This window comes from Opisthocomus hoazin, chromosome 31 (assembly GCF_030867145.1).
Source record: "Opisthocomus hoazin isolate bOpiHoa1 chromosome 31, bOpiHoa1.hap1, whole genome shotgun sequence".
NCBI lineage: Eukaryota > Metazoa > Chordata > Aves > Opisthocomiformes > Opisthocomidae > Opisthocomus > Opisthocomus hoazin.
This window is the reverse complement of record NC_134444.1, coordinates 3,677,214-3,747,649: the sequence shown is the minus strand read 5'-3', so window position 1 is coordinate 3,747,649 and position 70,436 is coordinate 3,677,214. Positions and strand designations below refer to the sequence as shown.

Sequence of the window (70,436 nt, the reverse complement as noted above, 5' to 3'; positions counted from 1 at the left end):
CCAACACAGCCATGTCCTGCTTATGATGGGGGCTACAGAGCTGGACGCAGGACTCCAGGTGGGGGTCTCATGAGAGAGGAGTAAAGGAGCAGAATCACCTCCCTCGCCCTGCTGGCCACACTTCTTTTGATGCAGCCAGGATACGGCCGGCTTTCTGGGCTGCAAGCGCACATTGCCGGCTCATGTTGAGCTTCTCATCCATCAGTGCCTCAAAGTCCTTCTCCTCAGGGCTGCTCTCGAGCCACTGTCCACCCAGCCTGTACTTGTGTTTGGGATTGCCCCAACCCACGTGCAGGACCTTGCACTTGGCCTTGTTGAACTTCATGCGTTTCATGCAGGCCACCTCTCCAGCCTGTCAAGGTCCCTCTGGCTGGCATCCCTTCCCTCCAGCGTGTCAACCACACCACGCAGCTTGGTGTTGTGGGCAAACTTGCTGAGGGTGCACTCAGTCCCACTGTTCATGGCGCCGACAAAGATACTGAACAACACTGGCCCCAGTACTGACCCCTGAGGCACACCACTCATCACTGGTCTCCACCTGGACATTGAGCCATTGATTGTAACTCTTTCTGTGTGTCCATCGAGCCAGTTCCTTATCCAATGAGTGGTCCATCTGTCAAATCCATGTCCTTCCAATTTAGAGACAAGGACATCATGCAGGACAGCGTCGAACGCCTTGCACATTCAGATGCCCAGGGTTCTCCACCTTTCCACAGAGGCTCTGAACCCATTCTGATTAACCTCCTCTAGAACCTCTCCAGTCCCTCCCTGTTCCTCCAGACTGGAGAGTCTCACACCTAGACACACTAGTCCAGATATGGCCACACCAATGCTGAGTTGAGGGGGATGATAATTCTGTTGTCTGGTTGGCCGTGTTCCTCATAATGCAGCACTGTATGCAGTTGGCTTTATTAACTTTCAGCACGTGCCACTCACTTATACAGTATCCCTCGTAATGCCCAGGCACTTCTTCTCCAGGTCGCTTTTGAGATTTTCAGGTCCCAGACTGCCCTCATGTCAGGGATTATTCTGCCCCCAAAGAAGGACTCACAACTTCTGCTTGTAAAACTTCATGAGACTTCTATTGCCATGTCCCAAGGTTTCTCAAGGTCCTCTTGGAGGGAATCTCTGTTTCGACAGCTTTTAATGTATTTCTACAGACAGCCCACCAGATCCATGGTGCCTCTGACAAGATGACTGCATGAGGAATTGCAGGAAACTACAGAAAACAGAAGGAGGTATTAGTTTAATGGAACTGCAGGCCAAAGTAGAAATTCCCATGGCGACAAGCTCAGAAACTCTAAACGAAGTTACAAAGGAAACAAAACATGGGCCAGGGAGGAAAGGGAAAAGACATGGGCTTTTTGCATGGGAAGGTGCAAGGATGGTCAAGGGGAAGAAATTGTGAGTGGGGAAAAGAAGAAAAACTAGAAAACAAGGTGAAGCAATGGAAATGATCAGGGCTGTTTGGGGCATACCTGCCAAGCAGTCCTGCATCTGAGCAGCAATGCCTGGAGTGGGACAAGAAAGCTGCAGATCATCTCACCAAAATTTCTGACTTCAGTGGTCCCTGGGAACCTGAGTCCTTCCCCTCCCATCATGAAGGCAAGATCCATGGTGGATGGAAGCACAGAGGCATTGATGTGGGAAGGGACTTCAGGAGCTCTCTAGGCCAACCTGCTGCTAACAGTAGGGTCCACTATGGTCAGCTATGGGGTAAGAACAGGGTGCTCAGAGCTTTGTGCTTTTTTGGATTGACAAGCTCCAAGGATAGACACAAGCTCTCTGGGAAGTCATCTCCAGTGCTTGATTCTCTTGATGGGGAGAAAGACTTTTCCTGTCTTATTTTACCTGTTGTCCATTGAACCTCATCCTCCCATCATGCACAACAGGCAAGAGCCTGGCTGCTTTTTCACAAGGATCTCCAAGAAGATGTGGGAAGGTTGTTATTAGGTCTCCCCAAAGCCTGGTCCCCTCCTGGCTTTGCATCTTTGCAACAAAGATCATTGTGCCTCAAGGAGTTAGTGATCCATGGAACAGTACACCTGAGTAGATCTAGGCCTGTGCTGTGTTTTGCTCTATGTAGAGCTTGGCCTCCAGGTTCTGTTGTGCAGATCATATTTCTGGGCTGAAGAATTAATTCGATTGTGATGAGATGTCTTCAGGAAACTCCCACCTGGAACCGGTGATCAGGCCAACTCCATTGTGCTTACCTTTATCTATAACTGCCACAAAAAATCCCCATATGAACAGCCTCTTCTAGGGGCAGTGTATATGATGACTTGAGTTATTTTCCTTCTAAGAAAGCACTAAAGGTGATCACAGGATCAAAATGGAATAACCTTTCTACAGACGGGATCTACTAGGCTTGCTCCGTGAGCTGACGAGACAAAAGGAACCTCACTGTGATCTTCCAAGCCACATGCCTGCTGCTGGCATTTCAGCTTCTCATATGAACAAAACCAACCCATGTGCCTTGTGTTGTCCCATCAGGAACTCGGGTGGAAAGGACACGAGAACCCATATCCAAGACCTCTTTCTGGATGGACCTACCAGGTGCTCAGGGAAAGGGATTGCCAAAATCCACTTTCCAACCAGGTGCCTTCTGCTGGCCTGTCATATACACTGGCAGCTGTGAGCGTAAAAGCACATATCCCAGCCATGAGTCAAGGCTGACCTATCAGTTACTTCAGAAAGAACTGACTTCATCATCCATTTGCCAGTCATGTTCCTGCTGCTGGCCTATCAGCTGCAGAGACAGGAGTGAAATCACTGCCACCTTCACAGCCTTGTGCTTCCTGCTGACCTATGAGATCCTGAGGCACAACTGACCTCACCATAACATTCCCAGCCATGTCCTCCTTGTGGCCTATGAGCTTATCAGATGCATATGACCTCACATTCCTCTTCCAGTGCCATGCCACTGCTCTGGGACCTCATGATCACCCAGATTCATGGGGCCAGACATCTGAAGTCCTGGTTAAGATAGGGCTGAAGGTAAAGGTGTGTAGAGAATGGGAGAAAAGGCCTTCAGAGATTAGGTGTTCAGGTTAAGGTTTAGGGATTAGAGCTTGCCTTTCATGGTTAGGGACAAGGCAAATTCTTCTTGATTAGGCTTGGTGTTCTACTGAGGCTTCCTCATTAGCGTTAGGGCATGGGCTACCTTTGTGCATTAGAGTTTTGTTTAGGGATGGTATGAGGGCTAGCGTTAAGACCAGCAATTTAGTGCTAGGGGTATGGTCAAGAGATTAGGGTGATCAATAGGGTAAGAACATGAATAAGGGTTTATGTGTTTGGACTTTGGTTTAGAAGTAAATTTTGAGATGAGGGATTGGAGTCGTGGATTCTCTTCAGTGTCAGGGATAGCATTTAGGGGTAGGGTTGGAGCTTATGGTTGCTGGTTAGAAATAGGGTAAAGGACTTACATGAACCTCTTTACAGTCTGTGTCACGACAGCATCAAATTTACCTGAACGGACCTTACTTCTTCAAAATCTTTCATTTCCTTTAGCCAAGCTCCTCTTCCATCCCCCATCTTGCTTGTCCCAGCTACCCCTGACCTCCCCAAACCTTCCATCTTGTTGGGGACAGTACTGTAATGTCTTTCAAGACCTTCAACTATCTTTCTCCTCACTGCTGCCCAGTCAGAAGGGACCTCACAGCCAGCATCCAAGGGGACACAATGTGCTGCTGTGCTGGAGAGGTCCCTGCTCATTCACTCCAGCTGTGCTAGAGGTGGCTAATGCCCTCCACCAGCCCTGAGGTACTCTGCCTGCCTACCAGCCCATCCTCCAGAAGGGCTCCCATATATCCTGGTACACGTTTCCCACACGGGTGCTTCAGTTACCGCAGGGCATCCTGGAGGCAGTGACCACCTCTGTGTGGATAACTGAATCAAGCCCTGAATGTTGATTTAAGGACACATTTGAAACTTCCGCAGAAAAGAACCCTTTGTACTAGATGAAAAAGTCTTCATTTTCAGCATGGCTGAATTTTTTCTGAATTTTCAAATACTTTTTCATAGTTTTTTATTAACAACAACAAGGGTATAGACTAGCAAGCTGATTGTACTCTCTTCTCTATGTAATTAGTTTAATGCAGGCACTTATCACAGTAAATATTCTGACCAATGTTTCAAATGGAGCAACATAGGTAGGAAGATCTCCTGTATTCATGTTGGCACATTGTACCTCCCTACTTCTTCCTCTGTCTTTTATCATACAATCATTGAATCTTTCAGGTCAGAAAAGACCTTTAAGGTAATCAAGTCCAACTAAACCTAATGCTGCAAATTCTACCACTAAGCCATGTCCCCAAGTGCCACGTCTGTATGTCTTCTAAATGCCTCCAGGGATGGTGACTCCACCACTTCCCTGGGCAGCCTCTTCCAATGCTTGATTACTCTGTCACTGAAGAAATTTGTCCTAACATCTAATCTAAAACTCCCCTGAATGAAATTTGAGGCCATTTCCTCTTGTCCTATCTCTTGTTACTTGGGCTCAAGAGACTGACACCCACCTTGTTACAACCTCCTTTCAGGCAGTTGTAGAGAGCGATAAGGCTCAGCCTCCAGGCTAAACAACCCCAGTTCCTTCAGCCACTCCTCATAAGCCTTGTCCTCCAGACCCTTCAATGGCTTTATCACCCTTCTTTGGATGTGCTCCAACACCTCAATGTCTCTCTTGTAGTGAAGGGCCCAAAACTGAACAGTGTTTGAGGTGTGGTCTCACCAGTGTAGAGTGAAGGGGATGAAGACTTCACTACTCCTACCAGCCACACTATTCCTCATACAAGCCAGGATACTGTTGGCCTTCTTGGCCACCTGGGCACACTGCTGGATTACAATCAGAAAGCCGTAAACCAACATCCCCAGGTCCTTTTCCTCCAGGCAGCTTTCCAGCCACTCCTCCCCAAGCCTGTAGTGCTGCATGGGGTTGTTGTGACCCCAGTGCAGGATGTGGTCCTTGGCCTTGTTGAATCTCATATAAATGGCATCAGCCCATCATTCCAGACTGTCGAAATCCCTTGGCAGAGCCTTCCTACCTTCACGCAAATTAACACCCAAGCGCAACTTGTTGTCCTCTGCAAACTTACTGAGAGTGCACTCAGTCCCTTTGTCTACATCACTGATAAAAATATTAAACAGAACTGGCCCCAGTACTGAGCCTGAGGATCACCACTCATGACTTGCAGCCATCTGCATTGAACTGCATTCACCACAAGTTTCTAGGCCCACCCATCCAGCCAGTTTTTTACCCACTGAAGATTACACCCATTCAAGCCATGAGCAGCCAGGTTCTCCAGGAGAATGCTTTGGCAAATGATAACAAAAGCTTTACTAAATCTGGGTAGATAAAATCCATAGCCTTTCCCTCATCTGCTAAGTGTGTCACCTGGTCTTAGAAGGGGATCAGGTTAGTCAATCAGGGCTTACCTGTCATAAACCCATACTGACTTGGCCCAATCACCTGGGTGTCCTGTATGTGCCGTGAGATGACACTCAAGATGATCTGCTTCATAGCCTTCCCTGGAACTGAGGTCTGCACTCATCTGAGATGCCCCAAGGCATGAGGAATGGACACAAGGTCCTTAGTATACAGAAGCACATCCCTGGGCTTCCCAGCAAACCTTACTGTAAACATGAAGCGACATCGAGACAGTCTTCACAGCACCCCCAGAAATAGCTGACAGCATTTGTTCTCTCTCGAGTTCATCTAACCACATGCACATGATGTGTATGCTCATGTCTCATTTTGCAGACATGCAGAATGCTTTAAATTGAAAGGGATCTTTAAATATCATCTAATCTAACTCCCCTGCTGTAGGCAGGGACATCTTTCACCAGGCCCAAAAGCTTAAAGCCCTATCCAACCTGACTTTGAACATTTCCAGTGATGGGGTACCCACAACTTCTTGAAACAACCTGTTCCAGCCTCTCACCACCCTCATTGCAAAACATCTCTTCATTGTCTCCAATCTAAATTTACCCTCTGCCTGTTTAAAACCACTGCCCCTGTCCTGTCACTACAGGCCCTGGAAAAACCCTCTCTTCATCTTTCTTCTAAGCCCCTTTGCAGTACTGGAAGGCTGCAAGAAGGTTTCCCCAGAGCCTTCTCTTCTCCAGGCTGAACAACGCCAACTCTGCCAGCCTTACTCCGCAGCTGAGATATTCCAGCCCTTGAATCATTTTCAAGGCCCCGCTCTGGACACACTCTCACAGGCCCATGTCTTTCTTGTGCTGAGGGCTCCAGAGCTGGATGCAACGCATCCAGGTGAGGTGTCATGAGAGCAAAGTAGAGGGCCTGAATCACCTCCCTCCATCTGCTGGCCACCCTGCTTTTGATGAAGCCCAGGATTCACTTGGCTTTCTGGGCTGCAAGCACATAATGCGAGTTCATATGCAATTTTTCAGCCAACAGTATCCCCAAGTCTTTCTTGGCAGAGCTGCTCTCAATTCATTCATCCCCCAACCTGTGCTGATATCAGGGATTGCCTCAACCCTAGTGCACAGCCATGCACTTGGTTTTGTTCAACTTCATGAGGTTAGTGCGGGCCCACTCCTCAAGCCTGTCAAGGTCCCTCTCTGACTTACATCCCTTCCCTCTAGAGAATCAACTGCACATAGCAGGTTGGTGTCCTGTGCAATCATCCTGAGGATGCACTCGATCCCACTGTCTATGTCATTGATGGAGATATTAAATAATACCGGTCCCACTATGGACCCCTGAGGGACACCACTCGTTACTGGTTTCCACTTGGACATTGAGACATTCACTGTAACTCTTTGGACAGGGCCATTCAGCCAATTCCTTGTCCATCTAACCGTCCATCCATAAAACCCATACCTCTCCAGATTAGTGGCAAGAATGTTAGAGGAGACTGTGTGAAAGGCCTTACAGAATTCTTAGTAGAAGACATCCGTAACTCTCCCCTAGTGCACTGATGCAGTTACTGCATCACAGAAGGCCACTAGTTTGGTTGGCAGGATTGGCCCTAGGTGAAACTATGTTGGCTCTCTGGTCATCTCACTGCTGCGTTTAGTAAGAGTAGGTGTGTATGGATCTGACACACTGTGTGCACGCTTTGCCTTAGTTACCACAGCAAGGTTTTCCAGGTCTTTGTGCTTTGAGGCAAGACTCTGGAGAATAACAACCAGTGGCTGATGCCGATCAAGGTAGAAATTACTTCAGCAAACTACACCCATGCCAGTCCATTGGACTGGAAAAATTGCATCCAAGGGTGCTGATGGGGTGTTTTTTACCCCAGGAGGTGCTGTTCTTTTATGATCCCAGTACTCAGACTCTGTGAGGTATCATTTCAAATACTGTTCGTTAGGTCTGTCACTCTTAGGGGAGAATCGTACAGATAATCTTATGTCCTTTTAGAAGGCTGGAGGTGTAGCATGGAGGCTAGAAAGATGAGGAGTTGGGATGCCCCGTGTTTGAAGGAGCAGCTCAGGTATATGGAGCTCCTCTGTGAGGTCTGGGCTGCAGTGATCACGCATTGGTGGAGTTCACACTCCTGAGGAATATGGAAAAGGCGAGAGGTATAGTCAACGCCCTAAATTTTAGGAAAGCCAAATTCCAGCTCTGCAAAGAGTTAGTCAGTAGGACCCCCTGGGAATCGGTACTCAGGGTCAGGGGGGCAGAACAGACCTGGCAGATCTTTAAGGACGCTTCCATAGAGCGCAAGAGCTCTCAGTCCCCTGATGAAAGAAATCAGGCAAGGAAGGGAAGAGACATGCATGGCTGAGTCGGGACCTGCTGGTCAGACTAAAGAGCAAGAGGGAACTGCACAGGTTGTGGAAGCAGGGACAGGTATCTTGGGAAGAGTATAGGGATGCTGCCCGGTTGTGTAGGGATGAGGTCAAGAGGGCCAAGGCGTTCCTGGAGCTGAATTTGGCAAGGGATGCTAACACCAACAGGAAGGGCTTCTAAAGGTATGTCAGCCAGGAAAGGAAGTTTAAAAGAAAGCGTACGCCCCTCATGAAAAAGACCGGCAACCTAGTATCAGCAGACAAGGACAAGGTTGAGGAACTCAACAAGTTTCTTGCCTCAGCCTTCACTGGCAGCCACTCTCCTAATCCCTCCCGAGTTGATGGACCAAAAGATATGGACAAGAGGAGTAAAGACCCTCCTGCTGATAAGGGAAGACCAGGTCTCAGACCACCTGAGGAACATAAATGTACATAAGTCTATGGGACCTGATGAGATGCATCCCGGAGTCCTGAGGGTATTGCCTGATGGAGTTACCAAGCCACACTTCATAACATCTGAAAGGTCACGGAAATCAGGAGAAGTCCCTGGTGACTGGAGGAAAGGAAACATTGTGCCCATTTTTAAAAAGGGTAAGAAGGAGGACCCCGGGAACTACCAACCTGTCAGCCTCACCTCTGTGCCTGGGAAGGTCATGGAGCAGATCCTCCTAGAAGCTATGCTAAGGCCGATGGAGGACAGCGAGGTGATTCGAGACAGCCAGTGTGGATTCACCAGGGGCAAGTCCTGCCTGACCAAACTAGTGGCTTTCTGTGATGGCAAGACTGCATCAGTGGACAAGGAGCGAACTACAGATGTGATCTATCAGGGCTTCTGTAAAGCCTTCAAAACAGTCTCCCACAACATCCTTCAATCTAAATTGGAGAGAGCTGGATTTGATGGGTGGACTGTTTGGTGGATAAGGAATTGGTTGGAAAGTGGCATCCAGGGGGTAGTGATCAGCGGCCTGAAGTCTAAATGGACTCTGGTGACAAGGGGTGTCCCTCAGGGTTCTGTACTGGGACTGGTGCTGTTTAATATTTTCATCAATGACATACACAGCGAGATGGATTGCACCCTCAGCAAGTTTGCAGATGACACCAAGCTGAGAGGTGCAGTTGACACGTGAGAAAGAAAGGATGCCGTTCAGAGGACTCTGGACAAGCTTGAGTAGTGGATCTGTGAGAATCCCATGAAGTTCAACATGGCCAAGTGGAAGGTGCTGCACATGGTTTGAGTCAACGTCTGGTATCAGTACAGGCTGGGTGATGAAGGGCTCGAGAGCAGCCCTGAGGAGTAGGACTTGGGGGTAGTGGTTGATGAAAAGCTGGACACTTACCACCAATGTGCGCTCGCAGCCCAGAAGGCCAACTGTAGGCTGGGCTGCATCAAGAGAAATGTGGCCAGCAGGTCAAGGGAGGTGATCCTGCCCCTCTAGCTTGCCCTGGTGAGAACCTGGTGAGACCTGCATCCAGCTCTGGAGCCCTCAGCACAAGAAGGGCATGGACCTGTTGGAGCGGGTCCAGAGGAGACCAACAAAAATGATCCAAGGGCTGGAGCACCATGAGCAAAGGCTGAGAGGGTCTGGGGTTGTTCAGCCTGGAGAAGAGCAGGCTGCAGGGAGATCTTCTGGTAGCCTTTCAGTACCTGAAGGGGGCCTGTGGGAAAGACAGGTAAAATCTTTTTAGCAAGGCCTTTTGTGATAGGACAAGGTGTAATGGCTTTAATCCAACGGAGGGTAGATTTAGACTAGATATAAGGAAGAAAGCTGTATACTATGAGGGTGGTGAAGCACTGGAATGGGTGGCCCAGAGAGATAGTGGAGGCCACATCCCTAGAAACATTCAAGGCCAGGTTGCACGGGGCACTGAACAACCTGATCGAGTTGAATATATCCCTGCTCACTGCAGGGAGGTTGGGTAGATCACATCTAAAAGTGCCTTCCAACACAAAACATTTTATGATTCAATGATTCTCTGATCTGTAGAGACTGGAGAGCTGGGCAGTCATCAACCATTTGAAATTTAAGAAGAGGAAGCACCAGATTCTGCACCTGGGATGGGGTAATCCTGGTTAGACATAGAAACTGGAGGCCAAGAGGCGGCAGAGCATCCTGGTGGAAAAAGATCTCGGGGTTTGGGTTGACGGCCAGTTGCACAGGAGTCTTCAGTGTGCCCTGGCAGCCAAAGGGGCCAACAGTGTCCTGGGCTGCATCAAGCACAGCAAGGGCAGCCGGTCAGGGGAGGCGATTGTCCCACTCTGCACTGCAGTGGAGTGGCCCATCTCGAGCACTGGATGAAGATTTGGGTGCCTCAATACACAACAGGCATCAAACTATTGGAGTGTGTCCAGAGGAGAGCGACCAAGATGGTGAGGGATCTTGAGGGCAAGAGTGATGAGGAGATGCTGAGGTCACTTGGTTTGTTCAGCTTGGAGAAGAGAAGACTGATGGGGGACCTTATTGCAGTCTACAACTTGCGTGAGGTGGGTAGCTGGAAGGGGTGGTGCTGACCTCCTCTCTTTGGTGACCAGCCATAGGACACAAGGAAAGGGAATGAAGCTGTGTCAGGGGAAGTTCAGACTGGACATAAGGAAAAGGTTCTTCACTGAGGGGGTCGGTGGTCAGGATTCCCAGAGAAATGGTGATGGCACCATGCCTGTCAGAGTTCAATGGGGTGTCTGGAGGTGGCTCTTAGTTCTATGGTATAATGTTCGGTAGTCCTGTGAGGAGTATGGATTTGGACGTGATGGGTCTTATGAGTCCCTTCCAACAGTCTATGACTCTAAGCCAGAGGCATGCTCCTGGCACAAACGCAGGTAGCAGAAACATCACATGCCCATGCGCAAGCCAGGGGCCTGCTCCTGCTCTGACACCTCCTCAGCCATCAGTGACATCTAAAGAACCTTCAAAAGGCAGATTCCTACTCCTGACCTATCAGCCACTAAGTCATCAGTGACAGGAAAAACAGCAGCACAAGCTTGGTGCCTCTTCCTGCCCTGTGACCTTCTTGGGATCATGTCACATTACAAGCACACAAGCCTGGAGTCCACTCACACCGAAGAAACTACTCAGTCACCCGTGACATCAGAAGAACCTGCACAAGCAAGGCGCACACTCTTTGAAATGTTGGGAACAGAAACACGTGATGAAATGCCTCCAGTGACTCAGCTGAATCCCTTCCCTTGGGAAGCCTTGGGCTGGTCCTCTGCTGCTGAGCTGGGCTGGGCTCCTGGCATGGAGGGAGCTCATGGCAAGCGGGCAGCGCTGCAGAGAGACAGCTGTGCCCAGGAGCAGCTCCTCTGCAAAGCACAGCAGGGCTGAGGGCACTGCCTGCCAGCAAGAAGCAAGGGAAGTGGAGGGATGTAAGAAAGAGATTAAAGGCAGTCTGCCGTGGAAAAAGGAGTGTAGAGCTCAGCTGGAGAAAGATATCCACAGCCTTTAACAGGGTAAGTCTCTGGCTGCAGGGCAATGCAGCTGCGGTTCCTGCAATGATCTCCTCAAGCTGGCACATCCCAGAGCCTGTGGGATCTGTCAGGAGGACTCTCACAGTTTTTCCTCTGTAGAGAATAAGGACGTGCTTTGGAGCAGGGCTTCCCCCTGCACTGTCAGAGGGACAGGGCATGTCGGCTGCCTTCCTTCATGAACAGCTGCAGGGTGTGAAGGTGGGTGTGCAGCCAGGGGTGCCCAGGGCTGTCCTTCAGGGCAGGGTCCCTGGGCTAAAGGGGGCTGTGTGCTAGGGCAGGGACTTTGTCTCCTGCCAGGATCAGCACTCAGCCTGCCTGGGAAGCTCCTAACGGCAGCGCAGGGATAAGCAGTGGGAGGAAAAAGCAACTCATGGCTTATGAGGGTGTTCTTCTGCTGTCGAGAGGCTGCTGTGTGGGTCAGGGCTGCTCACAGCTCCACATCATCCCAGAACATTTCTAAGGGGACTTTTCAAGTGGAAGGACAGGGCAGGATTTGCTGCAAAGAGAAGAATCTTTCCTGAGTCTGACTTTTTCCTGCTCTTAAAGAATTTTGAGAGAGACATAGAAAAGTAGCTCCCGTGCTTGAGCACGTCACTGAGACTCCTGTGCTGGAACTTTGAGATAACAGTAGGTGTGACAGAAGCCTGTGAAAGCGCCTTGAGCCACTCCTCTGCCTATGGACAGCACCAGCTTCACCTTTGCTGTTCCATCAGGGTTGTTCTGACCTGCCCGTTTCCACCTGCAAAGAGGAACATGAGCCCAGCCAGTGCCCTGCAGACAGGCAGGTTTGTGTAGGGACAAGGTGAGTGCACATAGGTTGGGATGGAGTCTGTGAACATTCATGGGGAAAGACCTAACAAAGGGAAATCCCTCCTAGGAGGAAAATATCCAGACAGAAGGGAAGTGGTCATGGAACGAGAAGAAATGATTACTTAAAATATTTTGGGGTGGAGAATTCAGAAAAATTCCTATCACCCCCTCCAATGCAGAGCCCTTCCTCTAAGCAAGCCCCCTGCCCTCCTCTGCCACCCAACAAAGCCTCTGCCATCAGGGCGATGGGGTCGAAGGTGTGACCCCCTTCCTCTGCAGCCAGAGCTCCAGCAGAGCCATGCTGCAGCTCTCCAGCCACGGGCCCAGTTCCCTCTGCAGAGCACAGGGGCCGAGAGCAGCTGCCCGGCAATGTTGGGGTCTGGGAGGTGGCGTGCACAGCTGGGTCAGGGGAACGCTGTCCTCAGTGCCTACTGCCTCTGCCCTTGCCTCTCTGAGCCAGATACTCACTGTAATTTTCCTTGTTTCTCCCCTTGTCTGTGTTATTGTTGTGATTTTGCTGTTCCTGCTGTCAGGCTCTCTGGGGGTTGGAGTTTCAGCTGCAGAATCGCACACTGATCTTGTGGGTCCTTTATGCAGGTGTGTCCATGGGAACACAAAGTGTCTCAGTTTTTGTCGCACTTGTGGAGATCTGGTCAATACAGTCTGTGGGGCTGGGGTATGAGCTGACCATTAATGAGATGCCATCACTAGGACACTTGGGTATCCCCTAGAGCTGTGAGCTGCCCTGCAGGATGCAAACCTGTCCCATAGCACCTCTGGTTTATCTTAAAGCCCCATGGAGAATATAAAGCCTCTACATGTGAGCGAAGTGTTATTTGGTTGATGTCAGGAGCCACGTGTGTTTCACCGGCTACTAGTGGGGTGCTGAGACCTAGAGAAAGAGAGAGACCTTTAGTGGTCTGCAGTGGATCTCAGCAATGTCTGGTAGTTTATCAGGGTAACATGCAAGTGTGATCACCCTCCACCTGAGAAAGGTGCCAGCCCAAGGAAACTAGGAGCAGGAGAGAAGGATAGACCACCTCACCTCACTCTGCACTAAGCCACAGGCAATCCTCTTGCCTTGCAGGACTCACTCTGTTCTCCCCATGTGCAGCAGAAGTGTCAGGGGTTCTGGCATCCAAGAATGTTCCTCTGTGAGCTGGGGAGCTGCAAAAAGCGTCAAACCTCATGACTGCTTTCTGCCATTTTGGTTCTTTATCATTGGGATTGCAGATGCCAAGAAGCCCTTTTGAGATAGGTGCAGTTTAATCTGCAAAAGTCGAACACAATGTCCACGAACACAGTGCTGCAGGGCTGGGCTGACTCCTCGGCAGGCAGAAGGTAGAGGCCCTGCTCCTCACAGCACGTTCAGCCACCACCGACCGGGGCTGCAGTCATTGATTTGAGGAAGGTCTACAAAAGGAAAAGGAGATGTGTGAAGCAGGAAGAGGGTGTATGAGAAACGGCTTTTATTTTTCAGAGAGAAATCTCCTCTAATCTGTCACCATCTTTTCCTTCTTGGACAGTTCCCCATTCCCCAAGAAAGATGAAGAGCTACTTGAGAGAGTCCAGTGGAGGGCTACAAGGATGGTGAGGGGACTGGAGCATCTCCCCTATGAGGAGAGGTTGAGGGAACTGGGCTTGTTCAGCCTGAACAAGAGAAGGCTGCGAGGGGACCTTATAAATGCCTACAAATATCTGAAGGGTGGGTGTCAGGAGGATGGGGCCAAGCTCTTTTCAGTGGTGCCCAGTGACAGGACAAGGGGCAATGGGCACAAACTGAGGCACAGGAAGTTCCGTCTGAACATGAGGAGGAACTTCTTCCCTCTGAGGGTGACGGAGCCCTGGAACAGGCTGTCCAGGGAGGTTGTGGAGTCTCCTTCTCTGGAGATATTCAAGACCCGCCTGGACGGGGTCCTGTGCGGCCTGCTGTAGGTGACCCTGCTTCGGCAGGGGGGTTGAACTAGATGACCCACAGAGGTCCCTTCCAACCCCTACTATTCTGTGATTCTGTGATTCTGTGATCCCACAGACATTTCATAAACAGCAGTTCCATCACCCAGTTCCTCCTCCTGGCATTCAGAGAAACACAACAGTAGCAGCTCTTGCACTTCTGACTGTTCCAGAACATCTATCTAGCTGCCTTGCTGGGAATCAGCCTCATCATCACTGCCGTAGACTGGGAACACCACCTCCACAGCCTCATGTACTTCTTCCTCTTAACGTTTCCCTTTTCGACCTGGCCTCCATCTCCATCATTGTCCCCCAGTCCATGGCAAACTCACTCTGGGAAACCAGAGGCATCTCCTATATGGAATGCGCTGCACAAGTTATTTCTTTCTCTTCTTCATCTCTGCTTGGCAGAGGGACCCCTGATTAGGGAAAACTCCTGACCACTCATCTGTTTGTGCCTGTGCTGCCTCCATTAGCAGGAGGATTGGGCAATTTCTCCATTTTTCCCCTCCTCTCCATGCTGCCTTTGTTCCCAGCTAAGGTGGGAGCTCCGGGCAATGCTGTTTGCAGGGCTCAGGGAGGCAACTCCCCATTCAGGACATGGGATCTTCTACACTTTCCCTTACTGCCCTGGGGGTCCTGCTGGGCTGCAGGGTGTCTTCCAGAAGGTCACAGCTCTCCCCTTCCGTCTCTGTGTTACCTCGCAGCCCCTCAGTACTGAGGCCATTGAAATGCTGCTGGAAGGCTGCGTGCAAGCAGCTGTGATGAGCCCTCTGTGTCCCTGGCTGGGAGGGGAGAGATGAGCTCCTCCTCAGGTAGAACGAGACAGTATGAGGAGTTTGGAGATGTGCCCTTGGCGACTGGATTCACGGGCTGTCAGCATTGTCCATCTTCTTCTGAGGGGAACCTCTGGGTGCAATCGCCCTCCAGCTCAAAGAGGTGACAGCCTAAGGCAGCTGAGACCAGGGCTGATGGACAGACCAACTGTCCTCACTCTGCAGGAAGGGATAGACACTGTGCCTCACAAGAACCAAAAGGTTTCTCTTGGACACAATGAGAAATGCCAAGGATTTCTGCTTTTTACATACCACGCTCTGTGGTGGGCCAACTAGAACAAAACAACTAAACCAAAATCCTTAGAGCTCTGCTCTGCAGTTTAGTGAAGTGGTAGTGACAGTGCTGAAAAGCTCTTTAATACCATGAGTCAATTTTATTTAACATCACTCACAGTTCCTATGAATCTATTGAGTTAGGGTCGATCTGATACCCCCAGAATCCACAGCACAGTCCCCTGCTCTCTGCGGCATCCTAAGCCAGCACCCAACAGAGTTCCCAGCCAAAGTTCTTTCTGAAAGGTTAGAGCGGATGTGGGAGGAATCCATGAGAAGTGGAATAGGTTTTGCACTGAGACATCTACCCTAACTTTTCACTGTCTTTTTCTCCTTGGACAGATCCCAATGCCCACAGCAGCAAATGTCCAACAGCAGCTCCATCAGTGAATTCCTCCTCCTGGCATTCACAGACACAGAGGAGCTGCAGCTCTTGCACTTCTGGCTCTTCCTGGCCATCTACCTGGCTGCCCTCCTGGGCAATGGCCTCGTCACCACTGCAGTAGCCTACAAACACCACCTCTACACCCCCATGTAATTCTTCCTCCTCAACCTCTCCTCTCCATGTCCATCTGGAGATGGACATGGCCTCCATCTCCACCACTGTCCCCAAATCCATGGCCAACTCCCTCTGGGACTTCAGGGCTATCTCCTACTCAGGATGTGTTGTCCAGCTCTTTTTTTTCCTCTTCTTGTTCACAGCAGAGTATTGTATCCTCACCGTCATGGCCAATGACCGCTACCTTGCCATCTGCAAACCCCTGCACTATGGGACCCTCCTGGGCAGCAGAGCTTGTGTCCACATCGCAGCAGCTGCCCGGGGCACTGGGTTTCTCAATGCTGTGCTGCAGACTGCCAACACATTTTCACTTCCACTCTGCCATGGCAATGCCCTCTACCAGTTCTTCTGTGAAATCCCCCAGATCCTCAAGCTCTCCTGCTCAGACTCTTACCTCAGGGTAATTGGGCTGCTTGTCTTTGGTTCCTGTCCCGCTTTGGGGTGTTTTGTATTCATTGTGATGTCCTATGTAGAGATATTCAAGGCTGTGTTGAGGATCCCCTCTGAGCAGGGGCGGCACAAAGCCTTTTCCTTGTGCCTCCCTCACCTGGCCGTTGTCTCTCTGTTTATCAGCACTGGCATGTCTGCCCACCTCAAGCCCCCCTCCACTTCCTCTCCATCCATGAATCTGGTGGTGGCAATCCTGTATTCGGTGCTGCCTCCAGCAGTGAACCCCCTCATCTACAGCATGAAGAACCAGGAGCTCAAGAATGTAGTGTGGAGACGGATGACTGGATGCTTTTTAGAACCAATGAGCTGGTCATCATCTGCTTAATGTCGCTCATAACAGAAGTTATTACATCCCTAGCCTTTCTTCGGAAGTTTTTGTGACTGTTGTTTGGGGGGGCTTCTTTTGCTTATCTTTCACTGGAGATATTTTTTCCAGCAATAAACATCATTTGTCATTCTGCTTCTACATGAAGAACTTGCTTTCCTGTTTCATCCAGAGCATGTGTAAATAAAGATCTCGATGAGTTTTAAAAAAGTGACGTTTTTTGCAGTGACTTGTTTTCCTAAGTCCAGAGAGGCTCTAGGGTCCTCAGAATAGGCAGACATCAAAAATGTCAATGTAGGGCAAGAAGAATGATTGGGAGAATTACAGGCTTGTCAACCCCACCTCACTCCCTGGGAAGGTGATGGAGCGAGTCCTACTGCAGCCATTTCCAGGTACTTGAAGGAGAAGAGATTTCTAAATCCATACAGGTCGGGGAAATAAGGGGATGTCTTCTACCTGGATGTTAGCAAGTGTTTTGACATGGAAGAATTTTATCAGGAGCAGTCAACATGGATTGACCAAGGGGAAGATCAGATAGCTTTCTATGATGGCATGACTGGATGGAGATGATACCTGTACATGTAACATTTCCACTTACCGGAGTGATTCTAATTAAGCTAAAGTAGATCTTTGCTGTTTTGAGAATACAGGAAAGTGCTAAGATAAAGAGGCTCCTAAATAACGCTACGTAGACAAACTTGATTTGCTGTTTTGGGAAGGGATAGGAAAGATCTAAGAGAGACTCCTAAATAATTTTTGGACACCTCAGCCTTGGGAGGGCCGATGCACCAAGCTACAGAGATAGAGGCACCAAGAGGGCAACAAGACCGCAGCAAAACAACCTGGAAGGACACGGTATACGTGATCTTAGAACTGAGTTCGCACAGAAACAAAGGTCAACCAGTGAACACCATGATGAGGAGTACAAGCCTTCATCTTAAGACCCCCAAAGATCACCCGAGGATGCTAACAGACATGTGTGAACAACATTAACATATGCTAATTAATTCTTGGGAAAGTCATGAATATGCTAAGCATTTCTCGGAAATATAATGAATATGTATACTCTGATTGTATTTTACCTGAAATGACAGGGTGTTTGGCGTGCACGTTTGGAGGAGAGATCCCCCGTGTGCCCGGCGCCATAATAAAGAATACCTGCTTAATAGCCCTCTGACTATTGAGTGTTCAATTCTGGCTTTTCACGGCATCAGGGAGATGAGGGGAGAGCAGTGGATGTTGCCTACCTCAACTTCAGCAAAGGCTTTTGACACTGTCTCCCGTAACATCCTCCTAGGGAAGCTCAGGAAGTGTAGGCTGAATGAGTGGTCAGTGAGGTGGATTGAGAACTGGCTGAATGGCAGAACTCAGAGGGCTGTCATATCTCATGCAAAGTCTAGTTGGAGGCCTGTAACTAGTGGTGTTCCCCAGGGGTCAGTACTGGGCCCAGTCTAGTTCAACTTCCTCATCAATGACCTGGATGAAGAGTTAGAGTGTGCCCTCAGCAAGTTTGCTGATGACACAAAACTGGGAGGAGTGGTGCATACACCAGAAGGCTGTGCTGCCATCCAGTGAGACCTGGACAGGCTGGAGAGCTCGGCAGAGAGGAACCTGATGAGGTTCAACAAGGGTAAGTGCAGGGTCCTGCACCTGGGGAGGAACAACCCCATGCATCTGTACAGGCTGGGGCTGACCTGCTGGAGTTCAACTCTGTGGAGAGAGATCTGGGAGTGCTGGTGGACGACAGGTTGACCATGAGCCAGCAGTGTGCCCTGGTTGCCAAGCAGGCCAATGGGATCAGGAGGTGCATTAAGAGGAGTGTGACCAGCAGGTCGAGGGAGGTTCTCCTTCCCCTCTACACTGCCCTAGTGAGGCCTCATCTGCCGTACTCTGTCCAGTTCTGGGCTCCCCACTTCAAGAAAGATGAGGAGCTACTGGAGAGAGTCCAGCGGAGGGCTACGAGGATGAAGAGGGGACTGGAGCATCTGTCCTGTGAGGAAAGTCTGAGGGAGCTGGGCTTGTTCAGCCTGAAGAAGAGAAGGCTTTGAGTGGACCTTATAAATGGTTATAAATACCTGAAGAGTGGGTGTCAGGAGGATGGGGCCAGACTCTTTTCAGTGGTGCCCAGCGACAGCACAAGGGGCAACAGGCACAAACTGTAGCACAGGAAGTTCCATCTGACCATGAGGAAGAACTTCTTCACTTTGAGGTTTACATACACTGAAAATGTCTATCCAGAAGGGTTGTGGAGTCTCCTTCTCTGGAGATATTCAAATCCTGCCTGGATGTATTTCTGTGCAGCCTGCTCTGGGTAACCCTGCTTCAGCAGGGGTGTTGAACTATGTTATTCCCTCAGGTCTCTTCCAGCCCCTACTATTCTTTGATTCTGTGATTGATCCCTGAATAGTAGGGGTTTGGCCCTCAAACTGAGTCTTTGTGGGCTAGAAAGGATATAAAGGATTCTAGTAAAAACTGAGAATTTGGACCTTCACAATCAGACTTTGGGCCTTCAGACTGATGCTCTGGGCCCTTAAGGTGAGTTCTTGAACATATAATTGCAGGGCTTGGAACTGAGGAAGGAGATTTTGGACCCTAAAAATAAGTCTTATGGACCTGGTTATGAGACTGAGTTGCCTAAAAGAGGGGTTGGGATCATCAAAATGAGGGTTTTGACACACCCAGTTCCTCATGGACCCTGAAAACGACTGACTGAATCTTAAACATGGGGCTTGAGAGTCTGAAAAGGAGGCTTGGACACTCAAGGTGCAGCTTTGAACTTAAAAAAAGAAAACTTTCCACCTACATTTGAGCATTTTCACTATAAAAAGGAGGCTTTGGAGCATGAAACGAGGCTTTGAAAGTCAGAGCTGAGACTTTGGAAAGTCAAAATGGGGCTCTGGACACTGGAAATGTAGCTTTGGAGCCTTAAAAGAGGCTTTCTGCCTAAAAAACAAGCATTTGGACCCATTCAAAGGAAACTCTGGGCCCTATAAAATGGCTGTGGGTGAAAAAAGGCAGGTTTGGACCCCACTAATGAAGATTTCAGCACTAAGAAGGGGGCTTTGAGTGGAGGCTTTGAGCTACTAGCGAGTGCTTTGGACCCTAACAATGAGAGCTGAGAACCTCCCAATGAGAGTTTTCTCTTAAGAATGGACTTTGGGCCCTAAAAATGGGGCTTTGGAAATGGAAATGAGGCTTTGAACCCTTAATGAGGAGTATGGATTTCATAGAAAGGATTTAATCTCTGAAAAGGAGGCTCTGGAAGCTAAAAATTAGGCTTGGTGCCTAAAAAGGAGCTTTTGGACCTTATGAAGAACACTATGGAGTCTAAAATTCTAACTTTGGAAAGTAAAATGAGGCTTTCTGCTCTATTGGCAAGAATTTAGACCCTCATAATTAAACTGTGGGCCCTAAAACAAGCCTATGAAAAATCTAATAAAGGATTGGTGCCTGAAAAAGAGCAGTTTGGCCCTCCAAAAGGAGGCTTTGGGGACGAGAAATGGCTGAAAGTATTCTAGGAAATGGAGTTACATCAATCTGTCATCCAGTCATCACTGGGATTCCCCAGGGCTCAGTTCTGCATCCAGTGCTCTTTGCTGTTTTTCTAAATGATCTGGACACAGCGATTGAACGTCCATCGCGTCCTGGGCTGCATCAAGCACAGCATCACCAGCCAGTGAGGGCTGGTGATTGTCTCACTTTGCACTGCACTGATGTGGCCCCACCTCAAGCACTGGGTGCAGTTTTGGGTGCCTCAGTACATGAAGGCCATCAAACTATTGGAGTGTGTCCAGAGGAGGGCACCCAAGAGAGTGAAGTTTCTCGAGGTCAAGACTTGGGAAGAGCGTCTAAGGTCACATGGCTTGTTCAGCTTGGAGAAGAGAAAGCTGAGGAGTGACCTCATCAAAGGGAATGAAGCTGCATCAGGGGAAGTTCAGATTAGACATGAGGAAAAGGTTCTTCACTGAGAGGGTCAGTGGCCACTGGAACAGGCTCCCCAGGGAAGTGGTGACAGCACCATACCTGTCAGAGTTCAAGGCGGTCTGGAGGAGGCTCTTAGTCATATAGATGTTAGGTACTCCTGTGAGGAGCAGGGATTTGGACTTGTTGGGCCTTAAGCGTTCCTTCCTAACTGATAGAATCCATGACTCTAAGCCAGAGGCATGCTCCTAGCATAGCACAGATGCAGGTAGCAGAAATATCACATGCTTGTACACAAGCCAGGGTCCTGCTGCTGCTCTGACACCTCCTCAGCCACCAGTGCCATCACAAGAACCTGCAAAAGGCAGGTGCATGCTCCTGGCCTATCAGCTACTCAGTCATCAGTGACAAGAAAAGCAGCAGCACAAACCTGCTGCCTCTTCCTGCCCTGTTACCTACTGGGGATCCTGTGAAATCAGAAGTACAAGATCCTGGAGTCCATTTGTACCGAAGTAACTATTCAGTCATTTGTGACCTCAGGCGAACCTGCAAAAGACACAAGTGCTTTCATAGCCAAAGAGATACTCAGCCAGCAGTGACATCACAATCCGCTGTCCAAGCCAGGTCCTGCTCCTGCCCTAACTCAGGCACCTGTGACCACACAAACACCTGCATATGCCAGGACACACTCCTGCCCTACCACCTACTCAGTCAGCTATGACATCACCAGCACCGTCACATGCCGGAGTCCTGCTTGGCACCTATTGCCCACACAGTCAACAGTGGCCTTCCGGGAAACAGAAGAAATCAGGGGTTTGTTTCTGTCCCATCACCTCATCAGCCATAAAGGACATCCCAAGCAGCTGCTCAAGACAGGGGCCTGATTCTGCCCTGTCACCTCCTCGGCCACCCATGACATCATCAAAAACTGCAGGAGACAGGGGCATGCACCTGCCCTCACGGCTGCAGAGACACCACTGACATCACAAGCACCTGCAAAAGCCCTGTGTCCATTCCTACCTGAACAGCTCCTGAGCCACCTTTGACATCAGAAGCAGCTGTACAAGTCATCTCCTGCTCCTGCCCTGTCACCTCTTTACCCCCCTGTGACACCATGAACACCCGCACAAGCCAGCACCTTGTTCCTGCCATAGCAACTCCTCAGGCACCTGGCACACCAGAAGCAGCTGCGCAGAGAAGGTTCCTAAAAAAAGGTCTTTGGAAGCTCAACAGGAGGCTGTGGACATAAAACAAAGGAAGCTTTGTCCCCTAAATTTGCAGTTTGAACCCTAAAATAAAACATTGGGACCTCCAAATGGCAGAGTGGATGCTTAAAGGAGGAGTTGCTCCCTGAAAGCAAACCTTTGATGCTGCACAGGAGCCTTGGCACCTTAAAAGGAGACTTTGGACTCAATAAAGAAGGTTTTGGACTTTAAAAGTGAGGCTTTGGACCTTCACAATCAGACTTTGGGCCTTCAAACATACACTCTGTGCCCCTTAAGATGAGTTCTTGAACTTAGAAATGCAGGGCTTGGAAATGATGAAGGAGGGCCTGGACTTTAAAAATGACACTCTGGGACCTGAAAATGAGGCTCTGTGCCCTAAAAGAGGGGTATGGATTATCATGAGGAGGGTTTACAGCACTCAAGAGGCACCTGGGACTCTTAAAGCGATGGGCTGGATCCAAAACATGTAGATTTGGAGCCTGAGGTTGAGGCTTTGGAGACAAAGCTAAGCCGTTGAATAGTCAAAATGAGAATTTTGATAGTAGAAATGTGGATTTGCACCCTGAAAAAAAGGCTTTCTGCATTAAAAATTAGTGTTTGGACACCCAAAATGAAACCATGGGCCCTAAAAAAAAGTGGCTGTGGGTAATAAAAGACAGGTTTGGAACTCATCAGTGAGGACATCTGTCTTAAAACGGAGATTTGTGCACTGAAAAGGAAAGGCTAGGTGCTACTAAGGACGCTTTGGACACCGCAAATAGGGGAACCTTTGGAGGAGCCTCTGGAACTAGGAATGACAGTTGGGTGTAGAAAAAGAGCCTGTGGACACTATAAAGAAGGCCTTGGAATCTAGACATCATGCTTTACAAGTTCCAAATTAGACTTTGGACATTCAGAATGATGCTTTGGGCTCTTAAGATGCGTGTTCGAACCTGAAAAGTTTGGTTTGGAACTTAGATATGAGGGTGTCCTGGGTTCGGCCAGGACAGGGTTAATTTTCACCAGAATCCAGGAAGGGGCACAGCCAGGTGGGCTGGCCCAACCCCAACCTGGCCAAACAGAGCCGGGTATTCCATACCATGTGCCATCATGCTGGGTTCCAGTGGGGGAGTGGCGGCGCAGCGGGAACTCACTCGTGGCTCGGGAGCACGGGCGCTGGTTCAGTTCAGGAGAGTGGCTCTCTGGGTCATGCGGTTCGTGTTGTGTTTTCTCCTTATCTGTATCTTTGTTGTTGCTGTTCCCTCTGTTTGCTGTTCTGTTAAACTGCCCTTATCCCGACCCACCAGTTTCTGCCTGTTTCTTTCCATTCTCCTCCGCACTGCAGCAGGGGGAGGGGCGGCCGCGTGGCGCTTTTGTTGCCGGCTGCAGCCAAACCAGAACATTAAATTTGGCGCCCAAGTGTGGGGCGGGGATAACGGCAGGGTTGAGCAGCGGGTGTTAAAACAGCTTTCTTAGATTTTGTTATAATTTGTTGTACGTATTTACTGTGTTAGCTAAACAGTCGCCGGTAAAAATGTTTCTGTTTTTGATCAGATGGTTCTGGTTTCTGAATCCGTACTTGCTGTACTTGTTCCCTGTGGTGATGTTCATTACCTCGGGGAAAAGGATCAGGATTATGATTTTCCTGTACTGTACGATGTCGACTTATGACATGATAACATCACTGTGCATGAAATTAGGCTTGTATTTGCATGCGGCACTGCGGTCATTTCCATACCTCGGATCCTATGTCTTAGAATTTGTGAATAATCGAACCCAGCCTGTGGGGAAAACCGGAGGGGATACCTTCCCCCACTCTTTTGCCCCCACTCTGTCCTTCAGGTTGTTCCTAACGGCTTTTGAGAATTTCGAGTACACGTGGGATGCTCAGGTCAGTGTGTTTCTATTGTTCTGCCTCCTGAATGGGTTGCAGGTTTTGTCTAGGGCTAAACAAGTAGTTAAGAACATCGTGCAGAGACCTGCCCTGGGGCTGGATAGCTGTGAGTGGCTGGGTGTGTTGGACAGCATAGGCAGGTGTCTGGGGCAGTGGGCATCACCGGTGTCTTTTAAACTCACCCCTGAGCAAGTGCAGGATGCGGAAATTCTTGTAAAATATCTGCAAAAAGTGTGCTTCCACCCTGGGAACTCCAGAGAGACACAAATCACCACAACGTGCTGGGGTCTGCCCACGCCTACCGAGCCCTGTTCAACCTGATTCCGTGCCTTAAAGGGGAAATGAGGTGAAGTGAGGCGGCAGACGCTGCGGCTGGCGCTGCCCCCCCAGCCGGCCCTGCAGCCCCTCCAGCCCAGCAGGCAGTCACAGCCCCCAAGACCGGCACCACCGCTGCTGCTGCCACAGCTGCAGCATCTGCCTCAGTTTCCCCAGCAGGCACGGCAGCTGCTCCAGCCCCAGCTCCAGCTGCAGGCATCGCGGCTGAGCCCAATGGCCAACCTGTGCCAGTAGCAGTCGCCCCTGTGAAACTAAAGACAGACGCAAAGAGAGCAGATCGCTCCGGGAGGGATGACGATGAGCCAGGGTCATCGCGGGAGATAGAGACAGAGATCATCACCCGGTCCCTGTCCCTTAACGAGCTGCCAGACATGTGGAAAGACTTCAGCCGCCACCCAGGCGAGCACATTGTCACCTGGCTGCTGCGGTGCTGAGATAACGGGGCCAGCAGCTTGGAATAAGAGGGCAAGGAAGCCAAGCAGCTGGGATCCCTGGCCAGGGATGGGGGCATTGACAAGGCCATTGGGAAAAAGGAGCAAGTCCTCAGCCTTTGCAGGAGACTTCTGTCAGGTGTGAGGGAGAGGTACCCCTTCAGTGACGATTTTGTATGTTATCCTGGCAAGTGGACCAATGTGGAAAGGGGTATTCAGTACTTGAGGGAATTAGCTGTGCGGGAGCTGGTTTACTATGAACCAGACGATGAGCAGTTACCCACAGACCCAGATGAAGTCCAGCGCACACCATCTATGTAAAGGAAGTCTGTGCGGAGTGCACCCTCCTCACATGTCAACTCACTGGCAGTTGTAAACTGGAAAGGTAAAGAAGCACCAAGAGTGGATGAGGTGGCTGTCAGACTCCGGCAATATGAGGAAAGTCTCTCTTCCTCCCTTGTCTCAGCTGTGGAGAAACTGGCCCGGGAGGTGCGGCAAATCAAAGAGAACATGTCCTACTCCCCACCTGTACGGGCCAGTGTCGCAGCTATTAGGGGCAAGCGTTCCTCTGCTCAGGAGTGAGAATACAGAGGCTACACACCACGGGGTACTCTGTGGTTCTACCTGCATGGCCACGGAGAGGACATGAGGAAGTGGGATGGAAAACCAACCTCAAGTCTAGAGCCACGAGTGAGTGAGTTGCGAGGTAAAAAAAACGCAAAAGGAGATTCTGTTAGGAAAAATGCCACTCCAATTTCCAGCAGTCAGCTCTCCAGACCAGGTAGACAGTTTGATCTTGATTCCGATCCTCTGGAAGGAACCTCCAAGTCATTCTTACAGCAGGTGAGCAGCAAATTCTCTGACCAGGATTAGAGGGGCCCTGCCTCCAGCCAGGTGGAGGAAAGGGACAACCACGTTTATTGGACGGTGTGGATTAGGTGGCCTGGCACGTCAGATCCACAAGAGTAGAAAGCTCTAGTGGACACTGGTGCACAGTGTACTTTAATGCCATCAGAGTTCAAAGGGTCAGAGTCCATTTGCATTTTGGGAGTGACAGGGGGGTCCCAAGAGCTGAGTGTACTGGAGGCTGAAGTGAGCCTCCCTGGGCAGGAGTGGCAGAAGCACCCCATTGTAACTGGCCCCGAGGCTCCGTGCATCCTTGGGATAGACTATCTTAGGAGAGGGTATTTCAAGGACCCAAGGGGGTATCGGTGGGCTTTTGGCATAGCTGCTTTGGAGACGGAAGAAATTCAACAGCTGTCCATTTTTCCTGGTCTCTCAGAGGATCCTTCCATTGTGGGGTTGCTGAGGGCTGAAGAACAACAGGTGCCAATTGTGATCACAACGGTGCACCGGCGACAGTATCGTACCAACCGAGACTCCCTTCTCCCCATTCATCAGCTGATCCGTCAACTGGAGAGTCAAGGAGTGATCAGCAAAACTCGCTCACCCTTTAATAGTCCCATATGGCCAGTGAGAAAATCTGCTGGAGAGTGGAGACTGACAATAGACTACCGTGGCCTGAATGAAGTCACACCACCGCTGAGTGCTGCCGTGCCAGACACGCTAGAACTTCAATATCAGCTGGAGTCAAAGGCAGCCAAGTGGTATGCTACAATTGACATTGCTAATGCATTCTTCTCCATCCCTTTGGCAGCAGAGTGCAGGCCACAGTTTGCTTTCACCTGGAGGGGCATCCAGTACACCTGGAATCGACTGCCCCAGGGTCAGGTGGAAACACAGACCCACCATTTGCCATGGACTAATCCAGACTGCACTGGAAAAGGGTGAAGATCCAGAACATCTGCAGTACATCGATGACATCATTATATGGGGTGACACAGCGGAGGAGGTTTTTGAGAAAGGGGAGAAAATAGTTCAGATCCTTCTGAAACAGGTTTCGCCATGAAGTGAAGTCAAGGGACCTGCGTAAGAGATCCAGATTTTGGGAATAAAATGGCAGGATGGGCGCCGTCAGATCCCGATGGATGTCATCAACCAAATAGCAGCTATGTCTCCACCAACCAGCAACAAGGAAGCACAGGCCTTCCTGGGTGTTGTGGGTTTTTGGAGGATGCACATCCCAAATTACAGCCAGATTGTAAGTCCTCTGTACCACGTGACCCGGAAGAAGAATGATTTTGAATGGGGCCCTGAGCAACGACAGGCATTTGAACAGATTAAACGGGAGATAGTTCATGCCATAGCCCTTGGTCCAGTCCGGTCAGAGCAAGATGTTAAAAACGTGCTCTACACCACAGCCGGGGAGAATGGCCCAAGCTGGAGTCTCTGGCAGAAAGCACCAGGGGAGACTCAAGGTCGACCCCTGGGCTTTTGGAGCTGGGGATACAAAGGATGTGAGGCCCCCTCTACTCCCACTGAAAAAGAGATTCTGGCAGCATATGAAGGCGTTGGAGCTGCTTCAGAAGTGGTCGGCACTGAAGCACAGCTCCTCCTGGCTCCACGATTGCTGGTCCTGGGCTGGATGTTCAAAGAGAGGGTCCCCTCTACGCATCATGCCACCGATGCTACGTGGAGTAAGTGGCGCTGATCACCCAGTGCGCCCGAATGGGAAACCCCAGTCGCCCAGGAATTCTGGAGGTAATCATGGACTGGCCAGAAGGCAAAGATTTTGGAGCATCGCCAGAGGAGGAGGTGACACGTGCTGAAGAGGCCCCACTGTATAACCAGCTGCCAGAAGATAAGAAACAGTATGCCCTGTTCACGGATGGGTCCTGTCGCATTGTGGGGAAGCAGCGGAGGTGGAAGGCTGCTGTATGGAGCCCTACACGACAAGTCGCAGAAACTGCCGAGGGAGAAGGTGAATCTAGCCAGTTTGCAGAGGTGAAAGCCATCCAGCTGGCTTTAGACATTGCCAGTCGAGAGAAGTGGCCAGTGCTCTATCTTTACACCGACTCTTGGATGGTGGCCAATGCCTTGTGGGGGTGGCTGCAGCAATGGAAGAAGAACAACTGGCAGCGCAGAGGCAAATCTATCTGGGCTGCCCCATGGTGGCAAGATATTGCTGCCTGTCTGGAGCAGTTGGTTGTAAAAGTCCGTCACGTGGACGCCCACGTCCCTAAGAGTCGGGCCACTGAAGAACATCAAAACAACCACCAGGTAGATCAGGCTGCTAAGATTGAAGTGGCTCAGGTGGATCTGGACTGGCAACATAAGGGTGAACTGTTTATAGGTCGGTGGGCCCATGACACCTCGGGCCACCAAGGAAGAGACGCGACATACCGATGGGCTCGTGACCGAGGGGTGGACTTGACCATGGACACCATCGCACAGGTTATCCATGAATGTGAAACATGCGCTGCAATCAAGCAAGCCAAGCGGGTGAAGCCTCAGTGGTCTGGAGGACGATGGTTAAAATATCAATATGGGGAGGCTTGGCAGATTGACTACATCACACTGCCACAAACTCCCCAAGGCAAGCACCATGTGCTCACAATGGTGGAGGCCACCACCGGATGGCTGGAAACCTACCCTGTGCCACATGCCACTGCCCGGAATACCATCCTGGGCCTTGAAAAACAAGTCCTGTGGCGACATGGCACTCCCGAAAGAACTGAGTCAGACAACAGAACTCATTTTCGCCACAGCCTCATAGACACCTGGGCCAAAGACACAGTATTGAGTGGGTGTATCACATCCCCTACCATGCACCAGCCTCTGGAAAGATCGAACGTTACAATGGGCTGCTAAAAACCACTTTGAGGGCAATGGGTGGAACTTTCAGAAACTGGGATACTCATTTAGCAAAGGCCACCTCGCTGGTTAACACCAAAGGATCCACCAACCAGGCTGGTCCTGCCCAGTCAAAACTTCTGCGCCCCGTAGAAGGGGATAAAGTTCCTGTATTGCACATGCGAACATGTTAGTGAAGATCGTCTGGGTTAGTCCTGCCTCGGACAAAGGCAAGCCCGTCCGCGGGATTGCTTTTGCTCAAGGACCTGGGTGTACCTGGTGGGTAATGCGGAAGGATGGGGAAGTCCGATGTGTACCTCATGGGGATTTGATTTTGGGTGAGAATAGTCCATAAATAAATAAATTGTATAAAGTTAGTTGTTAAATAACCCTCTCACTGTCTGTTATCACTGTTTTAATTGTTATGTGTTGTACCAGCAGTAGCGTAGTAAGAATCGTCCAGATTAAAGAACGATGGACTTTTTGATGAAATGTAGCAGAGCACAGCGATGATGGGACTGGACCGGGTTTTCAACAACTGGCACCCAGCAACTTCATCGAGATCGACGTCTCCAACCTGCAGACTGTGGGCACGGGCCGCACCAGATACATCAGCCGTGAGCTCCAGATGCAGCAAGTAACCGCCCATCACCACACATCACATCTGCCACGGAAGACCATTAAGACAGATGGAGACTGAAGTCATGAATTAAATGAACTCAACGGACACTTTAGAGGGATGATCCATAGACTAAGGGAATGATATCTGGAGACAGGAGAAGTGGTGGTGATCAACTGAACAATGGGGGACCTGGGCATGACGTAGATGGTATTGGAATAAGGGGTGAATAATTTTCTGGGTTCGGCCAGGACAGGGTTAATTTTCACCGGACTCCAGGAAGGGGCACAGCCAGGCGGGCTGACCCAACCTGGCCAAACAGAGAAGGGTATTCCATACCATGTGCCGTCATGCTGGGTTCCGGTGAGGGGGAGCTGGGCGGCGGGAACTCATTCTCGCTGCTCGGGAGGGCACAGCCACGGTTCAGTCTGAGAGAGCAGTTCTGTTCTGCTGGTTTGTTTTGTGTACTCCCCTTATCTGTATCGTTGTTGTTGCTGTTCCCTCTGTTTGCTGTTCTGTTAAACTGCCCTTATCCCGACCCACCGGTTTTCTGCCTGTTTCTTTCCATTCTCCTCCTCACCCCGGCAGGGGGAGGGCGGCTGCGTGGTGCTTTTGTTGCCGGCGGCAGCCAAAACCAGAACACTCGGGACTCCATTTCATTAACTGATTACTTCCACAGGAAGTCATGAACATAAGGAATATTTACAAGTTCTGCTGTCTTAAATGTTAGCACCTTCTGTCTTTTAAGCTGGCCAAAGGCATTTCCCAGCAGCCTCCAGGAAGGTGCCCTCAGACAATGCCCTGTCTCTATGAACTGCTCCAGTGGAGCTTGCAGTTACCAGCACGCATCTTGGTCACCTCTGGTACCAAACATGTCACCAGGTGTCTATGTCTGAACATCTTCCTCCTGCCCTCCACCTCCAATAACTAGCAAGGGAGCTGAGCCATGGAGCTCCCATGCAGAAGCCTGTTTAATGCTGTCTGAACTGAGGCAAGATAAATCCCACATGCTGTGGGTTTGTGTTGTACATGAGAGGGAGCTGATTCCTCTTCTAGTCCCAGGACTTCAAACCCAGGATGAGATGCCTTGAATAACTATGCTGAATCCCTTCCTTCATTAGGGGTAAAGGAGATCCCTCGCTGCCACTTTCTGTTTTTCCTGACTAATGATGGGACAGGGCTAGTTGATTCTTATTTCTAGCTCTTTCTCTGAGAGAAGAAATCATACTATAGAAAAGAAGAGTATCTCCCTAGCTGATGAATCACCAGTGATGACTTCATCCTTTTTCACAGCAGGTTCCCCTGGAGACAGAAAGACACCTCAAGTGAGCACAGAGTGGGAAGAACCAAAGACACATTGAGCTTGTCCTGTGCTGCTGAGCTGAGGCTGAGCTTCTGGGACGGACGGAGCTCATGGCAAGTGGGCAGCACTGCAGAGAGACAGCTCTGCCCAGGACCAGCTCCTCTGCAAAGGACATCAGGGCTGAGGACACTGCCTGCAGGCAACGAGGGGAGAGGAGCAAGGCAGAGATAGATTACAGGCAGTCTGGGGTGGGAGGATGCTGAGAGCTCACTGGGGGAGAGACCTTTTCAGCCACTGACACGGTAAGTCTCTGCATGAAGGACAATGTATCTGCAGTTTGTGGAAAGATCTGCTAAAGCTGGCACACCCCACAGGCCATGGGATGCACCATGAGGAATATCACCATTTCTCTGTTGTAGAAGATGAAGATGTGCTGCGAAACAGGGACTGCCTGCTGCACCCTCAGAGGGACAGGCCATGACAGCTGCCTTATCCCAAGGATGGCAAGCTGTCCATCGGAGCAGGGTCTCTGCACCCCAGGGACTATGTGCTGGGGCAGGGACTCTACTGCCTGCCAGGGTCAGCACTCATACTGCCCAAGGAGCTCACGGAGAAGCTGTGGGTGGAAGAAGCGACACTTGGAAGGGCACGGTCCTTCTGCTTCATGGGTCAGGGCTTCTCACAGCTCCAGATCACCCCCATGGCATTTCCAAGGGAACTATTCAAGACAGAGCTCCCTGATAGGGAAGGTGTCTGTCTGCTGAGGTTTCTCTTGGCTTTCTGGGTGGGCACTCAGACATTTCCAAGGGGATTTTTTGTTTGGAAAGTAAAAAGAGGGATGACTGTAGAGATGAGAAGCTTTCCTGAGTCTGCGTTTTCACTTTCCAGCTCTGGGGACCACAGACAGCACCAGTATCCCCTTGCCAGTTTCATCAGGGTTTGTGTGAGCTGCCCTTTAGTCCCTGCACTCACGGAGAGGCTGCAGGGCAGAGCTGGGCACATAGGAGCTGGGCTGGGGTCTGTGAGCACTGGCAGGGAAGAGAAGTGGGGCCAGAGCAAGAGCTCCTAGCAGGGGCGGCTCCAGACAGTGGAGATGGGCAGGAAGGGAGAAAACTGCTCATGGAAATCCTGTTGCAGGGGAGATATGGGCACCTCCTGGCCACGGCCTGCAGTGCAGATGCCTTCCCTGAGCAACACCCTTCCTCTCTCTCCTCTACCTCTCCCCTTGCTTCTCTCAGCCAGATCCTCACTATAGTCTTCCTTGTTTCTCCTCTTGTCTCTTTTAAATTTGTCTTTTTGTTGCTGTCACACTCTCTGGGGATGGGAGTTTCGACTACAGAGTTGAACTCTGATCTTGTTTCTCCATTCATGCAGATGTGTCCATGGGAACAATTGTCCCACCTTCCTTCTAACTTGTGGGGCTGTGGGCAATGCAGCCTGTGGGTCTGTGGATGAAGTCAATTTTCATTTAATGATACTGAGATCTACCGCTGAGATCTACACAAAGATTGTGACATTTAGTGGTCTCTCTTCTCAGTAGTGTCTCCATCTCAGGAAGGTGCAAGCCAAGGGCAGTTCAGAAGAAGACAGAGGGACAGAACAGCTCCCCTATCTCTGCACTAAGATATGGGCAGTCCTTTTGCCTCATAAGACTGCTTCTTTTCTGCAGCAGAATTACTGAGGGTTTCTCACGTCCAAACACGCTCTCCAAGTTTACATGAGGGAAGCAGCAAAAACCCCAAACCTCTCAAAACTAGTTATGTTTTCCTCGTTCTTCAGCACTGCCGGTGCAGATGCTGAAAAGCCCTTCTGCAGTAACAGCAGGTTCCTCTAACAAAGTTGAAAACCTGCTCTGGCCTCTGACCTTACCGTTCCCATGAATCCACTGCTGCAGAGCAGGGCTAACTTCTGGGCAGCCAGTGGGGAGAGGTCCTGCTCCTTGTGGTACTCTCAGCAAAAACCAAGTAGACCTACAGCCACAGAGCTGAAGGAAGGGATCCTGGAAAAAAAATTTGGTGTGCATGTAACGGGGTGAGGGTCTAGAAGAAAGGCTTTGATTTTCCCCTGAGAAGTCCCTCCTGACACTTCATTGATTCACCCTCTCAGAAAAGGATCCCATGCACTGAGAAAGCAAATGTCCAACAGTAGCTCCATCACCAACTTCCTCCTCCTGGCATTCGCAGACACACGGGAGCTGCAGCTCTTGCACTTCTGGCTCTTCCTGGGCATCTACCTGTCTGCCATCCTGGGCAATGGACTCATCATCATCGCCATAGCCTGTGACCACCGTCTCCACACTCCCATGTACTTCTTCCTCCTCAACCTCTCCCTCCTCGACCTTGGCTCCATCTCCACCACTCTCCCCAGAGCCATGACCAATTCCCTCTGGGACACCAGGGCCATCTCCTACACAGGATGTGCAGCTCAAGTCTTTCTGTTTGCCTTCTTCATTTCAGTAGAGTTATTCCTCCTCACTGTCATGGCCTATGACCGCTACATTGCCATCTGCAAACCCCTGCACTATGGGACCCTCCTGGGCAGCAGAGCTTGTGTCCATATGACAGCAGCTGCCTGGGGCAGTGGGTTTCTCTATGCCGTGCTGCACACTGCCAATACATTTTTACTACCACTCTGCCAAGGCAATGTCATAAATCAGTTCTTCTGTGAAATCCCTCAGATCCTCAAGCTCTCCTGCTCACAATCCTACCTCAGGGAAGTTGTGGTCCTTGTGCTTAGTGCCTGTTTAACTTTTGGCTGTTTTGTTTTCATTGTGCTGTCCTATGTGCAGATTTTCAGGGCCGTGCTGAGGATCCCCTCTGAGCAGGGAGTGCACAAAGCCTTTTCCACGTGCCTCCCTCACCTGGCTGTGGTCTCCCAGTTTCTCAGCACTGCCATGTTTGCGTACCTGAAGCCCCCCTCCATCTCCTCTCCATTTCTTGATCTGGTGGTGGCTGTTCTTTACTCAGTGGTACCTCCAGTAGTGAACCCCCTAATTTACAGCATGAGAAACCAGGAGCTGAAGGATGCAGTGTGGAAACTGGTGACTGGATGTTCCTAAGAAGCAATACACTTCCTGTCTTCTGCATATTTCTCGCATTGTAATACACTGCAGGATCAGGCTGCCTTTGGTCATTGTTTTGTTTGTTTTAATTTATTTTCTTCAGTTTCTTGGTTTTGTTGTTGTCCTCTACAAAGAATTGCCATAATTCCTGCTAATGCTGTTTCATTATCTACATGTTTTGTGTAACCCAGAGACTGTGTAAATGAAGAGCCATGTTCTCGTTATGCTTAAAGACAATAACGGACCCTGCAGTTACTTGTTTGTGCAAGATCCTTCTTCCAAGACTTTCTCTGGAGCTGCAGGGGCATCTCTAAAGGGGCAGGGGAAAAGAGTCCCAGCAAAGCAGCAGTGCCAGGGAGCACCAGCACTTGGTCTTTCCTGAGCTGCTCTCTTTCCATCCCCCAAAACTCCTTCTGAGCAGCTGTGTACTGTAAGGCCTAGGCGCTACTGCAGCTTGGTCACAATCCTGCCGGAGTGAAAGGGGATTTCCTCAAGGCAGTGCCTGAAGGCTTAGAACTCTTTCTAACAGTGTTCTCAAGAACATGCCCAGGAAAGCCCCCTGGAGAGGAAAACATAGTAAAGAGCTGAACTGTGTGAGTGGGAAGTCTGGGTGGACACAGCAGTGTCCTCACACAGACAACTTTCCTGAGAGAGACCTGAAGGACCAGCGGAGAAGTGTCTGGTCTGTGCCTGTGTTCACTGGACACCCTGGGCAGGATCCCCCAGGGTAGTTGTCCTTTACCAGCCATTAACAACAAGAATTTCCAGCACTGGTTTCTCACTACATCTTGGAGAGTTTCTTTAGCTCTCCATGCAGGGACACAAAACGACAGTCAGAAGATCAGGTTTGTGTTGCATGGTCAAGACACAACCATGCACACTGTCTGCTAGTGGAGAGACGAACCCGAGTGAGCACAAATGCCATCAGCTATGCCTAGAGGTGGCCATGAAGGCCATGAAGTCTTCTGGGACAGATCGTGTCTTCAGGTCACTTCACTTTAACCTGTAACTTACCCTGGGAAACCTCCTGAATGTGTCACTGTCATGTAGTTCCTTGAACTGAGGTCCACGTTGCCATTCCTCATGCCATGGGGAATCTCAGATGCGTGCAGACCAGGGCGGCACACCACAGGGTTGAGGTGCCTCTGCGAGTGGCAGGAGGAAGCCAGGGAGACACTACACTTGCTGCAGTGCCCTGCCTCTGCCTCTGCTGTGCAGGGAAGCACTTGTGTCGCTGAACAGCCCTGTCAGAGCCCTGACATTCGTGGGAGTGACTCCAGGAACAACCCCCACCATTCCAAGAATATTTCTCTCACCTGCCTTGTAAGCTTCATTGCAAATGTCCCTGTGCACTGTGTCACCCTCCCTTGTCTTTAGGGCTCATCCCTTTTATTAGAAAGAAACACATCTGCAGAACATCTCACCAATGCAGTCAGAAAAGGTTCTGCAAGCATGAGCAGCATTGCCCTGTAGAAGACAGCATTTCTTTATTTTCACAAAGCACAGAGCACACCTCTCTAGGTAGGAATGCAGTCAGAGGCTCACACCCCTGCATATTTCCCCCCTCTGAACTTCCTTGACAATTTCTGTAAGCACCTGACAGAGAAACAAATGCTCTTACTCATAGGTGTCCTACCAGGAGACAGGGGGCAGGAAGACCTAAAACTTCCCATGGATAAGGGGGGGCTATGACAATCGCACATCATCAAAGGAGTTTCCATAATGGGAATGGGGAATCCCCCAACCTTGAGAAAAATCTCTTCCTCCTCTCTCATGCCCTGCCCCATGACTGTGGATGAGAACACTCTCATCATGGGGCTGCTGCTGGGAATCTTGGAAACCTGCTACAGCTCCAGCACTCTGACTGTCCCCTGATGGTAGGGATGACACAGTGTCTGCTCACAACAATGTTAGTGCCCTTTCCTGCATTTGTTGCATGTATGGAATGTTTCTTGCTGGTGGCAACATCCTACGAGTACTTGGATGTCTGCATGACCTTGCTCTCTGCAAGACTTGTGAGCTGCAAGGGCTGTCTCCAGAAAGCAATTGCACCTTGCTAAGGGGATTTCTGTCACCTACACTCATTATTTTGTTCTTGACCCAGATACAATTTGAGGCCCCCGTGTAGCAGATCAGTTCTTCTGTGATTTTGCCCCACTGCTGGAACTCTCCTGCAGTGACACCATGACACTCTTGATCTTTGATTTCACAACTTGCTTTTGAGATCCAGTCTCTTCCTGTTCAAGCTGGCATCCTATGGGTGCATCAGAGCTGCCACAAGGTGGCAGCTCTCCCGCCCAGTCTGGGCAGGCAGAAAGTCTTCTCCACCTGCTCCTCTCACCTCACTAGTGTCACTCCTTTCTACAGCATCCCTCATCCTTGCCTGTGTGATGCCCAGAACAACCCTACTGAAAGAGAGTTTGACAAAGACCTTTTTCTACACCATCCTCGCCCCTGCTCTGTCCCCTCATCTACAACCCGATGACCTGAAAGTTACAGGTCAGGGGATCACTTAGAAAACCACTCAGGAATGCTGGGGGCTGCACAGACAGCCTATTTGGTTTCTGAGCCTGTAGGAAGAATTCACTTCTGGCTCTCTTCTCAGCAGGCCCCAAGCATAGGCACAGGCATGTGTTGTGTCCTGGGAATTCCTCTGGAAGTGTAGGGTATGGAGATGGCTTTTGATGCCAGGGATTTTGAGAAGGCTGGCCAGTGTCATTGTGAGACCTCTGTCAAACACCTAGAACAGGTCAGAGCCCTAAGAGAGGTTCCTGGGAACTTGGAAAAGGCAGATGTGAAATGGGTCTTCAACCAGGGCAGGAAGGAGGAGAAGAGAATTACAGCCTGGTCAGCCTCACCGTGGAAAGCCATATGGCAGGTCCTCAGTCCAACATCTCCAGCCATTTGAAGGACAAGCAAGGTATTACAGAACATTTGTGAAAGGGATAAGAAGGGGATGTTTTGTGCTCAGATTTTAGGAAGGCCTTTGGCAACGTTTCCTGTAGTTTCCTTAGAGCCAGTGTGTTGACAGTTGGGCTGAAGAAGTGGATGTTGTGGTGGGTGGGAAGTTTGCTGAACAATGGAAGTCAAATGTCATCTATGGTACAAAGTGCTCCTGGCAGCCAGTTACTAGTAACCTCCCTCAGTCACTAGTCCTTGACCACCACTGTGGAATATTTTCAGTATCTGTCTGTATGATGGGAGGAAATGCACTTTCAGCCCCGTTGTGGATGATGCCAATGTATGGGGAGCCCTTGAGGAATCTCATCTAGGTAACACTGCCTTGAGCAGGAGAGTTGGGCAAGATGACTGTGATGGGTTGCACTTAGCTGGCCAGCAGGTGCCCACCAAGCCATTCTCTTGCTATGTCTTCTCAGAAGCACAGAGTGAGAAAATCAGGTGAAAAAAGTCATGGGTTAACATAAAGGAAGATTTATGTGAAGGAAAAAAAAGAACAGAAAACAAAAGCATTTAAAGAGCAAAGTCCACACACAGAAGCAAAGCAAAACCAAAGGAGATTTTTTCTTTACTTCCCACAAACAGCAAATGCCCAGCCACCTTGGGGCAGGCAAGGATTCAGGACTTGTAGAGGCTGCTTTGGAAGACAAAAGTCTCAATAAAAAATGTTATCTCCTCCCATCCCTCCTTTCTCTCAGTTTTTATTGCTCAGCATGATGTCATACAGTATGGAATATACCATTGATCAATCCAGGTAAGCTGTCCCATCCATGTACCATCCCAGCCACTGGCACACCCTGAGCCACCAGGCTTTGGGAGGGTTTGGAGAGACAGCCTTCATATGGTGGGAGCACTGCTCAGCAATAGCCAAAACACTGGTGAGTGATCAACACCGTTCCAGCCACGAGTCCGAAGCACAGCAGCATGTGGGCTGCCATGGGGAAAGTGAACTCCATCCCAGCCAGACCCACTACAAAGGTGTTCAGGGGTCTCTTCCAGCCTGTGTTCCTCTGTGATTCAATGCATCTTTTCCTTGGAGAGTTCTCTGAAGACAGAACACAGAGGAAGAAGAAACAGTAGAAAGGAAGCAGTGGAGACAGAAAATGCACAAGTATAAATACAGCAGCTACTCCGAACATCATTCCTCCACTCAAACTGTTGGTAGAAAAACTATTTGATAAATTTAATGAAACAGACTTAATTTTATCAGTTCAGGTACTGGGCCTGAAGGAGGGTGATGGTCGGGTATGGTATAATGTGGTCAGTTGTGCCTCGAGAAATCATAATCCCATAGGAGTTCAATGGCTGTGAAGGGGGCTGTGAAGTCACTTATGCCTCTGGAGGTCACTGACCAACAGCAGGCACGTGGCTGAGAAAGGGACTGTGAGGTCAGTGTCCATGAAAGGCCAGCAGCAGGCACCTGGCTGGCATTTTGACTGGGAGATCCCCTCTGCCGAAGGACCCAGGCTCACTGCAGGAAGGGGGCTGATATTTTGGCTGTCGTGTCTTTTCTGCGTGAGCACGTGATGGGACACCAGCTGACACTAGAGCTTTGGCTTGTCTACCCAAGAAGCTGAACAGGCACACAGCCTGGGAGTGTCTATCCGAGAAGGTGATAGGCTGGCAGCCTTGGGAGATGATGGGGAGGCTACTTCTGGGTGGTCAGGTGAAAGGTCTCAAGAAGGCTGGTGGGTTGGAATGCTTCCTTGAAGGGTTGTTTCTGAGATGGTGGAGCTTTCCTCGGAGGTAGGAAACAGCAGGAGAGAGAAACACCGCCGCACAGTGCAGCTTGGACATGCCAAAGAAATGTCATTCAAAGTGTTGAATGACACTGTGTGGTCACCCAGAAGGAAGATGAGATCAGTCCATTTCTTTGTGTTTCAAGGAACAGAGCGAGAGGGCAGACAGACACCAGTGACTGGATGGAAATGGCAGGGTGGGAGCAAGGTGAGGAAGCGAGATGGGTGTCTGCAGCCTGCGGGGAAACACAAGCAGCTGTGGGACAGGGTAGGACAGGCTGTGGTGGAGATGGCAAAGGGCCTTGGCAAGGCTGGCAGTTGTCAAGAGAACCCAAGGCTTTGTGTCCTTGGCTGAGGCACGCGTCTCTGCCGCCAAGGGCTCTGAGGAGACCTGTTGTCCTAAGGCACTGGGGGTCTCATTGCCTCCCTGCACATCCCCAGGAAGGCTGGGAACTGTCACCCCATTGGCCTTCCCTCAGCATCACCCACCCCACATCCCACTGCCCCAGGAAAAGCCCTGAGCAACGCCTGAGGGACAGGATCTGCCTTGCCAGGGGCTGGGGCTCGGGTCTTCACCTTTCTCCTTTGCCAAGCACACCTAGAGTTTTCTCAGCATCTGAGAAACATTCCCTTTGCTACCTGCCATCATGGCCTCCAATTCTCTGCTCTAACGAGTCCCTGGGAAGGCTTTGCTCCTAACGGCCCTCAGTGGGACTCAACAATGCTTCAAGGCACTCAGGATGTTTTTCTTCTAATTTTCGCATTTGGATAGGTTTGTACAATCTCCTCTCAGTACCTGAGCTTCAAGGATTCAGCTCAAAAACACCATGGGGCTCATTACATTGAAGAAAGCCCTAAAAGAACTATGCCTCTTCTGGAAATTTTCTTCTAGTCTGGTACTGTTAAGTAGAGAGGTTTCCTAATGTAGTTATGGAGAAAGATTTCCAAAAGCTTCGTACAAAAATAAATTTTTGATTTATTAGAGTGTATTTTATCATCTTGGAGTTTGGAGAAGAGGTGACAGCAGTATTCTCTGACTGATATTGACCCAGAGTCTCTCCTCAGGAGGTCTGGTCTGGCTGCAGATACTGTCCCTTGAGGTCTGACAAGTATGCACAACCTTGCTCCACACATCCCCAGCCCCACCATTTCTCTCATCAGCCACTTGGGACTCGCATCCCTTTTCCTTACATCATGCTTCTCCACTGAGCTCTGCAGCTGCCTGTTACAGCTCCTTTGTAGCAGCTCCCACCTGCTTTACTTAGAGAACTACCTGCACACAGGCACAGAGGGACCCTTCTGCTTTTTGAACAATCAGAGCAAAACTGATAAGAATCACCATTTACACAAAACACACTTCTCTGCTGTTTGCCAATAACAATCTGCCACCCGTGAAGTTAATCTTCCACACGGCATAACCATGCAAGAACTGTTTTAGACAGAAAGGCAAGTATAAATTAAACACGATTAAAGAGTTGGGTAAAGGCAGAATTACACAGACTACTGAAAGATGGCCAAGCTTTCAAACCCCTGAAACTCAAAGCACAACTGGATTGTTGAGAGGTGTCTGAAGAATCAAAGAGTTGACTGTCATGGTCTGCACAAGGAGAGAGGATGAGCAGGGCTGGCCGTTTTCCCCCATGGAGGCACTGAGTGCAGGAGCAGGAGGGAAGTGGCTGTGCAGCAAAGCTCACCCATAAATCTGTGGTGAGTGGCCAGTGCTGTAAATGACCAAACAGGGAGGCCACCAGTGAAAGCTCACTCCCGTCCCATTCTCTAACACATCACTACATGCCCTCCTCCCCTCAGACGATAGAGACCCGAGCACAGCAGAATGTACTAACAGGGTTGAAATCTTCCAACGGTTCCTGACCTCAGCTTTGAAAGAAGAGCCCAACCTCCAGACACCAGCACTGAGAAAGTCGCCTTTTAATACAGAGATGTGGCACAGGAGGCCACCTGCACCATCGGGCCAGACACATGTGCAAAGACATCTGGGTCAGACAGTCTGGGTTCATGTCTGAGAAAGTTGAGTGGCTGCAGACATTCCTAGAGAAACAGGTTTATCACAGGCAAAATGTCCAAAGCACAGGAGGTTTCCCCAGATACACTGGAAATCTCTTGAGAAGAGACATGGACAACTCATGGCTGCTGAAATACTACTGATAGAATGAGCTTCTTCAGGGCGTCTTTCAGCTCCTGGTTCCTCATGCTGTAGATGAGTGGGTTCACTGCTGGAGGAACCACTGAGTACAGGACAGCTATCACCACTTCCAAGGATGGGGAGGAAATGGATGGGGGCTTCAGGTAGGAAATCATCACAGTGCTGATAAACAGGGAGATCACGGCCAGGTGAGGGAGGCATGTGGAAAAGGCTTTGTGCCGTCCCTGCTCAGAGGGGATCCTCAGCACGGCCCTGAAGATCTGCACATAGGACATCACAATGAAAACAAAACAGCCAAAAGCTATAGAAAGACTGACCCCAAGGACCACAACTTCCCTGAGGTAGGAGTGTGAGCAGGAGAGCTTGAGGATCTGGGGGATTTCACAGAAGAAGTGGTCCAGGACTCTGCCTTGGCAGAGAGGAATTGAAAAAGTATTGGCAGTGTGCAAGAGAGTGTAGAGAACAGCACTGCCCCAGGCAGCTGCTGCCACGTGAACACAAGCTCTGCTGCCCATCATCAGTTCATAGTGCAGAGGTTTGCAGATGGCAATGTATCGGTCATAGGCCATGACGATGAGAAGACAATACTCCCCCACAATCAAGAAGAGAAAGAAAAAGAGTTGCACAACACACCCTGCATAGGAAATGGCCCTGATGTCCCAGAGGGAACTGGCCATGGATTTGGGGACAGTGGTGGAGATGGAGGCCAGGTCAAGGATGGAGAGGTTGAGGAGGAAGAAGTACATGGGGGTGTGGAGGCGGTGGTCACAGGCTATGGCAGTGATGATGAGGCCATTGCCCAGGATGGCAGCCAGGTAGATGCCCAGGAAGAGCCAGAAGTGCAAGAGCTGCAGCTCCCGTGTGTCTGCGAATGCCAGGAGGAGGAACTGGGTGATGGAGCTGCCGTTGGACATTTGCTTCCTCTACACAGGGGGTCCTGTTCCTAGAGGAATAATCAATTAAGATTAGGAGAGACTTCTCAGAGGAAATCAAAGCTTTGCTCCTAGAAGCTCACCCTGCTTCCTACACATCCCATTCCTTTTTCAGGAGCCCTTCCTTCAGCTCTGTGGCTGCAGCTCTGGTTGATGCTGGCAGAGTGTACCAGGAGGAGCAGGATCTCCTCCCACTGGCTGCCAAGGAGCCAGCCCTGCTCTGCAGCGGTGGGTTCATGGGCATGGTGGGTCAAGTTCCAGACCTGGTGTATGACTTTGCCAGAGCAACCCGCTCTTATTGCAGAAGGGATTTTCAGCATCTGCACTGCCAGTGCTAAGGAATGGGGATGGCAGAAGGCAGTCTCAGAGGTTTTGGGTTCCTACAGCTTCCCTCATGTCACCTTGGGGGTGTGTTTTGATGTCAGAAACTCTCGGCATTTCTGCTGCACTTCTGGAGAAGAGAGGGAGTCTTGTGAGGTGTAAAAATTGCTTGTGGCTTAGTGCAGAAGAAGGGCAGCTGCTCTGTCCCTCTGAGTTGTTCTGAGCTGCCCTGGGCTTGTTCTTCATGAGATGGAAGATGATCACACTCTTGTGTTACCCTGAAAAGAAAAAACACAGGTGCTACTGAGAACAGACGGATCCAGTGCAGACTGCTAAATGTCTCGCCCTTTCTCAAGGTCTCAGCACCTCACTTCTAGCCAGGGACACTCATGGGTCACTTCACCGTCGCAACAGCATTTCCTCCTTTGTAGCATCTCTGAGTTTCTCCATGGGGCTTTCAGATAAAAAAAGGATGTGAGGGTCAGGTTTGCATTTAGGAGAGAAACTCACAGCTTGGAATGACACCTCAAGGAGACAGCCAAGTGTCCTAGAGGACAGCATCTGATGAAGGGAAAAGCAGCTGATCCTCCAGCCCCACAGACTGCACTGCCCACAGCCCCACAGGGGAGATGAAAGATGGGACACTTGGTCCCATGGACAAATGTACATGCAAGGACCCACAAGATCAGCCTGTGACACTGCAGGCAAATCTCCACCTCCCCAGAGAATCTGACAGCAAGAATGAAATAACAATAGCAACGACACAGACAAGTGGAGAAACAACCAAATATCCATCTGGCTGAGAGAAGCCAGGGCAGAGGCAGCCGGGCCCTCAGCACAGCGTTACCCTTATCCAGCTGTGCACGCCGCCTCCCAGACACCAACATTGTCGGGCAGTCGAGCTCTGAGCCCCTGTGATCTGCAGAAGAGAAATGGACACGAGGCTGGAGAGCTGCCCCATGGCTCTGCTGGAGCTCTGCTGCAGAGAAGGTGGTTCATGGCTTGGAGCCCACAGCCCTGAGGGCAGAGACTTTGGTGGGTGGGAGAGGAGGCAAGGGGGCTTACTCAGAGGATGGGGTCTGCACTGGAGGAGATCATATGGAGTTTTCTAAACTCCTCTTCCCACAACATTTCTGGTTTTCCTTTCCTCTCATTCACAGAATCACAGAATCACAGAATAGTAGGGGTTGGAAGGGACCTCTGTGGGTCATCTAGTCCAACCCCCCCGCCGAAGCAGGGTCACCTACAGCAGGCTGCACAGGACCTTGTCCAGTCGGGTCTTGAATATCTCCAGAGAAGGAGACTCCACAACCTCCCTGGGCAGCCTGTTCCAGTGCTCCGTCACCCTCAGAGAGAAGAAGTTCCTCCTCATGTTCAGACGGAACTTCCTGTGCCTCAGTTTGTGCCCATTACCCCTTGTCCTGTCACTGGGCACCACTGAAAAGAGCTTGGCCCCATCCTCCTGACACCCACCCTTCAGATATTTGTAGGCATTTATAAGGTCCCCTCGCAGCCTTCTCTTCTTCAGGCTGAACAAGCCCAGTTCCCTCAACCTCTCCTCGTAGGGGAGATGCTCCAGTCCCCTCACCATCCTTGTAGCCCTCCGCTGGACTCTCTCCAGTAGCTCTTCATCCTTCTTGAACTGGGGAGCCCAGAACTGGACACAGTACTCCAGATGAGGCCTCACCAGGGTAGTGTAGAGGGGAAGGAGAACCTCCCTTGTCCTGCTGGCCACACTCTTCTTGATGCACCCCAGGATCCCATTGGCCTTCTTGGCAGCCAGGGCACACTGCTGGCTCATAGTTAACCTGTCGTCCACCAGGACACCCAGGTCCCTCTCCGCAGAGCTGCTCTCCAGCAGGTCCACCCCAAGCCTGTACTGGTGCATGAGGTTGTTCCTCCCCAGGTGCAGGACCCTGCACTTGCCCTTGTTGAACCTCATCAGGTTCCTCTCTGCCCAGCTCTCCAGCCTATCCAGGTCACGCTGAATGGCAGCACAGCCTTCTGGTGTATCTACCACACCTCCCAGTTTGGTGTCGTCAGCAAACTTGCTGAGGGTACATTCTAACTCTTCATCCAGGTCGTTGATGAAGAAGTTAAACAAGACTGGGCCCAGTACTGACCCCTGAGGGACACCACTTGTCACCAGCCTCCAACTAGACTCAGCGCCCCTGATGACAACCCTCTGAGTTCTGCCATTCAGCCAGTTCTCTATCCACTTCACCGACCACTCATCCAGCCCACACTTCCTCAGCTTCCCCAGGAGGATATCATGGGAGACTGTGTCGAAAGCCTTGCTGAAGTCAAGGTAGATAACATCCACAGCTCTCCCTTCGTCTACCCAGCCAGTCATGTCATCATAGAAAGCTATCAGATTGGTCAGGCATGATTTCCCCTTGGTGAATCCATGCTGACTACTCCTGATAACCTTCTTTTCTTCCACTTGCTTGATGATGGCCTCCAGGATAAGCTGCTCCATCACCTTTCCCGGGATGGAGGTGAGGCTGACCGGCCTGTAGTTCCCTGGGTCCTCCTTCTTGCCCTTTTTGAAGATTGGAGTGACACTGGCCTTTCTCCAGTCCTCGGGCACCTCTCCAGTCCTCCAGGACCTCTCAAAGATGATGGAGAGTGGCTCAGCAATGACATCCGCCAGCTCCCTCAGCACTCGTGGGTGCATTCCGTCGGGGCCCATGGATTTGTGGACATCCAGATCGCTTAAGCGATCCCTCACACAGTCCTCCTCGACCAAGGGAAAGTCGTCCTCTCTGTAGGCTTCTTCTCTTACCTCCGGGGCCTGGGATTCCTGAGGGCCAGTCTTAGCACTGAAGACTGAAGCAAAGAAGGCATTCAGTAGCTCTGCCTTCTCCGCATCCTCCGTCACCAGGACACCCGCCTCATTCAGCAGCGGCCCCACGTTGTCCCTAGCCTTCCTTTTGCTGCTGATGTAGTTGAAGAAGCCCTTCTTGTTGTTTTTGACATCCCTTGCCAGCTTCAATTCCAGGTGAGCCTTGGCCTTCCTCGTCGCATCCCTGCATGCTCTCACTATGTTTCTGTACTCTTCCCAAGTGGCCTGTCCCTCTTTCCACATGCCATGCACCTTTCTCTTCTGCCTGATCTCCGCTAGAAGCTCCTTGTTTAACCATGCAGGTCTCCTGCCTCCTTTGCTAAATTTCTTTCTCAGGGGGATGCATTGCTCCTGTGCATGGAAGAAGTGTTGTTTAAAAAGCGACCAGCACTCATGGACCCCCCTGCCTTCGAGAGCCCTGGCCCACGGGATTCCTCCCAGTAGCTCCTTGAAGAGGGCAAAGTCAGCCCTCCTGAGGTCCAGGGTTTTGATCCTGCTTATCGCCCTGCTTCCTCCATGCAGGATCCTGAACTCGACCATTTCATGGTCACTGCAGCCGAGTCTACCTCCAACCTTCACGTCCTCCACCAGTCCCTCCTTGTTTGTTAATACAAGGTCCAGCAGAGCGCCTTTCCTTGTTGGTTCCTCCACCACTTGCATCAGAAAGTTATCATCGATGCTCTGTAGGAACCTCCTGGATTGCGCCTGCCTAGCTGTATGGTCTTCCCAGCTGATGTCAGGGTGGTTGAAGTCCCCCATGAGAACCAGAGCCTGTGACTGTGAGGCTGCTTGCAGCTGCCTGTAGAAGGCTTCATCAACCTCCTCCTCCTGGTCAGGTGGCCTGTAGTATACACCCACCGTAATGTCACCCGTGTGAGCCTGTCCCTTAATTCTAACCCACAAGCTTTCAACTCCTTCTTCACTTGCCCCCAGGCCAAGCTCAATGCATTCCAGTTGCTCCCTCACATATAGAGCAACTCCCCCACCTCTCCTTGTTGACCTGTCTTTCCTAAAGAGTCTGTAGCCATCTATGACAGCATGCCAGTCATGCGAGTTGTCCCACCACGTTTCTGTGATGGCGACCAAGTCGTAGCCGTCCTGCTGTATAATGGCTTCCAGCTCCTCCTGTTTATTGCCCACGCTACGTGCATTGGTGTAAACACACTTGAGCTGGGCTGTCAATCTCACCCCTGGCCTTGGCACTCCAAGCCTAGGCTCATCCCTAGTGAGCTGGGCAATATCCCTTTCCCCCTTCGAATATCCCTTTATTCCCCCAATATCCCTTTATTCCCCCATCATATCCCTGCTGCTCCTGGGGGGTGTTTCCCCGTCCCATGTCTTTTCCATTCCAGCACTCATAGACTCCATCTTAACCTCTGTGCACTCACACTGGCCCTACAGAAACCTGCCTGTTTGCAGGATGGAAAAAGCACAGGTCAGATTCAGCCTGATGGGTCCAGCAAAGGTGATGCTACTTCTGTCCATAGGCAGAGGAGTGGCTGAAAGCACATTAGGAGACTCCTGGAAGATGAACTGATCACTCAAAGGTGCAGTCTCAGTGATCTGTCAAAATTAAGAACTCCTTCATCATTTATCCTTTCCCATGCACCAAGTGAAGGAAATTGGAAAGCAAAGAGCCAGCAAAATCCTTATCTTTATAGCAAACCTCGTCCTGATCTTCTCCTTGAAACCTCCTGTTGGAAATACTCTGAGAGTGAGCTGAAGCTCTGAGCAGCCCTGACCCACACTGCACCCTCTCACCAGCAGAAGGACCCCACCTTGCTGGGGGTCACGCTTTCCACCCCGAGCTTCTCCCCACAGCACCACAGGAGCTCCCTGGGCAGGCTGAGTGCTGACCCTGGCAGGCGGCAGAGTCCCTGCCCCAGCACACAGCCCCAGGATGGTGCAGCAGGCAATCCCTGCTCCGCAGCACGTCCTCCTCCCCTACATCAGAGTATCTCTGAGAGTTGTACTTACAGAGCCCACAGGCTGTGCGATGGGCCAGCTTGAGGAGATCCCCCAGGATCTGCAGATGCAATGTCCTGCAGCCACAGACTGACTGGCTGGGAAGATTCCTCCCCACAGTGAGCTCTCAGTGTCCTCCAACACCAGGCAGATGTTAACCTCTCTTTGCCTCACTCCTCTCCCCTCGCTGCCTGCAGACAGTGCCCTCAGCCCCGCTGTGCTTTGCAGAGGAGATGCTCCTGGGCAGAGCTGTCTCTCTGCAGCACTGCCTGATTGCCATGAGCTCCCTCCATCCAAGCCCAGCCCAGCTCAGCAGCAGAGGACCAGCCCAAGGCAGCACTTTCTCTAGCCACCTGGGACTCCCTGAGGTGTCTTTTGGTCTCCAGGACAACTTGCTGTGAAACAGGCTGATGCAATCACTGATATTTGCTCCCTCAGCTGGGGAGATATGCTTAATTTCAGCAGTGGCATTTCTCCTGTCACCAAAAGAGTTAGCTCCAAGAATCACCTTTTCTTTTCCCATCGTTAGGTAGGACAGCAAGATTAGGACAGGCATATCCTTATATAAACCAAGTGGAACCAAGATGAGCTGTTGCTACATCAGGAACTGTTAAAGAAGAAAGAGATAGGATGTGGGAACACTGCTGAACTGAGTCAGAGGAAGTGTAGATAGCTGTGAGATATTCTGTGTCCTCTTTGTCTCTGTTACCACCTGCAAGGTCTCCCAGGCCTCTGAGTTTTGACACAGGACTCTGGACAAGAACAGCCAGCAGTAGATGAGGATCAAGTCAAGTTACTTAGCAAACTACCCCCTTACCAGCCCATTGGTTGGACAGCCTGCAGCCAAGAGTGCTGGTCAGCAAGGTCAGCTCGTGTGGATGACTGAGCTCAGCCACCCCCAGCAGTGGTCATTCCCCTTCTCCTAGGCTGGGACATGCGCACCAGGTGGAAATGTCTGTATCATCCCTGATGGGCACAGGAGGGAACGTCCCTGCTGCTGAATTCTCAGCAGAATCCTCTTCCTCCTCCTCTACCTGCAGGCATCATCTATTTGTTTACCATTTCCAGGCTCAGACATGGTTGTAAGGATTTGCGAAGGCCAGCAGCCAGCAGCCTCTGCCACTCTGGAGAGGGAAACCAGCAGTGGCCATGCCTCCCGGGGACAGAAAGAGTGACTTTTCCAAGGTCACCTTTCATCTGAGCCCCTTCAGACATGTACTTTTGGACTGGATAGCATGCCTTCTATTGCAAATACTGATTCCACTGACATTGCCTAGAGGGGCTACCACAAATGTAGATTGTTTCCCTGCAGATATGTATATTTAGGCTGATTAATGCTTTTGTTTGCGGTATTGTTCTTGTAGATATTTACACTCTTAGGGAACTCACACGAACACTTGAAGCATAACTAGAGGACTACCACCTTAGTGGCTTTCCAGTGAAGCGGTTCCTCTTTGCCATTGCCTCACTGTCACTGTCCAAAGTGTGTTGTGATCAGTGACTTGATCTCCATCCACTTCTGGGTTTCGCCTCTTAGGCACCTAGAATGGGGAGCCCTTGCTCGTGGAGCGTGAGGCAAAGAGGACACAAAGAATCTCAGACCTATCAACCTCTGCTCTTACTGAATTCGGCAGTGGCCACACACTTTGTTTCTTTTTTAACTGTTCTTGAAGAAGTAACAGCTCATCGTTATGGCCTTGAACTCCCATGCAAGTGTCAACTCTAGCAGAACTCTGGCTTTTCTAAAACCAAGCACATTTCTGAATTCCTTCTTTGTTTCAGTCCTTGCAGCCATCTCTTGTATGCTTCCTTTTTTCTGTGGAGCTTTCCCGTAAGTTTTCTGTTTCCCCAAGATTCTCTCCTGCTAGCTCTGCTTGTTGTCCTGACTATTGAAATGCACAGTCTCGTACTGAAAAGACACTGTCCCTGAAGACCATCTGTACTGAGCTCTGCTGCCCTTCTGTGCTGCTCACATGGGCTCCCCCACTATAAGTCACAAGACGTGTCCAAAGCCTGCTCCTCTGAACTCTAACATCTGCACTCTTCTCTTTTCCTTCCCCTTGGAATGTGAGACCCCATTATTTCATGGTCATGGCATCCAAGGCTAACACTGGTTTTCACATCCATGTCCAGCTCTTACTTCTTTGTGAGCAACAGATGCATATGAATATAATCATTGTTGATCAATCTGGCAGCTGAGCTATGACTGACATCCCAAGCTGTGTCTTGAACAAGACTCTACAGAAACCTCCAGGACAATTTGCATGCTGTTGTGGTCCCCTTCCAGTAAATGCCAAGGTAATTAAAGTCAGCAAAGGGACATTAACTGGTTCTTTATCACCACCAGGGTGTCAACCTTACCAGTCTCTCTAACTCTCACCCGCAAGTGCTCACCCAGCCTGTTCATCCCATAGAGGAGCTCCAAACATACAAGAAGCTCCTTCACACATGGGACACCTCCTTCCTGATCTTTCTGGCCTGTCTCTCCTGATCAACCTGTAGTCACCCACCACAGCACCCCAATCATGTCAGCTGTCCCAATATGCCTCAGCTGTTCTTCCCTCCAAGTGGGATGAAGAGATGGCCTGCAGGGCTCCAGCTCCTTCTTTCTGTGCCCCAGGCTGAGGCCATTGATGCATGTCTGGGCTGCAGCACCTCAGCTGTGGCTCATCTGGGTTGAGAGCTGGCTTGCAAAAAGAAACCTGCTACCAAGTGCCCAAGACCTTGTATGCAAAGGCTTTGCTTCAGAGCAGAGACATGCTGGATGGGATGGCAGGTGGTAATGTAAAAGAGAAATGAGGTGTCCACAAAGAGAGCAAATCCTGCTTTCCACAAGGCCAGGAGAGGACTTTGCTGTCTGCTGTGTCTTTGCAGCCCTGAGGGCCTGTGGTGGAGGTGAAGCTGACCTGAGGAAGGAAGAGATGATGTTGAAAATGTCCTTGGGTTTAGACATCCAGCAATCCAGTCACACTGAGAAAATCATTGGCCAGATCCATGACTGTGAGATCAAGGCGATGGTTAAACAATGGGGGGCAGAGGAACCAGCAGAGTTTCAGAGGGAATGCCCTCAAGTGGAGACCGTGCTGTGATGTGCTAGTTGTTCCTGCACTGCCCTGCGCCCACGGAGTAGGGAAGTGACAGCCCTTGTGTCACTGCAGTGGTGGGATTCCATCACTGGCCGTAAGTCACCAGATCTGTCCAAGATGCCCTGGTCGGTGCCTGTCACACAGTGAGTCTGAATGGGGATGGGTTCCTATATAGGACCTGTGCTGTCCATGTCAGGTGCATGCAGTTGTCCTGCAGATCTCTGGCATTACACATAGCACTACAGGCCTGGATTTGTAAACGAAATGCAGATTCAGCTGCCCTGAATGAGGTTAGGCAATGAAGAGATGCACATGAGACAAATGCCATCATACTGTTCAGGCCGTGTAGACAATACAGCTGATGGGGAACACTTAGCTCTCTCTGTGCCACATGACTCCATTTGATGGGGTGATTACATACATAGGCAACCCTGGCCATAAGGAATAACTAAAGGTTCAGTTGTCTTAAATGTGAAAACATTCTGTCATTTAAACTGGCCAAAGGCATTTCCCAGGAGCCTCCAGGAAGGTGCCCTCAGACACTGCCCTGTCTCTATGAACTGCTCCATTAGAGCTTGCAGTTACCAGCACGCATGTTGGCCACCTCCGGAACCAATCCTGGCACCAAGTGTCTGCGTCTGAACACCTTCCTCCTCCTCTCTATCTCCAATAATTAGCAAGGGAGCTGAGACAAGGATCTCCCATGCAGGAGTCTATTTGGTGCCAGTCTGAACTGAGGCAAGAGGAGTCCCACCTCCTGTGGCTTTGTGGTGTGCATGAGAAGGAGAGGAGTCCTCTACTGCCCCAGGTCTTCAAACCTAGGATGAGATGTCACAAGTGACCAGGCTGAATCCCTTCCCTCAGGGGGTAAAGGAGATCCCTTCCTGTCACTTGCTGGCTGTCCTGTCTAATGATGGGACAAGGAAAGGTGATTTTAGTTCTGATCTCTTTCACTGAGAAGGGGAATGACACTGTTGAAAGAAGTGCCTCTCCTCAGCTGAAGGAGGGAACAACAGTGATGACTTCAGCCTGTTCCACAGCAGGTTCCCCTGGAGCTGAGGGACACCTTCAGGGATCCAAGAGAGTGCAGACATAGAGACACATTGAGCTGGTCCTCTTCTGCTGAGCTGGGCTGGGTTCCTGGGATGGAGGCAGCTCATGGCAATCAGGCAGCACTGCAGAGAGACAGCTGTTCCCAGGACCAGCTCCTCTGCAAAGCCCAGCAGGGCTGAGGGCACTGTCTGAACGCACTGAGGGAAGAGGAACGAGGCAGAGAGAGGTTAAAGGCAGTCTGGTGTTGGAAGGTGATGAAGGAAGAGTGCTGAGCCACTCTCCATCATCTTTGAGAGGTCCTGGAGAACAGGAGAGGTGCTCGAGGACTGGAGAAAGGCCAGTGTTACTCCAATCTTCAAAAAGGGCAAGAAGGAGGACCCAGGGAACTACAGGCTGGTAAGCTTCACCTCCATCCCGGGAAAGGTGATGGAGCAGATTATCCTGGATGTCATCAACAAGCAAGTGGAGGAAAAGAAGGTTATCAGGAGTAGCCAGCATGGATTCACCAAGGGGAAATCATGCCTGACCAATCTGATAGCTTGCTACGATAATATGACTGGCTGGGTAGATGAAGGGAGAGCCGTGGATGTTGTCTACCTCAACTTCAGCAAGGCTTTCGACACAGTCTCCCATAATATCCTCCTAGGGAAGCTCAGGAAGTATGGGATGGATGAGTGGTCGGTGAGATGGATTGAGAACTGGCTGAATGGCAGAACTCAGAGGGTTGTCATGAGCGGCGCTGAGTCTAGTTGGAGGCTGGTGACAAGTGGTGTCCCTCAGGCATCAGTACTGGGCCCAGTCTTGTTTAACTTCTTCATCAACGACCTGGATGAAGAGTTAGAATGTACCCTCAGCAAGTTTGCTGATGATACCAAACTGGGAGGTGTGGTAGATACACCAGAAGGTTGTGCTGCCATTCAGAGTGACCCGGACAGGCTGGAAAGTTGGGCAGAGAGGAACCTGATGAGGTTCAACAAGGGCAAATGCAGGGTCCTGCACCTGGGGAGTAACAACCCCATGCACCAGTACAGGCTTGGGGTGGACCTGCTGGAGAGCATCTCTGTGGAGAGGGACCTGGGTGTGCTGGTGGAAGATAGGTTAACCATGAGCCAGCAGTGTGGCCCTGGCTGCCAAGAAGGCCAATGGGATCCTGGGGTGCATTAGGAGGAGTGTGGCCAGCAGGACGAGGGAGGTTCTCCTTCCCCTCTACACTGCCCTGGTGAGGCCTCATCTGGAGTACTGTGTCCAGTTCTGGGCTCCCCATTTCGAGAAAGATGAGGAGCTACTGGAGAGAGTCCAGCGGAGGGCTACAAGAATGGTGAGGGGACTGGAGCATCTCCCCTACGAGGAGAGGCTGAGGGAGCTGGTCTTCTTCAGCCTGAAGAAGAGAAGGCTGCGAAGGGACCTCATAAATGCTTATAAATATCTGAAGGGTGGGTGTCAGGAGGATGGGGCCAAGCTCTTTTCAGTGGTGCCCAGTGACAGGACAAGGGGCAATGGGCACAAACTGAGGCACAGGAAGTTCCGTCTGAACATGAGGAAGAACTTCTTCCCTCTGAGGGTGACGGAGCCCTGGAACAGGCTTCCCAGGGAGGTTATGGAGTCTGCTTCTCTGGAGATATTCAAGACCTGCCTGGACAAGATCTTGTGCAGGCTGCTGTAGGTGACCCTGCTTCGGCAGGAGGGTTGGACTAGATGACCCACAGCGGTCCCTTCCAACCCCTACCATTCTGTGATTCTGTGATTCTGTGAAGAGAAATGTTTTCAGCTTTGACACAGTAAGTCTCTGTGTGAAGGACAATGTGTCTGCACTTTGTGGAAAGATCTCCTAAAACTGGCACACCCCCCAGCCTATGGAATGGACCATGAGGGATATCACGCTTTGTCTGTTGTAGAAGGTGAAGATGATCCTATGTGTTCCTATGCCCAGAGGCATCAAATGTCCAACAGCAGGTCCATCACACAGTCCCTCCTCCTGGCATTTGCAGAGTTACTGGAGCAGAAGCTCTTACACTTCTGGCTCTTCCTGGGCATCTACCTGGTTGTCCTCCTGGGCAACGGCCTCATACTCACCACCATAGCCTGTGACTACCACCTCCACACCCCTATGTACTTCTTCCTCCTCAACCTCTCCCTCCTCGACCTGGCCTTCATCTCCAGCATCCTCCCTAAATCCATGTCCAATCCTGGGACTCCAGGACTTTCTCCTGCACAGGATGTGCTGCCCAAGTCTTTCTCTTTGCCTTCTTGCTTGCAGCAGAGTTTTCTCTTCTAATCATCATGGCCTATGACTGCTACGTTGCTGTCTGTAAATCCCTCCATTAAGAGGCCCTCCTGGGTTTAAAAGCTTGTTTCCACATGGCAGCAGCTACTTGGGGCAGTGGAATCCTCAATGCTGTCCTGCAAACTGCCAGTACATTTTCACTACTACTCTTCGAAGGCAATGCTATAAATCAGTTCTTCTGTGAAACCACTCAGATTCTCAAGCTCTCCTGCTCACAATCTTACCTCAGGAAAGCTGGGATCCTTTTGGTTAGTGTCGATTTAGCTTTGGGTGTTTTGTTTTCATTTTGTTGTCCTATGTGAAGATCTTCAGGGCTATCCTGAGGATCCCCTCTGAGCAGGGACGGCACAAAGTCTTTTCCACGTGTTTCCTTCACCTGGCCATGATCTCCCTGCTTACCAGCACTGGCACATTTGCTTGCCTGAAACCCCCCTCCATGTCCTCCCCATCCTTAGATGTGGTGGTATCTCTTCTCTACTCAGTGATTCCTCCAGCATTGAACACCCTCATCTACAGCATGAGGAACTGGGAGCTCAGGGATGCTCTAAGGAAACTTACCCAATGGATCCTGTTTCACCAACGCTAACATTTCCCAGGGTTCATTTCAGGCCACAGGTCTGCTGTTTTCTCTTCTGTCAATCCTGCTTATAGATAATTTTCTGGGTTTATACTCCTTGTCTTGAGGCTTGATCCTGTTGTATCTGACTCTTGCACAACACTCTGTCAGATGTGGCCTGTCAGATAGCAGTGCTTCAATAGACTGGGATCTCTTGGGTGCAGTGCCTGAAGGTTGGGCTCTTCCTTAAAAGTAGCTTCCAAGAAAATATCCAAGGAATGGGTCTTTCAAAGAGTCTGTTCTCTTTGGGTTATCAATTTTTTCGAGGTTAAGATCCTTTTACATTTGTTTTACACTGGACCAAGTGTTCTGGATTCCAAAGCTCTCTTCTTCTTGTCCAATGACAGGGGAGATGGTCCATGAGCGCTCCCTTATCTCCTCAGGTTTCCTCCTCTGTGACAGGACTGATGGCATATACTGAACTCTCTGGAATTTAATTTGGAGGGGTGAGGATAGAAGAGGATGTGGACTCACCACGTGCCCTGAGTTGAATAGGTGGAGACTCAGAAGATGAAACGCTGTCAAAGGTGAAGTTCATGAAATGTAAAGCACTAAATTGGCGTACCCATGAAGGAGGACTCTGCAGTGCCATGGGCATCATTGGGAACCCAGCAGTCACAGGAAGAGGTCCTGGAGAGATGTGGGAGCTGCCTGAGGACCCCCAGGGCCAAGATTCTACTGCTGTCCTGGGAAGTGGGGCTGGTGGGAGCAGAGGAGGGGGCAAATTCAGTCAGGGTTGGGGACCACCCACTGTATGAATTTAGGAGAGCCAGAGAGTGCCTAGCTTCTGTTTCCTCATGCCCTTGAGGCCAACACAATTGGTGGGGCTGATGGGGATTCTGAACACCCTTCTCTGCTCTCCAGGACATGCTGTGCCCTTCAGAGGGGCTGGGGCTGTGGGTTGACTGTCCCAAGCTCTGCAGCACCCTGCAGTGTGTACTGCCATAGGCCCAGCACAGACTGGGCTGCTCTGCTGGGCTGGGAGAGGGTAGGGGAGGCGGGCAGAGCTGGGGAGAGACTGGGCTGAGCTGGGAAGTGCCCGGGAGAGGAAAGTGCCAGTGTAGAGCTCAGCTGTCTGAGTGTGCAGGGTAGGGGCACAGAGCAGGGTGCTGATGGAAAAGATGCAGAAGAGAGGGCCCTGGTCTGTGCCATTTTGAGGAGGGAGCTTTGATGCATGGTCACCCCACTCTCCTGCGAGGCTCAGTGTTGGTCTCTGGTGGATTTCTCAAAAACCCATCTCTCTCAAACTTTCCTGTCCATAATGTGCTCCAGGCCCCAACAATCCTTCATATCCCTTTGGTCATTTGGGGTGAGCTGTCCCAGCTGTTCCCTTGCTAACTTCTTCTGTACCTCCAGCCTACTTGCTGGGCAGGCAGAGTGTGAGGAAAAGGAGGCTTTCATGCTCTGTGAGGACTTCTCAGCAGTGTCCAAAACAGTGGTGTGTTATCAGTTTAGTTACAAATCCAAAGCAGATCACCATATGGTCTGCTGTGAAGAGAACTATCTGCATCCCAGCCAGGTCCAGGCTGAGGAGTGAACAATGTCTTATTTAAATGTCCTGAAGAAATCTGTGAATCCCAGTACGTGGCTCTGATGGGGGACTCCTCAGTCTCCCAAGTACTCACCAGCCAAGTGAGACAGTAGGAAGCAAACAGTCCATGTGGTTTCTAGTGGTGTTTGTGGAAAAGTTCTGAGCACAGCTGCACAACAGGCCATCCGCCGTGATATTCACCTGCACCGGTCAGTCCCAACACAGGATGAGCTGGTCAGGGGTTTAAAGACTAGTGTCAGCCTTGGCCATAGTGACCATGAAGCTGTGATGTCTCAGATCCCCAGGTAGGTGGGGAAGGAGAGTAGCAGAGATCAGACCCTGGACATCAGGTAATGAGAATTTGTCCTATTGAGGGCACTGGCAAGTGGGATCCCATGGGTGCATTGTCAGGGCCCTGAGAACATCCATAGGCCTTCTTGCCCCTGAGCAGCCTCACCTGGGGACTCCACCCACTCCTCTGTTCCATAGGCCCAGGAGACTGTCTTAGTGCAAGCCGGAGCTGCAGCCACAGCTTCATCTATGCTGTAGGTGTACTGGTCTCCAAACACAGCCATAGACACAGCTTTGCCTGCACATGGACTTTGTTGACTTGGGCTTGCGGACTCACTTCCCAGCTTCATTCTTGATCACTTATACAAGCAAATGACGCTGTGGCCCTCCGAGTGCCAGACCCCAGCTGATTCACAGAGGCCTAGGGCCTTTCTGATTCCTTTTTTCCCACCACTTGGTGAGGTTTTGGGAGGAGAGGAACAGGTGAGGTTTCTGGGTGCCAGTGGTTGAAAGTTTAGAAGAAAGACATCACATGAGAAGTGATCTAAAGGTTATGCTAGTTCCAGGCTCTTCACTTCAGCTCCTTTCTCGAAGGCCTTCAATCATCCACAAGAGCCCCTTCCACCTCACTGTCTTTTAGCAATGAAGTTGAGAGTACCCAAGTTAGAGCCTTGCTTTCAATTCTGTTTACAGCCTAAAGCACCCCAACTGTGGGAAGACATCCCAGGAAGCTTGTAGAAGGTGGATGTTCCCAGGAATTTCAAGAGGCCTGACGTACCAATAGCTGTGTTCAGGGAGCTGGTCAAATGCATCATCTCCATTTCTGTACTGGAGGCTTAGATGCCTGGTTCATGTGTAAACTCTCTCTGTGGGTGCTAGCACTTACTGTGTAAGCTGGTCTGACCTCAGAGCTGGCCTCTCTTTGAGCTGGGCACTGGAGATGAGACCTTCTGAACTCCACTTCACCCTGAGTTGTCCTATAATGTAGAGGCCCGCATTGCCACCTTCATCTCTTCTGGCAGAAAGTGTAGGAAAGCACAGGCTCATGGAAGTGCTGGTGGGCAAGAGACTATTGGGGGTCTCTAGGGCAGCCTCCAGTCTGGCTGTGACATTGTGGAGATGAAATGTGAAGAGATCCAAAGGTAGAGATCACAGCAATGCTCCTCCTAGTACATTTTATTTTGCTTAAAGCTCAGCCTAAAGCTCCCAAGAAGCACTTTGTGGCAGTTGCTTCTGTCATATCTTACTAAACCATATCCCGAAGTGCCATATCTACACGTTGTGTTTTGAGGTGTTAAAAAAACCTGTAGATACGGCACTTTGGGATATGATTTAGTAAGCATGGTGGTACTGGGCGGATGGTTGGACTTGATGATCTTAGAGGTCTTTCCCAACCTATGATTCTATGATTCGTATGATTCTGACGATCACTTGCCACTATAGAGGAGAGCTTGGCTCAGTCAACTCTCCAGGTAGCTGTAGGCTCGTACCATGGCAACCCATGCCTCCCCTTCAGGAGGCCAGAGATGCATAATTCCCTCAGACTCTACTCACATTTCATACTTTAGGCCACCTCGTTTCATCTTGGCAGACCTCGTCTGGACCTTCTTCAGTTTCTCCAATTTCCTTCTGAAATGTGAGGCCCACTGGCTCCTATGGCATCTGCTATCATGATGACCAGGCCCTTCTCCTCAGGGCACTCCTTTGCCAGTCAGTTCCTTCCCCATTCTGCTACATGGCCTTGTTCTGTTTCTTCTAAACCTTCAGGTTCCTGGTGGCCAAATCCCCAGGTGTGTCAAGGTCCCACGGGACAGGACCTGCAACAATCTGGCTATTAAAGTATGTGTACCAATGGTCATCCTGAGTTACGGTGCTCCTAACATTACTGTAAAATAAGTTTTGGGGATAAGAAAAGAGTACTAGTGTTCATGGAGTTTCTAAGCAAGCTGGAAAGCACTGCGGTAATCATCAATAAACGGAGGGTCCAAAATGATGAAATGCAGGTTCAGTTGGGAAATGGCAAAGAAGACAGCATTTTTTTGCATAGGAGGGGATAAGGATGGTTAAAGAGGACTGGAGAGGTAGGAAGAGTGAAAAGGGAATGAAATGGGAAGCAAAGAAATTGATCGGGACTCTTTTGGGAATACTTGTCAAGTAGCCTGGCATCTGGGCAACACTGCCTGGAGCAGGACAAGAAAGCTGCATCTGGTCTGACTATACTAATATCTGACTTACTTCCATGGTCGTGGGTCACCTGAGAACTTTCACTAGTGTTCTTAAGGGAAGAGCAAGAGAGGAAGGAACCCCAGTATCATTTAGGTTTCCCGTCTTCTTCACGGGACTGGAGGGAGGTCTCTGGTCTGGCCTTGCATTCACATTAGGGTCAGCAATGCAGTTAGACAACATTGCTCAAGGCTTGATCCAGTTGGCTGGAAAGCTTCCAAGGACAGAGATGGCACAGTGTCTCTGGAAGACTTACTGCAATGTTTGGATGTTGGATACCCTTGTGGACAAAAGTACTTTCCTTTTCTCTGTCCTGAATCTTCCTTTGTTCCACATCTTACTATTGTCTGTAATCCTCCTGCCAAGCACCATGGTAACAAGACTGGCTCCATCTTCATGGAGACTTTGCACAGGGACAGAAAGCCTGTCGTGAGATTCTTGAGCTCTTCCACTCTCCAGGCTAAACAAGATCCTTGCCCTCAATTTCTCCTGCCAGACAAGTGCTTGAGCCTCTGAGCATCTTGGCGGCCCCGCACCAAACTCATTCCCAGTTATCAACAAATTCCTTGCTGTGGTGGGGTGACTCTGGCCAATAGCCCAGCAGCTTCTCACTCTTCCCTCCCCTTCCCCAGTGGGACAGGCCAGAGAACAGGAAGAAATGAAGTGTGAAAAGTTTCAGCTCAAGAGAAGAACAGTTTAATAGGTGAAGAGAAGAAATTTTAAAAGACTCACCAAGTTAAACAAAGACCATCTTTCACCACGTCCCACAAGCAGACTGATGCTCTGCCACTCTCTGAGCAGCAGATTCCTTGAACAATCAAAACCTCCACATCCTTCTTCCTCTGTCCCAAGCTTTTCTTCCTGAGCATGAGGTCATATGGTATGGAATATCCCTCTGGGTAGTTTGGATCAGCTGTCCTGGCTGTGTCCCCTCTCAACTTCTTTCCAGCTGCCTACATACTCACTACAAGGGAGCAGAGTGAGAAACAGAGAAGGCCTTGACACTGGGCAAACATGGATGAGCAATAGCCAATACAATGTTCTGTTACAAGCATGGAATTTTCTTGACTCCCTTGGGTGCAGCAAACATTCATCCTCCAGGACATCTGGTGGTCTGGTCCAGAAGAGAAGCCATGCTGGGCTGCTCTTTATCCCTTTGGATAGTGAGAGCTGCAGCCCATTGAGGACCACGGTGGAGCAGGCTCCTGGCAGAAACCACTGTCCATGAAGAGAAGCCCATGAAGGTGCAGGTTTTCTGGCAGGCCCTGTGGCCTGTGGGGGACCCATGCTGGAGCACCCTGTTCCTGAAGGACTGTACCCTGTGGAAAGGATCCACTCTGGAGCAGTTTGTGGAGAACTGAGGCCAATGGGAAAGAGCCACAATGGAGAATTTCAGAAACAGAGTGTTATGAACTGACTGCCACTCCCATTCCACATCCTCCCCATGACACTTGGGTGTTAGGAGTTAGGAGTGAAGTGGAGCTTGGGAAGAAAAGCGTGAGGAGTCAAGGACAATTCCCTCTGCTGCCCCACAGTGCCCCAGTACATCCCTGTGGCCTCCAGGTAGGGGATGCCTCCTTCACCACTGCTCTCTCAGATGATCATCCAACTGTTTGTTTACCCATTTCTTTGTCAACCCATCCAGACTGTGATGGCCTAACCTGGGAAAAACAACATTGAGGGAAACCATGTCAGAAGGGTCAAAAATGGCATCCACTGTTCTTTACTCATGCACAAATGCTGATACTTCATCATGACGGCGATCAGGTTTGAGAGTCATGACTGACCCATCATCAACCCATGCTGACTTCTTTCGGACATGTTCTGCTTTCTTAGGTGCACAGAAATGCCAAAGTGACCTTGTACAGCCTGGGGTTCCCTGGGTTGACTTTCCGACCTCTTTCAACAACAGGCACAACAATGCCTTGTTCCTCACTCACAAGAGCCCTTGGCCAATGCCAGGAAGTTTTGAAAGAGATATTCCAAAGAAATGTCCATCTCCCCCTGTAACTTCATAACCGCGATTCTGCCTGTTAAACGGTGTATTGAATTTCTCTGATTTTTCATATATTTTAACCTGTCTTCACTATTTCCAAAGTAATTTTTTCAAGATGCAGGCTGCCTAGACAAAGGCCCTTTCGATTATTCTCCAGTTTTCTCCTCCCTTTACTCTTTGTTCATTCAGATTATTGTCACGCACCAAGGTGCTGTTTTCACATTATGGAGTTAAAAGTTTGCCTGCCTTTCAATAGTCTAATTGTCTCCTTAGCCGACTCTATAATTATGTTTATAACTATTTTTTTCCCTCTACTTAGCTACAATATTTCTCATAAGATTATGCCTTACATGAAGGAAACCTCATTAGAGGCAGATTGTAATTACCATGTAATTGCAGAGTGTGTTTTATTTGTGGTACTTGAATATGCTTTAATTTTTATTTTCTTGCAAATAGGAAAATTCCTGCCATGCCTGTGTGCAGCCAGCTCTCTAAGGAGAGGAGGTGGGAGATGGTGCAATGGAGCTGTAACATCCAGTTGAAGAGACGAGTGAAGGAGTCTGATGCAAAGAGCAGTGACACAAGCCCAAGGTGGCCAATGAGAGAAATGTTGAGGTTGGGGTGGTGAGGAGTAAAGTTGTCCATAGAGTGTCAGACCTCAAGGGACTGCTTCTCCTACCTGTCCAGCCCTCCTGACGAGACACCCTGAAACAATATAACTTGGAGAATGTTTTACCGCTTCATCTGTAAACTGAAAAGCAATTAAAAATATCCCTTAAAATAAATAAAGATTTTTATTTGGCACAGTATGACATCTTCCTCCTTATCTACACTATGAAAAAACTCCAGTTAGTGGTACAAGTCTTGAAGACTTCAAAGAAATTACAGGAGCTTGTTAGCTTAGCACTTTCTGTACTTTAATAAGCCCCATGGGGTATTTGGTGTCGAGTCCATGAACCTCAGACACTGAGAGGAGATTGAAAAAACTGCTCAAGAAGTCAGCAATAAAAATCAAAGTACCTGGAAGCACTGATTGGCCCCACTGAGAGCCATTACTGACAAAGCCTCCCCAGGGACTCCTTAGAGCGGAGAATTGGAGGCCATGATTGCAGGTAGGCAAAGGCACTGAGTAGGTGGCTGTAATGCTGTGAAAAACCTTGGTCTTCTTTAGGAAGCAGAAAGGCTTCCTGAGCCCCAGGCCCTGTGAAGAAAGATCCTGTCCCTCACGTGTGTCTCAGGGCTCTGCTTGGGGACAGTTGAGTGTGTGGGTGAGCAATGACAAGTGTGGGGAAATTCTGCAGCACCTCTTAGCCTCCCAAAGAAGATGCAATGCTGGAACAGAGTTCAGAGCCTCAAAAGAAAGTTTCTCCCGGTAGGACTCAGTGGTAGAGGCAACTGCCATGGCAAAGGGGACAAAGCTCTCGGTCCTGTTGAAACTTTTGGCCCTGCCAGAGTCTTTAGCCATCTCTACTGCAGGCTGTCCTGCACTGTCCCATGCCCGCACTTCTTTCCATGCAGCCCGTAGTCACACATCTTTTTTTCCTACCCAGCACTCACCCCAGCCTTTCCGTGCATTAATTGATGTCTCTCCACTCTCACTGGTTTTTCCTTGAAATTTAAATCCATGGGCTGATCCAGACTCCCTCTGGGTGACCTCTTACACAACAAGAATACCCTTTGAGGGAGACTGCTTTCTCTTCACCTCTAGTGTGGACACTCCAAGCAGCATTTTGTGAAGGTTTCCTTCCCTTCTCACTACCAGGAAAAGATCCACTATCTCTGAAAAACCCTTCAGACAGATGCAGGCTACTACTTTAGTGCCCTCAGCCTCCACAAGACTAAAGAAGTCCAGGGCCCTCAGCCTCTCCACAGAAGCCGTAAACGCCATCCTGGCAGAACTCCTCTGGAACCTTTCTGGTTCCTCCCCATTATTCCAGAATGGGGAGCCCCATATGCAGACACACTAGTCCAGATGTGGCTACACCAGTGCTGAGTCAAGGGGAGTGATAACTCTCTGGTCTGGGTAGCTATGCTCCTCCAAACACAGGCCTGTATGCGGTTGGCCTTATTCGCTTTGAACATGCACCACTTGCTCATATGGCATCCCTTGGCATGACCAGGCCCTCCTCCTCAGGGTCACTCCTGAGCTGTTCAGGTCCACACCTGCCCACATTTTTCTGAGTTATGCTCCCCCACCAAATGACTTGTAACTTCTTTTAAAACTTCATGAGGTTTCTACTGCCAAAACTAACAGCTTCTCAAAATCCCCCTCAGAGTGAAGCTCTAATTTAAAAGCATTTGATGTGCGTGTACCAGATTTGTGGTGCCTCTGACAAGACAGCAGCATGAGGAATTGCAGGACACTGCCAGAAAAGAAGGAGATAGCTCTTCAAAGGAATTGCTGACCAAGGGAGGAATTGCCATGGTGACAAGCTTGGAAATGACAAATGAACGTGCAAAGAAATCCAAACTAGGGCCAGGGAGGAAGGCTGTAAATAGAGATGGGCTGTTTGCATGGGAGGGTACAAGGAAGGTAAAGGGGAAGAAATTGTGAGTGAGACACAGCTGAAACCAGAACTGTATCCATCCCTTAGTTTATCCCATCTACATCACGCTCACATCCCACACCTCCCAATAAATTACCACCACTTTTCCTGTCTTCTGATCTACACACAGAGATAACACTCCTTGTCATATGGGCCATCCCTCTAAATTGTTCGTTGAGTTCACTTAGCCATGACTGCGGTCACCTTCTGTCCATAACAATCTTTCAGGGCAGGAGAGATGGTGTGTGCTGTTGGATTGTCAGATGCTGCAAGTGGGATGATAATGGAAGATTGGCAAGGAGGATTGTGAACAGTCTCAAGTGACTTGCAGCTGGGGTGTCAAAAACACATGTAGCATACTAATCATTGTTCATTCTTGTGTGCTCAACAAGTAGAACATCTGTTTTTGAATAACATAGGCCTGTGATAGACTCCAAGGTAATCTGTCAAACATGCCTGAGATTCCTGCCCTGCTGTGGGAAGGATCAAGGCACAATGGAAAGTTATGTCTGGGTGAACCCCTGAAATATTAGGGCAAAAGCAGCAGATTCAGTAGCTCGCACTCTTTGTCTAGCAAGGACTGATCTCTACATATGGTCCCACAGACCCACTGAGCAGGCACAGCCCAGGACAGTGTCCATTCAGAGTGGGGAATAGTTCCCCTGAAATGATGCCCACAGCAGTCCTTGGTGTTTGTTGTCCCATGGCCTTCCTGTTAGGCAGCTTCTCCAAGCTCCTGGAGAGGCCGTGTAATACGTGGGGTTTCAAAGACAGCTCTGCTCCACGGTCTGCCAGGATCTAGGCCAAAAGTGTGGCCCAGCAGGAGGGTGGAGATGTCTTTACAACAAAACTTACCCAGAAACCTGCAGTGAGCAGCCAGTGCTGGAAGCGGGCAGTGACAAATAGCCAATGGCTGAGTGGTGACAAAGGCCTCTGGGCCACCTTCCTAGTCTGTTCATGCCACCAAGGGCACAGACCATCCTCCTTCTCCTGTACCCGCATGTCTTCAAGCCCTTCCATAAGCCCTGGCTCTGCACTGCAAACCCCCTGCTGTGAGTCTTCCCCCTGCATGGTCACGCAGCACGAGTTATACACTGATGGTTTTCTCTCCCAGGTACTTCCCAGTCCAGCCCAGTTCCCTCCAAACTCTCCCACCTCCCCTGCCTTCTTTCCACTGCCATTGTCCTCTCCCCAGCACAGCCCAGTCTGGGCGGGACCCACAGCAGTGCCCATCGCAGGGTGCTCTGGGCAGTCGCTCTACAGCCTCAGCCTCTCGGAAGGGCACAGCAGCTGCTGGGAGACAGAGAGGATTCAGCCCCAGAGATGAGGATTCATGCATGGCAGAAAGGAGAGGAGGCACCCTGTGTCCCCTGCTGTCCTCTGCAGGAGATCCTGAGAGCTTTGCAGCCCCTCCATGGCATCCTGTCTCCCCAGGCCAGCACAAAAGCCCTGGCCATTCTGGTTCTCAAGAGCTCTGACTGCTGCAGGCACAGACCAGCCTTCCATGATCTGTTGCAGCTAGAAAGGTGTTTTCACTTCCCATTCATTTCTTCTATCCTGGGGATGGATCTCAGACACAGAAGTTGCTGTAGATTCATTTAATTCACTTAGATACAGTAAGATACTTCCAATTAATACAAAGTCTCTGGGTCACACAAGTGAGGTTGATACCTAAGTAGGAGGGGATGAATAATAACATATCTTTGAAGACAAGAAAATCACAAACAGAAAGCACAATTGTAAAGAAGAGAAGACAGACTTGACCTGTTGTCACCAACACTTGGAGACATTTGCAGAGGAAAACAGGCAGTCTATGGCTGCTGAAAAAATCCAGTCATCAGTATCACCAGAGCACCCTTGAGCTCCTTGTTCCTCATGCTGTAGATGAGGGGGTTCAGTGCTGGAGGTACCACTAAGTACACAACAGCGATCACCAGATCGATGGATGGGGAAGAGATGGAGGGGGGCTTAAAGTAGGCATAAAGTGAAGTGCTGATAAACAGTGAAACCACAGCCAGGTGAGGGAGGCACGTGGAAAAGGCTTTGTGCCGTCCCTCCTCGGAGGGGATCCTCAGCACAACCCTGAAGATCTGCACATAGGACACCACGATGAAAACAAAACATCCTAAAAAAGGAAAAGCACTAAAAGCAAGAAGCGCAGCTTCCCTGAGGTAGGAGTGTGAGCAGGAGAGCTTGAGGATCTGTGGTACTTCGCAGAAGAACTGGTCAAAAGCATTGCCTTGACAAAGCGGTATGGAAAATGTGTTGGCAGTGTGCAGGAGAGCATGCAGAAACCCACTGCCCCAGGCAGCTGCTGCCAAGTGGACACAAGCTCTGCTGCCCAGGAGGGTCCCGTACTGCAGGGGTTTGCAGATGGCAACATAGCGGTCATAGGCCATGATGGTGAGAAGAGAATACTCTGCACCAAACAAGAAAAATACAAAGAAAACCTGGGCAGCACAACCCCAGTAGGAATTGTCCCTGGTGTTCCAGAGAGAATTGACCATAGATTTGGGGACAGTGGTAGAGATGGAGCCAAGGTCGAGGAGGGAGAGGTTGAGGAGGAAGAAGTACATGGGGGTGTGGAGGTGGTGGTCACAGGCTATGGCAGTGATGATGAGGCCATTGCCCACGAGGGCAGCCAGGTAGATGCCCAGGAAGAGCCAGAAGTGCAAGAGCTGCAGCTCCCGCGTGTCTGTGAATGCCAGGAGGAGGAACTGTGTGATGGAGCTGCTGTTGGGCATTTGCTGTCTCTGGGCACGAGAACTGTTAAAGGAGGAAAAGGTATAATTAAGTTAGGTCAGATTTCTCAACGCAGAATACTTTCCATTTCCCACAGATATCATCAAAAGACCTCTCCCCTTTCAGGCAGACTTTTGGCAGGTCTCTTTCACGTGCTCTGGTTGGTGCTGGCTGAGGATGTCACTGGAGCAGGGGGCTCTGCTGGAGGCTCTGCAGGATTCAGTCAAGAGTCAATCCATGCAGCAACACTCAGGAACACAGGGTCAGCTCAGAGTAAATCTACCTGTGATACTGAAGAGCTTTTCAGTGTTCCTGCTCTCAATTCACCCAAATGCAGAGCAGAGCTGAGGGGATTTTGTTTTGTTTCTTCTTCTTCTACTTGCCCTAACACACCTGAGGAGTGGTTTTAGGCAGAAATTCTTGGCATTCCTGCTGCACTTCAAGTGAGCTCTTGTGGGTCCTGAGAGGCCAAGGGACTGTCCCTTAGTGCAGAGTAAGGACAGCCGGTCTGTCTGGAAGGCCTGATCTCAGCTGCCCTGTGCTGGCACCTCTTGCAGCTGGAGGTCAACTGCCCCCACATGTTCCCCTGAGTGCAAAATGGACACTGCTGAGAGCAGAGGAATCCAGTTTCCAAGTGCAGATGGCCAAGTCTCTCACCCCGTTCCATTGAACCTGAGGAGGATCTCAACTCTCCCCTCCGAGGCAGGGACACAGAGGGCTCATTACAGCTGCCCACATGCAGATGATGAGCAGCATTCCCATGGCCTTAGCACCAAAGTCTCTTCTCCATGGCACTGCTAGATAACTCTGGGATTTCATAGGGGAGCTGTTTGCTTCCGCGGGGCAGGCTGGAGCCCAGCAGGAACCCCCAGGGAAAGTCAAATATCCTACATTTGGGGTGTCCTGAAAGCAGACTCTGTTCGTTTGCGTTGCCCTGCGCCTGCTGGTTATGGGAGGGTTTGGACGCTTTGCTCCCATTGATACATCTGCATGGCAGGACCCAGAGAAGCCTTCTGGTCCAGTGGGAAGAACAAGGTGAGCAAGGACAGGAGACGAAAAAGGAAGAAATGTCTCAGTGCTGCTGCAGATGGAGCCAGGAGAAAGACAGACAGATGGGTTTTTGGTAATTTCCCCTTAGGAGGGGTGAGGCCGCTGAGAAAGTGACTGAACAGCCACAGCCTTAAAAACAGACGTGGGTGAAGAGATTACGGGTTCACTCTGAGAGAGGCATCTCCACTGCAGGTGATGGCAGGGAGTTGCCCGAATCCCCCTTCCCATGGTGTTTCTGGGAGCAAATCCTTCTTCATCTCTGCCCATGTCTCTGCTACCTGGAGCTTGTCCCTTCTGGGAGCTGTTTCTCCTCCCTGTCTTTTCTCGCAGAGCCCATCCAACCCACTGTGTGCTCAGCTCTGCCCTCCAGACATCTCCTGGCAGTGGGGCACTGCCCAGGGACATCTCTGTGTGTGCAGGGGCTAACGAGGAGCTCAGACAAGCGCTAATGAGAACAGGGGTCTCATGACTCTGAAGAACAGAGAAATACATTCCCATCTCCCACTGCCCACCCAGCCAACCAAGAGTGGATAAAATGAAAGCATAGACTCCTTTCTTTTCAGATAGATGCTTCCTTCATGTCATTCTTCAAAAGGACCCTCTGAATCACAGAATCACAGAATCACAGAATAGTAGGGGTTGGAAGGGACCTCTGTGGGTCATCTAGTCCAACCCCCCCGCCGAAGCAGGGTCACCTACAGCAGGCTGCACAGGACCTTGTCCAGGCGGGTCTTGAATATCTCCAGAGAAGGAGACTCCACAACCTCCCTGGGCAGCCTGTTCCAGTGCTCCGTCACCCTCAGAGAGAAGAAGTTCCTCCTCATGTTCAGACGGAACTTCCTGTGCCTCAGTTTGTGCCCATTACCCCTTGTCCTGTCACTGGGCACCACTGAAAAGAGCTTGGCCCCATCCTCCTGACACCCACCCTTCAGATATTTGTAGGCATTTATAAGGTCCCCTCGCAGCCTTCTCTTGTTCAGGCTGAACAAGCCCAGTTCCCTCAACCTCTCCTCGTAGGGGAGATGCTCCAGTCCCCTCACCATCCTTGTAGCCCTCCGCTGGACTCTCTCCAGTAGCTCTTCATCTTTCTTGAACTGGGGAGCCCAGAACTGGACACAGTACTCCAGATGAGGCCTCACCAGGGTAGTGTAGAGGGGAAGGAGAACCTCCCTTGTCCTGCTGGCCACACTCTTCTTGATGCACCCCAGGATCCCATTGGCCTTCTTGGCAGCCAGGGCACACTGCTGGCTCATAGTTAACCTGTCGTCCACCAGGACACCCAGGTCCCTCTCCGCAGAGCTGCTCTCCAGCAGGTCCACCCCAAGCCTGTACTGGTGCATGAGGTTGTTCCTCCCCAGGTGCAGGACCCTGCACTTGCCCTTGTTGAACCTCATCAGGTTCCTCTCTGCCCAGCTCTCCAGCCTATCCAGGTCACGCTGAATGGCAGCACAGCCTTCCGGTGTATCTACCACACCTCCCAGTTTGGTGTCGTCAGCAAACTTGCTGAGGGTACATTCTAACTCTTCATCCAGGTCGTTGATGAAGAAGTTAAACAAGACTGGGCCCAGTACTGACCCCTGAGGGACACCACTTGTCACCAGCCTCCAACTAGACTCAGCACCGCTGATGACAACCCTCTGAGTTCTGCCATTCAGCCAGTTCTCTATCCACTTCACCGACCACTCATCCAGCCCACACTTCCTCAGCTTCCCCAGGAGGATATCATGGGAGACTGTGTCGAAAGCCTTGCTGAAGTCAAGGTAGATAACATCCACAGCTCTCCCTTCGTCTACCCAGCCAGTCATGTCATCATAGAAAGCTATCAGATTGGTCAGGCATGATTTCCCCTTGGTGAATCCATGCTGACTACTCCTGATAACCTTCTTTTCTTTCTCTGCAATTGATGTGGGGCTGATCTGGAGCTCTGAGCAGCCCTGACCCACACAGCACCCTCCCAACAGCAGAAGCAGCCTTCCTGCCCTGCTGCGGGTCAATCTTTCCACCCACAGCTTGTCCTCGCACTGCTGCAGGGAGCTCCTCAGGCAGGCTGAGTGCTGACCCTGGCAGGCAGCGTGCTGACCCTGGCAGGCAGCAGGTTCCTTGCCCTGGTACACAGCCCCCGTGGGATGCAGGGACCCTGCTCGGAAGGACAGCCCTGGGCACCCCATGCTGCACACCTGACGTCACACCCCTTGGAGTCATGCCTGGGAGAAGGCGGTCATCACACCCAGTCCTCTGATGGTGTAGTGGGGAATCCCTGCTCTGGAGCACGTCCTTCTCTTCTGCACTAGAGAAACGCTGAGAGTCCTCCTGACAGATTCCAGAAGCTGTGGGTTGTGCCAGCTTAGAAGACCTTTCCAGGAGCCACAGCTCTGCTGCCCTACACCCAGAGACTTGCCGTATTTAGGGCTGAGAACATTTCTCCCCTAGTGGACACTCAGCTCTCCTCCCACTTGAGATTGCCATCTCGCTCTTCCTCACTGTCTTTCCTCAGTGTCTTCAGGCAGTGCCCTCAGTCCTGCTGGGACAGAGGAGCTGCTTCTGGGCAGAGATGTCTCTTTGAAGTGTTTCCCTGTTGCCGTGAGCTCCTTCCATCCCAGGAACCCCGCCCAGCTCAGCAGCACACAATCAGCCCAAGGCAGCAGAATGCAGCACTTTCTTTACCCACTCTGGGCTCCCTTGAGGTGTCCTTTGGTCTCCAGGACAACTTGCTTTGAAACAGGCTGAAGCAATCACTGATGTTGCCTCCCTCAGCTGGAGAGAGAAGCTTAGTTTCAACAGTATCATTTCTCCTCTCAGAGAAAGAGTTAGAAACAAACATCATCTTTCCTTTCTCCATCAGTAGTCAGGACAACCAGAAAGTGATAGGGAGGGTGCTGTAGCAACCTTTTGCAGGGAAGTAGTGGCTTCAGGGTCAAGACTGCGGGGGGGCGTGTAAGTCAGCGTCCCCTTTTAGCAGTCTAAATAAAGGACTTAGGTCCGCATTAGAAATCCCCAACAGTGGTCGGACCCAATTGATTGTTCCCAACAATTTCTGTAACATCATGTAAATTTTGTATGTCTGTCCGTATCTGTAGAGGTTGGGGAGTTATAGTTTGGGCCCTGATGCGCCAACCTGAGTATTTCCATGGAGATATCTTTTGAACCTTTTTCGGCGCAATACAGAGGTCTGCCGAGTTAACTGCAGTCATGACAAGAGCTACAGCTTCCTCCATGACCTCATGGAGTTGTGCAGCCACCAGGATGTCATCCATATAGTGATACAACAAGACACTAGGCATTGTAGTTCTAACAGGGGTAAGTACTTTAGCTACATACCACTGACAAATCGTAGGACTATTCTTCATTCCCTGTGGCAGCACAGCCCACTGGTATCTTTGCAACGGGGCTTGCATGTTGACGCTTGGAACTGAAAAGGCAAATTTAGGAGCATCGTCTGGATGCAGTGGGATATTAAAAAAGCAGTCTTTGAGGTCAATAACAGTCAAGTGCCAATCTCGAGGTATCATAGTAGGGGACGGGAGTCCTGGTTGAAGGGCTCCCATATCTTCCATAGCGTCATTAATTTTTCTAAGGTCATGGAGTAAGCGCCACTTGCCAGTTTGTTTCTTGATGACAAAGACAGGTGAATTCCAAGGGCTAGTGAAGGGCACGATGTGCCCTCTTGTTAACTGCTCTGTGACTAATTCCTGGAGGGCGCGAAGCTTTTACAGAGGGAGGGGCCATTGATCTACCCAAACAGGGTCATCGGTTTTCCAAGTTAATTTCAGGGTGTCGCGCACTTCAATGGCCCCACCTAAAAATGGGTCCGAATGGACATTCCCCACTGAGACAGTACGTCGCGCCCCCACAGAACCATAGGAACAGGTAACACAAAAGGCTTAACAGAAGCTATATGCCCTTCCAGACCTTGGATTTGGATTAATTCCACGCTTTGGTGGCTTTTACCAGTTCCCCCAATTCCAGCTAATGTCTGGGAAACGTTAGCCAGAGGCCATTGTGGAGGCCACTTGGCCTGGGATATTACTGTGACATCAGCTCCAGTATCAATAATCCCATTTAATATTACTTGCTGCTCCCCACGAATAAGGGTACATTGGTACACAGGTCGTTTCTGGGAAATAGACTGTATCCATAAAATTTGTGGGTTCCCCGTAGATTTAAACCCTCTCTGCCTTTGTTGAGGTTGGTTAGGAATTGGGGAGTTCGTCACTGTGGGAATCAATATCAATTGTGCTATACGGCTGCCTTCTGGTACCGTGCAAGGAGGAAACGGGGTCCATGCCATGATTTTAATTTCATCAGTACTGTCAGAATCAATAACCTCTGGTAGTACAAAAAGTCTTGACAAGGTGGTAGATGATCTTCCTAACAAAAGCGCTTGGGTTTTTGGGGGTAGGGGCCCCGAAATATTTGTTAACAATAAGTGAACTGAGGAATTGAGCAACGTTACTGTGTGGGAGGTTGCCAGGTCCAATCCGGCGCTACCAGCTGCTGTTGGGTGGAGACTTGAGACACTGCTGGTTCCCTCCGTAGGGGTTGAAATGTCGGCTGCGGTACTTGTGTCTGCGCGCGTCGCTGCCCCGCGCTCCACGATCGGTTTCCCTGTATCAGTTGACCCTGGAAATCATACATAGACCGACATTCATTAGCATAATGACGCCCTTTTCGGCATCTAGGGCAGACCCCAGGGGCCTGGGGCCTGGCACCAGCATTGGTAGCCAAACAGTTCCTTTTCAAATGACCTGGTTTGCCGCAACCATAACAATTCCCGGGCCCCCCCGAGCCGCGCATGGCTGCAAAAGCAGCAGCCATGGCTTCAAATTTATGATCCATAGTGCCAATTCTATTACAAGCCTCTACCATTTCCACCAGTGTGGGGTTTGGATTTGGGAGAGATTTCAGTAACTTTTTACAATCCACATTAGCATTTTCTACAGCCAATTTTAACAACAAAATCTCCCGCGCTTCTGTGTTGTCTATCTGACGCTCCAGGGCTTGCTTCAGCCTGTCAATAAACTGCATATAAGGTTCCTGGGGGTCCTGGGTAATCGTAGTGAAGGTTTTTTGCGGTTTTTGTGAGTCAGGGACCTTAAAAAGGGGTTTTTTAGCTTCTTCACGAGTTGCTTCAAGAGCTTCCCGTGGGATATCCCGGGCTTGAGCCACCGGATCAGAATACTGACCCGTGCCAGTAAGGTGTTCTATAG

The 70,436-nt window shown here is 50.4% G+C and overlaps 3 protein-coding genes across 4 annotated transcripts; 1 reads left to right on the top strand and 2 right to left on the bottom strand.

Annotated features, from left to right (window-relative positions):
• Positions 1-31,888: 31,888 nt before the first annotated feature.
• Positions 31,889-38,551, top strand: LOC142365054 (olfactory receptor 14C36-like). 2 transcript variants are annotated; one of them, XM_075445496.1, is made up of 2 exons: positions 31,961-32,866; positions 38,525-38,551. In XM_075445496.1, the coding sequence occupies exons 1-2, from the start codon at positions 31,961-31,963 to the stop codon at positions 38,549-38,551; spliced, it is 933 nt and encodes a 310-aa protein (XP_075301611.1). The 2 variants fall into 2 exon arrangements, with proteins under 2 accessions (XP_075301612.1, XP_075301611.1); XM_075445497.1 differs by lacking the exon at positions 38,525-38,551 and having other exon boundaries at positions 31,889-32,884.
• Positions 38,552-39,726: 1,175 nt separating this feature from the next.
• On the bottom strand, positions 39,727-40,662 carry LOC142365063 (olfactory receptor 14J1-like). The gene has a single exon (XM_075445506.1). It carries the CDS (start codon positions 40,660-40,662, stop codon positions 39,727-39,729), a length of 936 nt encoding a protein of 311 aa, XP_075301621.1.
• A 22,586-nt stretch (positions 40,663-63,248) lies between these two features.
• On the bottom strand, positions 63,249-64,606 carry LOC104339323 (olfactory receptor 14J1). Its single transcript, XM_075445499.1, has 2 exons — positions 64,559-64,606; positions 63,249-64,190 (listed from the first exon to the last, which is right to left on the bottom strand). Exon 2 carries the CDS (start codon positions 64,179-64,181, stop codon positions 63,249-63,251), a length of 933 nt encoding a protein of 310 aa, XP_075301614.1. The 5' UTR covers positions 64,182-64,190; positions 64,559-64,606.
• Positions 64,607-70,436: the final 5,830 nt, after the last annotated feature.

Excerpts from the sequence above, each read along its gene's own strand:
- LOC142365054 (XM_075445496.1), top strand. The coding sequence starts at position 31,961 with ATGTCCAACAGTAGCTCCATCACCAACTTCCTCCTCCTGGCATTCGCA. Across the intron at positions 32,867-38,524 it reads AGGATGCAGTGTGGAAACTG|ATTTCCAAAAGCTTCGTACA; the intron begins GTGACTGGATGT and ends TTATGGAGAAAG.
- LOC142365063 (XM_075445506.1), bottom strand. The coding sequence starts at position 40,662 with ATGTCCAACGGCAGCTCCATCACCCAGTTCCTCCTCCTGGCATTCGCA.
- LOC104339323 (XM_075445499.1), bottom strand. The coding sequence starts at position 64,181 with ATGCCCAACAGCAGCTCCATCACACAGTTCCTCCTCCTGGCATTCACA.